General features: G+C 39.6%; 1 protein-coding gene across 1 annotated transcript; it reads right to left on the reverse strand.

The window, feature by feature from the left end:
* Positions 1-594: 594 nt before the first annotated feature.
* On the reverse strand, positions 595-33,425 carry LOC104157691 (the record flags this gene model as incomplete). Its single annotated transcript, XM_009695122.1, has 15 exons — positions 29,066-33,425; positions 28,608-28,870; positions 27,568-27,615; positions 27,094-27,209; positions 25,829-25,976; positions 19,156-19,295; positions 17,684-17,798; positions 16,490-16,525; positions 15,257-15,390; positions 13,323-13,449; positions 8,628-8,770; positions 6,369-6,495; positions 5,319-5,351; positions 1,237-1,346; positions 595-721 (listed from the first exon to the last, which is right to left on the reverse strand). Coding segments are annotated over exons 1-15 (6,027 nt in total), but the record flags the coding sequence as incomplete, so codon positions are not given.
* Positions 33,426-64,249: the final 30,824 nt, after the last annotated feature.

Below are 64,249 nucleotides of genomic sequence, written 5' to 3' on the forward strand. Positions count from 1 at the left end.
ACTCCCATTCCCCATCCCCCTGCGCTGCTTGCGGGGAGGAGGAGGAGAATTTGGGAGTGAAGTTGCGCCTGGGAAGAAGGGAAGGGTAGGGGTGAAGGTGTTTAAAGATTTGGTTTTATTTCTCATTACCTACTCTGATTTGATTGGTAATAAATTTCCCCAAGTCAAATCTGTTTTGCCCGTGACAGTAACTGGTGAGTGATCTCTCCTTGTCCTTATCTTCACCCAGGAGCCTTTCGTTATATTTTCTCTCCCCTCCCAGCTGAGGGAGGGAGTGATAATGTGGTGGGCACCCGGCCTCCAGCCAGGGTCAACCCACCACAGGACCAGTCAGAAAAAATGCTAGCCAATGCAACTTGTACAAAAGACAGCAACTTTGAGCCCAGAACACCCAAAAGCATGCACCTACAAGTGACCACGTGCATGAGTGCACGCAGCCTGGCTTGTTCATAACCCAAAAAATCCCGTAAGCCAAGAAAACAAACTTCATTCTTTCCCCCCGAGTGGGAGTTTGTTTAGCGCAAGCACTTGTTTCAGACATCTGACTAGGAAAAGAGTTCCAAAACATTTTTTTTTTTTCAATAAAGTCCTTACATATTGAATAGGCTTGAGGGATTTGATTGTAGCAGTCGGGCAGCCACAGGAACTGAGGTCAACGTAGAGGCCTTCTTCCAGCACACAGTGATTGTCAGTGATTTCCCCTTGGTAATACAGGAGCCAGCTGCAAGAATAATGTAACAAAAAAGATTAGCTGCTCTAGCTGCTTATTAAGTTTTTTTCAAGATTTAATATCTGCTAAGGATATAAGGAATAAAAAATTTGTTTGTTCTTGTTAAGCTTAAAAGTAAGGTGATTTGAGAGGCTTGCGACAAAGTAACCAAAGCAGCAAAATCAAATCACATGGTACAGAAATCTCGGTTCCAGAGTCAAACGACGCGAGTGGAATGCAGACATTTCTACTGTACCGAGTTCTCAAAATCTGGAATAAATTCTAACTGGAGTTAAAAAAAGAATCACAGTAACTGTGCAAACTTCCCACAGGGAAAGCAGAATGCATACTACCCAAACCAATAACAAGACAACAGTTACTGAGATGCATTGTAAGACAAAGTGTCTAAGACATGATGGAATACGATGGCCATGTGTTATGCACTTTCAGCTGTCTGAAATTTAGTAGTATTTAAAAAAAAAAAACCATATTACTTAAAATGGTGGCATGTAAAACAACAGACTTACCATCCCCGAAGAACCTTAAAAGAACATGGTATGAATGATGTAAAATCAGAAACTTCTGCTGTGAAATCTATACATGCTCCTTGGAAATGTGTGTTACTGAAAGCTTTGAGCTACAAGAACAAAACAAAACAAAACCAATGACTAGGAGGAAAATGAACACATCATCATTAATGTAAACAGAGATAGCTGTGCTCTTAGAGAAGTATCCATTCAGTTCACAAGGACACAATAAACAGAATGAATTCTCATTTAAGGAATCTTTTATGTTGCTATAGCTGCTTTATTTTTAGAAAGATCAAGTGTTTTAGCATCTCTGAGCCCGGTACAGGATACTTTCCAGTGATGCTAAGGCAGAGGTATCAAGCATAAGTTCAACCGCAGTAGGAGAGGGCCCAGAGAAAAAGAGAAGGCTAGGATTGAAGGATGTTATCATCCATCCAATGTAACCACTGAACTGCAGCAATCCGGTGTTCAGAACAGGATGGGGAAGCGTTGGTCAAAAGATACAGGGCTACTGTTGACAAAGTGCCTTGAAATCTTCTGTGAACACAGTGATCGCAGGTAGTTTCTCACTGAAGAACTAGCAGGAGAATTTCTGGGGGAACTGGGTACAGCCTGGTAGATGCACTCCGAACTTCCTAAGTTTGGCTAAGCTGTTTTTACACGTCATAGTGAAGAACTTCAAGCCACATTGAACCATACTCCACCAGTAAGATGTGATTAATTCACCTTGAAAAAGCAATAAGGTTGAAAGTGTTGCAGTAAAAGAAAATAAAAAAGGAAAAAAAGTAGTATAATATAGCCTAAGATCTATAGCAAAGTCACCTAGAATTCTGTACCCTTGGGCTGCCACTGTGTAACTGAGGTGAATTTCAAATCAAAGCCTGAAAGAGAGGCTGGAAAAGAATGAAAAATTTAACTGCATCAAGAGAACAGCTCATATTTTGTAATGGAAGAAAAACACAACGGCTGTTGCAAGAGCTACTTCCCCCTTCATGCCCCAAATTGGCCTAGCTTCCTGCCAAAGAAAAGAAATCAAATGCTTTTGCCAGTACCGAGTGAGAAGGCCAAACACAAGTATTAGCAAATATCTTACGGAAAAGTTCAGTCTATGTTTTTTAAAAGAAATGAATATGTTTCCCGTTAGAAAGAACAAGAAAGGCTTAACCTGGCCTTGCATGTTGTAATTGCAAATTGGAGAACACAAATCAGCTACAATATAATGAATGAAGTGTTAACTGTTTTTTTTTCTGTAAATATAACTGCACTGCTGTGTCACAAAGCATCTATTTAAGTTGTAATTAAATAGTATTTGCTACCCACTTATCTCAAAGCTCTTTATACAGGACTATATATACACACTTTCTTTCATAGGCCAGATGCTATGCAAGGCTTTTTAAAGAAGATCTGTAACTCATTTTTATACAGAATATATCTAATAATGAAGGATGGTCTTCATTTGACAAAAGCTAGGGTGAAGTACCGATTCCTCAGTGAAAACATTGCATATCTGCAATTAGTCTCAAACTGCAGCTATCTCCACTTTGTCAGAGTTTAACATTACTATAGAACGTGTCGCTTCCTAAAAAGTCAATGGACAGCATGTTAAAATACAAATACAAATTATCACAGCAATTATCTCTGCTTCCTAAATCATCTGTACAAGTCAGCTGCTATTGAAAGAGGCTTTGTTCTTGCTGGGCAAAACCAAGTTTTATTTTTAATAAATAAAATGAATGGCTTTTTAGAGTTGGTGATTTCAGGCATTCTTACATTGTATGTACTTTGTTTATTAGGGAGCCTAGCAGGAGGAAAAGGTCAGGGGAGTTACTGAGAGATTTAAGAAAATTTAGTTGCTTTTCCATTTCTGATGAGCAATTAAAAACAGAAGCGAGAGACAGACACACTCTTGCAGAGAGTGAAAACAGTTCCCTTAGCTCAGACATATGTTTATTAAAGGTGGGAGAACGCATAATCATTCAAAATAACCAGAATATGGCTTATACAAGGGTCAAACATTAGGATGCTTAAGGATTTGCCAGCTCATACACAGCACGCTTTGAAGTTCCAAACTAAAGAGACTGTTGCATACAGAGAAACTTTTATTTTACTGTGAATGGGAAATTCTTCATATTTATCCAAAAGACCATCCTTTACTTATCCTAAGTGATTAAATGTTTTCTCATTAAGACTTACTCAAAATATTTCCCCTACTAAAAGAACTGTAGCAATAGGAATGATGTTCTTCCTTCCCCAGCGTTAGGGCAGGATCCTATGAAAACCTGCACTGTGACAAAGCAGGATAGGTTTTTTTGGTTGGTTGGTTTTTCTTTGTTTGTTTTTAAACAAATGGTGTTAAGACTGCCATTAGAGAACACAAAAGGCAAAACACAATCTGGTACATGTCCACATTTAAAGGTGACTGTGCATATACACACAGAGAGGGTTTTTTTCCCCCACATATTACTGGAAATAAAAAGACCAAAGCAACATTTTTTGAAACTTCAAAAGTTTGAATTGATATCAAAGGTCTGCAAAACTGGAGTAAAGCACTCAATGAATAGTTTTCAGGAGATCCTGAAAAAACAGAAGAGTTGAAGATGGAGAGAAAATTATCTTCAACTGTTTGGATCCCACTGGTTTCCTCCAAGTCAGTTATTTTATCTTGTATCATTTACCAAGGCCTTACTGTGAAAGCTACTTGCAAGTCTTGGCCGCAAACTGCCACATGAATAGGTCTGGCAGGAAATCCGTGTTTAAGACTAAAATAATACACCAACTATATCTTCAGACAGGAAAGACTTCCTGTACTCCTGGGTTAATCATAAAATTGTAGAATTAGAATACTTGGAGAAAAAGAAGGGTGTGGTCAACCTGCTAATAACACAATGTATATACTTCCCATGCATTTACGACTACTATACCCACCCAAGAAAGAGCAAAATGGTGTTCAGATGACAAAATACTTCAGCTTTCTGTAACAGAACCGCTGAGCTCTAAAGTCTCTTTTGTCTGAAGCAGCATCATATTTCTCAAAATAAAGTTTTTCAAATTTGCTTAATTAAAAGCACGTCAGAGAGAGAGCAATCTTAGCTCACCACTCAAGCTAGCAGCACACTCCAGGGCAGAAAAAGAGATATCGAACAAGTAACGCAGGAAGGGAGGAGAGCCCTGTTCGGACAGAACGTTGCGGGAGACGTACACCATGCTTGGTGATGAACACTAACGCTTAGAGCAGGTTTTTGGTCTAGAAAGAAATCGCAAAGGTACATTAACAGAACATGACCTTTTAAGATAAGCACCAAAAGTGTAAAACCCTAAACTAACTTGTTCTTGAGCCTAGAAGTGAATTATAGGGACCGCTTTCTCTTTAGGAGTCGTCACCAAGTTAGACACAATTTTCAGAGGAATTGTCGGAACGTATTGTAGAAGAGATTTATCTAGATTTATTATAATCAGGATGTGTTGAGTTAAGGTCATACATTACTGCAAGGAAAAGGGAAGCATGGAGCAAGCGGTGCCCACTCCTTAAGGAGCGGCTATACATGCTTGGGATGACTACAAAAAGCAGAGCTACCAGCATACAAGACTAAAAAACCTCAACTTCCCCTGTTGATGCATCTGCAGGTTTGAAGAGTGCAGCTCAATTTTCTGCAGTTTAGACTTTCTTCTTCACCTCATACATGAACAAGATAGTGACAAACCAGATACAATGCAAAATGATGGAAAGAAAATGTGCCACAAAGAAGGATGAATGTATGTTGTAGCGACTTTCCAGAAACAGGAAGGAAAGAAGAAGAAAACAAATAGCTATAGAGTCCTAAAGTCACTCAAAACCTACTGAACTGCTTGCATTTTTGAGGACAGAATAGTAAAGGGTATGATGTGGAAGAAAGCAAAGAGCAGAACATTAGCAAACTTAACCTTTATACATCTACCAGTTTCCTCCATAATGGTCTGCTGTATGGAGATGATAATATCAAGATAGCGTCTGAAGTAATAAAGCAGGACGTTCAAGATTACCTGTATTTAATTATTAAATGTAGTTTAGTACTAGAGACTGTTATATAATGTCAACATACCAAATATGGAGGCTCATTCATTCCAAGCGGTTCCTGCAATAATAAATACATAAACACATTCATATGAATACATAAAATTAATTACAAATGAATACATAAAATTAATTACAATTAATTTCCTAGAAGACACGTCAAGTTCCTGAAATTTGTTAATTATGAACTCAAGAGCAGAGAAAAACACACTTCCCGGGCTCTTGACGCAATTCTCTACCCCAGCCTCTGCCACCAGCTGCCTGTAAGCTCACAACTGCCCGCCTGACCGTTCAGTGCCTTTCACCTAGAGAACTTGCATCAGCATTAATTAGTTCACATAATGTGGATTAGAGTCCATGTAAACATCTCTGCATTTATTTTTGAGACTATTTCTTGAAAAAAAGAATTAAAACCAACAGAAGACTGTGACGCCTTTTTCAACACATGCTCTTCAAAATAAGGTTAAACGTTCCTTTCCTATTTTCAGTGCAGTAGTATCATTTATTATACATTTATTACTGTGTATTGTCTTTGTTTTGCATTAGAGTTTTGATAGTCCTGGCACTATTTGGGCAAGTTGTACTACCTTGGATTTAATAATGGACTAAAAAATATTTCCTGTCTTTATTCACTACATTTATTATAAATATTTTAGCACAAACATAAGGAAAGAAAAAAAATCAGACCTCTATTACACAACAACAATATGGGCCAGATAAATTCTCAAGTATTTTTATATCCATTACCAATTAGGCATTATAAGTTACTATGTTTTAAAGCAAATTAATCCTTCCAGGCCAGGTTATTCTTTCCATGAATGCAGCCTGCCAAAGGGAAGTTCTTCTTATGAAGTTTCCCTGACAATTTTCTCAACAGGTGGAAAGATCTAGAGTGTCCATTTCAGTCGACGTTACAAACAGACTCATTATGTCTTTCACAAAGGTCTTTAAATTGTGTCCAAGTAAATAAACAAATTGATTAAGCAGCACAGCCCACATTATAACTTTATTGTATGCTCTGAACTCCAAAGGTCTCGTTTCTTTTAAGTTCTCCCCTTAACAAGTTCTGGTAACTCACCAACTTAATAGGTCGTATTGACATGATGATTTTACTAGATCCTCCCCAGTCAAAGAAACATTTATATTTTCCTTTCTCCAATACATATTGTTCTCCACAGAAATGTTTCTGCTGATACGCGACCCACCTGGAGAATGACACAAAAACTAAACTGAAAACATCACATTTTTCTGTGTAGTTTGATGAAAATACTACTGAGATAAATAGAACAATTTTATTTGGAGTTTTCTTGGTAAGTCCATCTGACAGACAGTGCAACATTAAACCCCAGGAGAGGTGCATAATTGTCACACACTTAATTTTATGCTTTTACTTTGCAAATACAACTTTGATAAACACACAGCTTTGGGTGTCTGCCTTTCTATCAAATATACATTCAGCAAAAAAAATGCCTTGCTTAGAAGCCCAGAGAAAAGACGCTTAATTGACAAATTTTTTGAATCTCTGCTGAATCTTTACCTGTTCAGCATCCTCCCAGACAGGGCTTTCTTCCAACTTTTCCAGTTGGATTGAGGAAAATTGGTGCAAGAAGAAAGAGAAGTAAACAAGGAAGCCTTGATAAGATGAGATAAAGCAAAAGCTTGCAATGGCCGGCAGTTCAAGCTTCTCCCACCCTGCTTTCCCTGTTATGATTTAAGAAGAAACCCCCAACTGCATGAGACCGAGGGTCTCTCGTGCCCTGCACACGCTCTTTGGTAGTGGCCAAAGTAGATGGAGGCTAGTTAGAGAGATGCCACGAACTTAGCCACTTTTGGTGGTGCGTTCCTCTCTTAGTCACCCAGCATCCGGGACCTTTATATTAGGGATATTAAAGGGCATCTCCCTTCCTAGTCCTTTTAGCACCCCTTTATGAATCTGTTTGTCATTAATTTGTCTAATGCTTTTTTAAACTTCCTGGTGTTGCCTGCTACCATAGCCTCCTTCAGCAGCAAATTCCAGAAAGTCACCACGTTCGGTGTAAGAAAGGCTTGTTGCTCCCCACCTCTAAATCTGTTTTAAAGCAATCTCCAGCTACTTCTGTAAAGCATCCCCCAATTGTTGTCAAGCAGGATTCTGTGAATGCTGCTACATTAAGCTTGTCTACCACCTTCAGGATTTTGCAGATCTCATTCGCACCTCTTCTCAGCCATCTCTTCTCCAAACTGAGTCCCAGACCTTCATCCTTCTACCTTCTCCTCATGAGATACTAACATTCAGTCTCTACGTGAGCAGTTCAAATCTCCCACTATTGCCACCTGTCCTAAGTTTGAAACTTTTTTAGTCTCATTTAACAGTTGCTGATCCCTATCACCATCAGGGTAGGTATGACAATGTTCATACTGCACTTTTAAAATTACTATTAAAGTCTGGAATTTCCAACCACTTGATTCCATAGTGCTCTTTTCCCATAACATATTTTATGTTTCAGCATTTGATATCATTCTTCATGTACAGTACCACTCCCTTGCCTATCATAGCCTACTTTATCATTCCAGTAGAGTTGGTAGCTCCTCTGCTTAACCTTCCTGTGAATCTCTGCAGTATCTGCTGTATCAGAGCTATTATTTCACGCCAAGCATTCTAGTTGCCTCATATTATTTTTAAGGCTTCTAGCACTTCTAAGTTTTGTCCTTGCTCCATCAGTTAATACTGCATATCTCCGTCAGACGTTACAGGTGGTCTAATTTACCTTCCTTATTTATTGCAATTGTGCTGTTTATTTTCCTCCTGGACTTCACATAGACACTAAAAGTTAGCCAAGTCCACCCTGTAGGCTGTATCAGCTTGAACCAGGTACTCTTCCACAGCTGTTGATTTAACCCTCTGCTTTTAGTTTAAATAGTTCTCTAAAAAGTATTTTAATTTTCAGTGCCAGCAGCCTGACTTTATTACGATTAAGGCATAGGTCATCCTTTCTGTACAGGCTCCACCTGTCCCAAAAGGTATTCCAGTCCTTAACATACCTAAAATCCCTCTTCTGTATTACTGTTAAAGCTCCTGTATCATGAAACTACAGTCTGTGTGACCTCTGGAGGGACACCACAAGCTTTCTCTAGTAACAAGAATGCCTAGGTCCAAATCAAGCTGTAGGCATGAGATTGAGAGAAAACTAAGACTTTTTTTCTCTTCCATTTACCAAGGAAACTGAAAGAAACATTGTTCTCCCCCAAATGTTTACCACCTGTACCACCTGAGATATATTCTGTCAAAAGATGTATGCAAACACAACATCGCACAAAAATACTTAATACTTCCATCCGCGTATTTCAGTAGACTTACACTCCACTTCTCACAAGAATCGACCTTGTCTCTGGGCCAAATCCAGCCTGCTCCAAATCAGGGACTTCTTCATTGACGATGTCTAATGCTTTCCCATCTTCATCATCAGACTGAAAAAGTGCCACTGATGACTCTATAAAATCCTAAGAGGCAGCACAGGAGTTAGAAGACAGGCTGTCATAGCTCAGTGACACTTCACAACATAAAACATTTTGGAAAAGAGTTGTAGCCTGAAAGACAGCGTTTTATAAAGCAGCGAAGGGACTTAGGTCCCTTGTGTGGATCTTTATGGGATGTTTTGGCATTGAAGTCCCTAGCTGGAAGCCTGGCAATCTGACACAGCCTTCAGTTTTTTCCACTGAAGAAAGGAAGAACCTGCTGCCCTCGAGCACCATCCTTTCCTCTATGAGACTGACTAAGAGTGCAAAGATGCCTGCGTGGGAAAGAGAAGGGTTGGGAATTTAGCACTGATCTTCCAACAGCTTCACAAATGACCAAGTATTACCATGACTATAGCCTTTCACTTCAAGTTTTCCTTCTTCACCCCTTTCCAGCAACAAGGCAACAATCACGGAAAGGAAAAGACTAAGCAAGATCACCTTTCCAGCACAATGGGTTTGTAGTTTTTGGATACATCCATTGTATGACTAACCACTATAGCTATAAAATAAATCCCGCATGACACTGTCGTGTTCTCTCTTATATAGCCTGTGACATTGCTTTATGTTTTCAGCTAGCATAGTTGCTTGACGAGATTACTTGCACAGCTTCAGATTATTTGAATTTGGGTTTCAAATCTCCAACTCTTTAACCACTTAGTAATTTTAAGCTAAGTTCCATCACTGCCTGGGAAAATGGAAAACAACAATCCATTCACTTTACTCCTTTAACTTTTAACAAAAAGCATGAACTCCATTCAATTTCAGGAATATTATAATAAGTTGAAAATAGGTCAGTCTTGCAAACAAGAGAAAAGGCTATCAAGCAACTACAGGAGTCGAATCACAAACGTCTGAGGACACTGTCACAGGAATTATTACACTAAACACTTCCTGCTGTAGCACTTACAAGCTGCCAATCCAAGAGCAGTGTGCTGAAGGCTACAGTGAGAAAACAAAGACTTACAACAATCAAAAAACACTTAGAAATTAAGGTCAGGCCAAGCATGCAGCCAGATTCATTTGGTCAGGTGAATCTGATCAAACAGGCTCTGTAGAGGACACCATGCCTTTGTACAAGATTCAAATCACAATGAATAATGAAAACCAATTTTAGAATGAACACATGATGTGGCTCGATCTCTCTGCATTGTTTACAGGACACTAAAAAGTGATGGAACGAATTCTGTAGTAAAACTGGTTTTCCTACTATGTTGACCATACCCTTCTTTCATTTATTTCAAAAGTTGCAACTGCCTCAGGTATACGCTAGAAATTAAAGTGCCAGGTCTGGCAAAATCATCATGAATAACTGCAGCTTCCGACTACTTTTTAGAAAAACAAACAAACAACAAAACAATGCCGTTTTAGCACAAATGAAAAACAGCTACTCTTAACAGTCCTAAAGCAAGGACTTTGTAAGAGTTCCTGAAAAGCTATTTAGATCAAATCTGCATATAATTTGACTGAATTTAAAATACTGAAACATATCCACAATTGTAATTACTTTAAAATATGTTTCAAATTCAGCCATCACTTTTTCCTTCCTACATTTTCACTACAGCTTTTCTTACAATAAGCAATAGGAGAAATACTTTAAAAAATCCTGGACTTTCAGATCAAGGCAAATCATTTTAGACTTGAAAACATTAGTGGGAAAGCACCAAAGGCAACATACTCTGCTCCACTGAAAGAGACTTAGAAACTCTGCTCTTTCCCAGATCATGACAGCAACAAGCAAACCTCAGCTTTGCAGATTCTCTCATCTGACACTGCAGAAAAGAAGCAAATACAACTGTCCCCCAAACCAGCACACAGTACAAACTGCTGTCTGCCCTCAGGAACAAGCTCTGTATTTGACTCCAGTGTGTCCAATATAGATGCTGGTAACAGAGCTGGCAGTATGCTGGAAAAAAACAATTCTACAACTCCTTTCTATCTCTGCTTTCAAAACACTCCCCAAATCCTCACATTAGAACTTGTGATGGTTCACAGCAGAAATATTGAAGCTGGACAATACCGGAAAGCTCTTGCAGTGTGCCTACATGCGTGTACATCTTCATTAGTGGGTGGGGAGGGGTGACTTGCAACAATCCCTCTTTTGTGTGCAATGTCTAACCTTTCTGATTTGTCAGGAAATTAAATTCATGCCTCAGCTTAACTGCAGTCACCGGTATGTGTACGGGTTGGATTTTCCTAGCGCTACTAAGCTCCAGTGGAACCCGTCATGTTGAGCGTCATGGTGCAGGAAGATCTGAATAGCTTTGCATAGCACTAAGCATTGCACGTTGACAGAGCTGGTACTGACACAGGCTAACGAGGCACGTCGTACCCAGCCCGGCTCTCTGCAGAGCCATTTACGTGCTTCTGTACCATGCTCCCTGCTTCGGAACGGCACATACACATTTGATCCGACTCTGCCTGGAGCTGACTTGGGTACACAGGGCTCGTTAGCTTCAGCTTCATGCGGTGTCAGCCAGGCTAAATTGTTTTCAGGTCTGGGCTGGCCTTAAAGCCAACATAGTCAAGGTCAACTGGTGTCAGCCCTGAGCAAAAAAAGAAGTCTAGCTGGATTGGCCCCTACATGAGACCACACCGGTGAGTACATATAAAGAGCAGGGTCAATGTCCACTCCCTACCTAAGCTGACCACGAGTAATACAACTTGGCTTACATTTCACAAAATCCATAATCTTCTGCAGAGACTCTTGAATTCATCTGACTAAAATAGAATTCCTAGGGAAAAGCAATAAAGATCTGATATCCAGGAACACTCCCGCGAAGTCCAAGACCATCATAGCCTTTCCCACACTTCTGACAGCATTTCTGAGATTACAGAGAAGAGCTAGTACGTTTGCTGTGCAGCGAGGGGCCTTAAGCACACAGAATCAGTTTTGGGTTTTTGCCCAGGTCCCCTTGAAAACAAGGATTCGGTACTAAAATGTTTTTAAAATCCTGACCTTAAGTATCATACACAAAGTCACTGAGGGAGCATATGGCAAGCCCAAACATTGACCTATGTATTGCACATCAGAGAGAGGCGGTCAATCTGTTGGTCAAGCCGAACAACAAAATGCCAGTGCCATTAGTCATTTTATTGGGAGCCAGTTCCTTGCCTTTAATTATGCCACAATTTGAGGAAAAGTATTACTTACACTTTTATTATCAATATGTACATATTGATATATATTTATATGGCAATTTGAATGATATCTGTTTATATAGGAGTGCACATGGTACATGTTTTTAAAATGTTAATGATCTGAGCATCCTGACTGTTCTAGGCATGAGTCAAATTAAATACATCCACATCCACGGAAGGTCATCCCTGCTAGGCACATGCCCAATTTTAAACTTGTAATTATGTCCTTTGCCAAGAAGATGATCTAAAAAGATCAACTGAGGTTACTTAAGTATCCTACGTATACCTTGAAAAGATAGAAAAACTAAGATTAGTCAAGAATTGAACAGGATTCTACACATTCAAAATGAGGCGTTAGAAGAAAACTCCTGCCTGTTTCTCAGAAACTTGAAAATAAATTATTTAGAGAGGACATTTTTCTTCAATTCAGTTTATTCTCCCATCTTTATTTTAAGTTACATGATAGATTCTGATTATTAACATAGCTTTTCCTAGGTGCCTTTTTTTTTTTTTTTTTTTTAAAAAGTAATGACTGCTGAGACAATGAGTTTGCTCCAAATGCCTCTGTTCAAACCTCACAAAATTCCTGGCTCAGGAGTATCACATCTCAGATGAGGACGTGAGTAATCTGAATATAGAAGACTTGAGTAATCTCAGACTGAACAACTCAATTCTCAAAAGGAGCCACTCTTTGCAGCTGTATTTAAAGCTCACAGAGTTCCTATTACACTAAAAAAAACAATCCTCAAACCCCAAAACAAACAAAAAAACCCCAAACCAAAGGAAATTATAAAGAAACTCTAATCCCATGTTTACCCATCACTGAAAAGTCTAACTTTGCTACCAGTACTGGACTCTGATATAGTTGTTATTATTTCATCTTTCCCTCCACTAAACACATTTTATTAGCAGGGATTTTTTTTCACCATGATTATTTCTGCTGCCAAAATTTTCTGGCACAAAAATTACAGGGACAGAGCGTAATACTGTTTTAAGGCTTGCAACAGCTGCTGTGGTGAAAAGCTCTTTTTATTTTAATAAAGAACTACGCTGTACACTTACGCATGTTAAACTTTTAAGAAAATTCTGTTCTAGAGATTCAAATAGCTTGAAGTGCAGAAGGGAGATACTTGGAAAATCTGGCAGGTAGACAGGGAATTCTGCATGATACATTCTTTGTATGAACTTTACAAAGGTTATTTGGGACTTGCTTCTGCTTTACAATGTATGCAGTGCAGTCTAAATTTCAGCAAGTAGGAAAAGAATGAGAACGAACTTGGGCAAAAGATGGAATGACTAGACCCAAGACAGCTGTACCATATACAAAGAATAACCTTCCTCTTTATGTATAGATAGAACTGTGCATAATTTGTGTGAAATTCATAAACGTACTTACAGCCTGAAGGAAACGGAAAGACAGGAGGACACTGTCGGTTCCCCCCCATGAGTGTCTGTCTTCATAATCTCCCTCCTCCAGCAAGTACTGACGGCCTTTGTAGCATTCCTTATCACAGGCAACCCATCTACAGCAGCCACACAACAAAAGAAAGAGAAATAACTAAAAGCAAAACAACTGCACACATGATTTTCCCTAACAAATAAAAGGGGAAGAGAACATCCTAAGAACACTAGAACAAGTATCAGAGAGTCAGCTAACAAACAAAGCAATGCTTGTCTGAAATCACAACAGGCACCCATGAAGTGTTCTTTGTGGATCAAAATCCCACCATGTGATTCTTTCTCCAACAACAGTTTCTGTGTGTACCGCTTCTCCATATACCTCCTCTCAGTCAGCCATGTTCCAATACCAACATTCAGTACTACACAGGCTAGTTTGCATCTAGTGGCCAAAACACCGTAAGCCATCAATTGTCGATGATAAAGAAAACAAGCAGGAGATCTCTTCAGTGTCTTAATGAACGATGAGATTCTACCCTTGTTGGAGCTGGTGACAAAATTAATGGATTTCAACAGAACAAAATTCCACCCACTTATACCGTTTCCTGCTCTACTCTAAAAACATATATATACGAATAGACAAGTGAATTGAATATATGTAATATATTGCATATGGAACATGTTTTAGCACTAAGGGAATAAAACTTTTTAAAGTATTTGGAACAAGCAGATAAGGCTGGATTAAAAGAAGGCATTTCCACGTCAATTTTGAAAGCCCTAATGGATCTTAATTTGAAAGAGTGCTTCATCCTCCTTCTTTCTTGTAAGCACTTCTTTCCTTAAAGCTCCCTTGTAAGTATTAGAACTGCTGGCATTGAAATTTGGCAGGCAGGCAAATTTCAGTACCATTTGGTTTATATTAATTCCGCTGTTTAAGTTACCACAGTACTAAAAATAAAAGCTGCCACAACAGACAGAAGGATGCTTTTTAATAATTTGAGGCTTCTCAGATAGCAAATGCATAATGTATTTCTGAACGGATTATTTGAGTATTCACAATTAAGTTTATTTTGAATTCAGTGCTTGTAAGATTCTGACAACAGTCTGAAAGGATCTATGTTATTGAATCTTTATATTGAAGTATTAACATTAAAATCCTGTAAGGAAAAATAAAATTTCTGAACACTACTTTATTGCTAAGTTCTTTGGCAGAAGCAACCATCCTGCATGCTTTCCAACAGTCCTATCCTGTTGGGTCTTGGGAGAGGCTGAAAGAACAACGTGTGGGGTTGGTAGCTCTCTAAAATGGCTGGCATTGAGCCTACTTGGTGAGCAGTCCACCTAAGGACCGGGTTACACAGCCTTTTTTATGCGTGTGTGTGTGTATGACAGAGAGGGGCAGGGCAACATGAAATCAAATCCAAAGCCTTAATGAAGGAAAACAAGGGTAGATCCTTAATTCCAGATAACATGCAACAAGTGGCAAAGGAAAACCATTAAGACAATAAAACAGTTTATAGGTTTCAGAGGCATTAAAATGTCAAATTGAAGACTGATCACACCTACCCGAGGTCATTTCAGTAAATTAAGTAGAAATTATCAGCAGTATAAAGCAATATAAATTAAAGCTCTGTTCCTTAATGACAGCATTCACACAAAGTGGCCTAATTTATGGGCATCCGAATGGTAAACACTGACTTCACACCTTTCACACACTTAAGTTTTATCTTCCTATATTCCCTTAGATAGATAGGCCATGTGGAGAGGTGGTTTTATCCAAGGCTGATAATTGGCAAAAGAAATACATATTCCTTTCTTTTCAAGATATTTTACCAGTGAGAAATTCTGATCACCCCTTAAGTTAGCACTTCTTAGCATTTAGTTAAGTTTTCCTATTTAAAGTAAATATATATAAAAGCGACATATACTCACACTCCACCAATTACACGTATTGATCCAATTTCCTGAAACTCCTCTTCACTATCAAACAGAGCTCGGACAGAAGTGATGTTTTCTGAAAACTCTTTGGACCATCCTCCAAAGTGGGTTTTCTCATATATTATTATCTAGAAAACATGATGTTGAACAATGCTTTGAGTATGACCTGAATAGTAATTTGAAGTTTGGGTGTGCGTACTGCTACAGTATGTGGAAGAGATCTTTTTTCCCCCCTTTCAACAAGCCATCACTATGAAGAAAATTCAGGGTTACATTCCTCAGCCCTTCCGATTCTTGAGTGCCCTAGAGGCTGAAGAGACCCTATTTGGATTTAGATAGGCTTGTCAGGCTATTTGCAGACACTTCCACACAATTCTATATACATAAATGCACTCTGCAGCTATATGACTCTGATTTATCCTGTAATCCTGTGCCTGAGCAGTGTGTGTTAGCCTGCAATGAATCCTACCTGGTCACAGCTAGACACACTGAGCTTAATCCTTCAAAAGTAGACAAGAGGTCTTTCTCTGTACTTTGCTGAAGTTATTTCAGTGACTGCAGTTAACACGCCTTTGAGGTTCCTCATCTGCTGAATCAGACAGATCAGCTATTAATAGATTAATATTTATTGCAATATTCATTAGGAAAAAAGCCTGAGTCTCACATGTATTTGTATAATTAAAAGTTACCTGAAGTGTTAGCATTTTTGTGAAGAATTAGAGAAGGAGGGAAAAAAGGAGCAATAATTCTGGATTAGCTTTCTGCTCCTCAAATCACAGAAGGGTCATGGTGTCACTCATGACTCTTGTACTGGGATCAGGTTTAAGAAGGAAGGGTCTTATTCCTGCCCTCTTCCTCTCCTTCCCCCCTTCCTTTTTTTTCTTTTAAACTTGGTATGTTAAATGGGAAAAATCTCTCCTGATCCCTTTCCATTACAGTGACTGATGTGTCAGTCAGGAAAAATGATTTTATTTTTTAAAGCCTTTACAATTCTTCTATAGCAAATTCATGTTTTCCTAATCTGTAAAAAACAAACTACTACTACATTTACATCTTATGAAACACTAGTAAGAAAGTGGACTTGACAGCATTAGTAAATTCTTCTTCGGCAGCAAACACTGAACATTTAATCAAACATCACATACTCAACAAAAAGCAAACAGCTTAAATAAAGGTTTTATATTTCTAGTGTGCTTATATTCTACTCTTAATGTCCTCAGTGCTTACCTTGACATTCATTGGCATTTGTACCTTTAGTCCACCCTAAAAAAAAATGGAGGAAAAAAAACACAGGTGTTTATATAAAACTTGAAGTTATGCTTTGACACGTACTTAAGAGTACCATCAGAGTATGAAGTCTTTGTAACTATATTCACCATTTTCAGCGTTGGCTAAATCAAACACTAGTTTAAATACTCTGATAATTCATAACGGCCAGGGACACTATAAGCCTGACCTACAAACAAATCAGTGTGTTGACAAGCCTGTAGGAATGTAACCAATTTACAAATATTCCTTCACTGTCTATTAGCAATCTAAAGCAAGTATTTACTATGTGTTTTTAAACTAATTTATATCGACCAATTTTGAAAATTAAGTTTTAAAGCTTTGTTGTCTATATTTCAAGTTTCTTAAGCACAAGTGGTAGAACATTAAGAAATTATAAACACCAGAAGAGAGAGAAAATATAGCCTGACATATTACTGCCTATGGTTAAAGAGCAAACACAACAAATGCATTTTCTCTGGAAATGTTAGTGAATGGTGTTCTGTGAGGGAATAAGACACCCACCTCCCATGAGCTACTAAAAAAAAAAAAAAAAGCTGTTAGGTCTTATTCCTTTGTAGAACCATGTGTTATACTCTTCCACATCTCTTTCATATTTAGATCTACATGCTGTCTATCAAAACAAAAATTAGCTGCACCTCCCAAGATATTTGTGCAACATGCAGTCACAGGAATACTACTGGGTAATAAACTCCTTATCTGGTCTTCCATCCCTTGTTGACTCTAGCTGTACCATTAAAAAAAACCAAATGAAAATCAACAACTTCTGAAGAGTTTTTTAGTTAACGAATTGGTGTTGGCTGCAACACAATTAAGAGCCTTTCAGTTCTGTCTTATTTGACCTCCACTCAACAACAGCAGTTTCCCAGGAAGATATCCCAGTGAATCCGGTGCTCCCTCTGACTACATGGTCTTACTTGGGCAGACGCAGAAGCCCAGCAAGCCACGGCAACTGCTGTGTCATTAGAACACTGCAAATGCACCGTGGTGTGAGATGAGTGTTACATGTACAAGGATTAACCCTGAAAGGATGATTAGAACCTAAGTTATATTTAGGTCAAAACCTCGGGGGCAGGGGGGCAACAATAGGAAAAGGAAGGCACAGAACTTATTACGGAATTGTGAAGTCCTCACCATTTTTAAGGGACGCAGAGATTTTACATCTGCTGAAGGAATTTCAGATGGTGAATCGCATTCTTCCAAAACCTTCATCTCTCCCTTGTAATTAAAGTCTGAATAAGCAAGCCATCTGTAACAATAAGGATAAAGGACTTATTGATCTCATTAGATAGGTTACAAATACAAAGATCTTATTAAAATTATTTTCCTTTTTGTACTCATAAGAGCTAGATAATGCGTTTTAGATACTGCCAGCACATCAAAACGAAGCCATATTTAATCACACTGGTAACATCAATGGTAAGATGATCTCAGATATGTTTAGCTTGGACTGAGAAAAAGTAAGTGAAAGAGAAGAAAATTACCAATTTGTTCACTCATTTTAAAGCAGCCAGTTTGTTTCAATATGAGCACACAAAACCAGTGTTAATACTCAGGATGAGACATTTGCATCAAATTTTACCTAGGATTGTCACCTTAGGAATTAAAAGGCTTCTAACATCAATCCCACTTCATTTTTTCAGTGGAAGTTATTAACACATGACGATTTATAACATTCCTTTGGAAAGCAGGCTATCGTAATTTTGACATGAAGATTTAAAATGCTGAGAATCCCTCAAGACTCTTTTAAATCAAAAAGAAAGCTGAATGTAGAAGTTGGACATAGGGTTAGCAGATCAAATAAGGAATGGAGGAAGAGGCATTGAGCCGTATGGAAAATGATTTTCTTAAAACTACACACACAGACCACAAGCAGTTGAAAGTCATACTAAGTTCTATCAAAACTAAGACAAGACTCATGCTTTTAATTCCTTCACCATCTCAAGCTTCACAGACATATTGCGAGATTGTGGGCAGGAAGGTTTGGCTCGCACAGAAAAGCAAACTCAAGACTCTTGTAACAGAATAGCTAATGTCATTCTGCAACCATTTATAACGAGAGGCACAGAACTCCCAAACTTCAGGAAGTGTGAAGTGTTGGTCATTTAACCAGGAAACAGACTATTCTGCTCAATAAAGAAAATGTTGGGCTACCAGGGGGCTTGTATCATATTGTATCACCTCTCTCCAGGAAGTCAGGATATGGCTGTAGCTTGAGAAATACTTGGATGATGTAATACTCATTTTCTGGTATTCAGCCATGGTGTTATAACAGGGTGGGTGAATAGGGAGACAGTATCTATTCTCCAATGAAGTAAAAGCTAATTATAGCTGAGCTGTTGCTTCTATTTATAAAGCTACTCAAAGATGGAATTATAGAAGACTTCTGCCAGCAACTAGAGGAAAAATGGCTTCAAAAATTTGGTTCCACTACTAGGACCATGTATAGCACAATGCCGAAGTGTAGAGCTGGGAATATCTAGCGTATGTTAGCAGATTCGTAGCAAAACCCTCCAAATATTGTTCCTGTCGCTGACCAACTTTCATCCCATAATGTTACCCCTCTACCTGCTGGCAAAATTCTATTAAAAAGGTTCGGTACTCACACTCCTGATTTGACTCTTATATAAGGATTTTTCTCAACATCCAGTTCTTCTAAATTGGCAACTGCACTCTGTATGCAGATAGGAAGTCCCTCTGTACTACCAGCTGCCGGGCAGAACTCTACCTCTGGAACGCCGCAGTCCTGTGAAAACAAATCAAAGGGTAAGGCTTATCCACACTTGCAGAGTCTACCCCATCACAGCAGGGGAAGGACCGTTTCACTTTTTTTTTTTTTCCCCCCCTGTCTTCTCACCCTTCTAACCCAACTCCAGGCTTCATATGATGGAAGGGGTTTAGGTTTGGTTTTTTTTAAATGAAGCCTGGAATTTTTAGAAAAGCTAAGGGAAGTAAATTTCCAGTTCCCACTAACTTTCAAAGAAGAACTATGCATTTATGCCTGTTGGGCTACTTTCAAAAAGCTCAGTTTAACTACTTTCCAAGTAAAGAATCTGACAGTATTTACTGACAGACAAACCACGTACAGAATACTGCTGACTTTTTTTTTTTAAAGACAGTGATTCCATAACACACATATAGATACATCTGTTGCACACATAACCAAAACTTTCTAGAAATGTCTACTACATTCCCACCTCCCTCCCTCAGTGATAATTAGGTTCTGTAATGCACCTGACTACAGTTCAATTTTCTGTCACGCTAAATAAGTCTACAGCATTCTAGGCACAGAAAGAAAAAGATCAGTACTAGAAAATGTTTGTTCTGTTAAGTAGACACTTCAGCAATTTTCCTGTTACTACAGAGCAACAACCTCTGTTACCTTACTGAAGGTTTTCTACTGATAGATACCGCTGGAGAACAACTTGTTGAACACGTGATCTTCTCTAGAATTTGCAGGGATTTTATTGAATCACACTCATAACAGTTATATAAAAAGCATTGCCAATACTTTCTTCCCCAGCATTCAAACACATAACGAATCAATGAGGATCTTCTATCAGGCCCTGCTTCAGCAACACGTTACAGAACAGTCGTCCCGTTACAGTGAGGGGCGGCTCACGTGCTTACAGAGTTTGCTCAGCTGTAGCTGGAAACCTTCAGTTCTCAGTGATAACTTCAGAGCATCCTTCTCCTTCTCCTCCTGACCCATGGGCCCATTAGCATTAGGCCAAAGGGCTTGGACAGCATAAAGAGACCCCAAAAGTAGTCCTAAACATGGCTGGAGGAAGATAGCCCTTGCATGTGTACAAGAGAAGAGGGATGAGAAGCTGTCACTGAGGGTGCCCTCAGAGAAGCACGTGGTTACTGGGTTTGTCGAGGACCCAGGCAGGATCACATCATGACAGAGATCCCACACGACCTGCGGCTTCTGCCAGACCCAAAAGGCGAAACACAAGAGCTTGCACAGAAACTCAGCAACCTGGCACAAAAGCTCCTAAGTTTATGGCACCCCATCTCATGACACCACTTGCGTGCTCTCCTTTTTCACACAGGTTTTGAAGTGCAGCTCCCAAACGCTGGAGTAACATCCCACCCAGAAACACACCTCTGCTTCGTTAGCAAAGCTCCTTCAGTAGTTAACTGTCAGCAATAAACGTGGCAATTATAATAGATGGACTTCAGGATATTATTTCACTTTCCTCATGAGACCTGTATACTGTTTTGGCAACTGTCCCTCATGCACAATCGTGTTTCCTCTGTATTGTACCTTGCAAACAATGCACACTATTTGTTTTTAGAACAAAACCTGCAATGCCAGAATTTTTATTTTCAGATGACTGAAACCAAAAAAACTAGGAAAAAAAGACTTTCTAGTATGATGCTACTTTATGGCAAAGCACTAAGGAACACCATTCCTCAATTCTAAGTATATTGCTGGACAAGTTTTAAAAAAACAATTAAAAAATCTCCTCATAGTTTTCACATGTATCTTATTAAATCACAGTTAAGAAATATTTGAAGTTCGTGTTTTTTTTCTAATAATACCTGATAAGGCTGAAATCTGTGAATCCAACAATAAAGCTTGATATGGAAAATCAGAAGTTGCAGCTATAGGGATTCCACAAATAATGTGGCTAGACTCCTAATGGTTTCAGATAAATTCTGAAACAAAGTACCTACAAGACTAGACAAGTGGCAAAATAAAGTATCTTTGCCTGCGGGCTCAGACAGAATATGAGACGGAGCATGTTTAATTTTAATTCAGTTTTTTGTTTTCCTTTTTTTTTTCCTTCCCCCCTTCATTTGAAGATTGGAAAAAGCCAGTCTGTATTCTCTTTTCAAGTCTGCTCTCCTGACTCTGAAGCTCACGAGGCAGGCTCCACCTCAAGAGATGAAAAACGTAGCAGTTCTCCAAAGAGCAAGTAAAGCACAAGCACTCATAATAAAATCTCTCATATTTATCACCATCTCTCTCCAGGTAGATTTTGACAGTCATAAAAAAACTCCACTCATTGTGATGGTGTTTTTGTGTATACTAGATTAAGTCCACAAAGTCATCATAAAGTGTCACATAGTAAACTGAGGTCTTCATCAAAAGCAATTCAAGTATCTATTTTTAAAGGTAATAACATGTTTGAGCAAGAAGTATATTATATTTTCTAAGCACTTTTTTTAAAGTCACAAATATACATTTTGTTTTAAATATTGAATTCAATTTACATATACTAATTCACAGACTGCAGAAAATGCTAAAATTTAAGTATTACTGTATAAGGTGAACACTATGTATTTGCAGATGTACACTCAAGTACTATGCCACTAATTTATACAATTTAAGCATGTAAACTTTAGCTTGGTAAATATTTGCCCTAGCACGTTCATATATGCCTGAGCATATTTAATAGACATCGTTACTTTCAGAGGCTTCTTTAACATTCCTAATAAAGGCACCATCTTTAGAAACAAAATGAAAACCACACAAATATGATAGCGTTCAGGTTGAGAACTAGATCCTTCAATCCAAAGCCCTGTCATTTGCAAGGCGTCAAGATTCTGAAATAAGATACCCACATGTAAAACTATTACCATGCAAAATAATTACCACAGCGTTTCAAGGTCAGATCCAAAACTGGAAAGTTTTCTCCCTATACCCTCCCGGCCCTGCCACCCCCATCACAGGCAGTCAAAACTCATGTCATGTTCATTATCCTACTGACATGTCAGGCAAAACCAGAATAAAAAGTACAGCAAACAGATTAGGTAGCTGCGTTCTTTTCCAACGATAATACACAACCAGCAAATGCTTAGGTAGGTCACAGCTTCCAGGCATCCTGCACTGTCTTCCTCTACTTTGCGGTACTCTCCTCCGACATCCACACAGTCATCCTGGAGTGCCCAGGCTTCCCTCACGGTCTTTTGGGAGCAGAGATGTTTACAAAAGCACGGGGAATACTCATGCTAGCTTGCAGAGAACAGATACTTCCAAAACAGTAACATGGCCCTCAGCAGAAAGGTTGAAGCTTCTTCTGAAGAGGGTTAAAGATGACCCTCAAGACCTTAGCATGAAATATTACTCTTTGGTGGCATCTCTGATGTTTTTCTAGCTGGATAAAGAGCTTCACCAGAAGTGAGAGACCAAGAGCCCTCAAGGTGGTCTTGGCTGTTTGCCTTTCTTCCAAATCTAAAGGTACAGCCCTAACAGCACTAGCAGGGCTAAATAATTTCAGTGTTAGGGGCTTCTCCTTGGACCTGTAAACTGTGGTGACTGAAGTGATCAAAATAGCCTGTTTAAATGAGGTAGCCTTCTATGTCAACAACGGGACAAAGAATGACTAAAGTCTGGCTTCTTAAGCTGAATGCCAAAACAACAAGAGAAGAGTCTATTGAAAACCAGGCCTAGTTAGTTCTGGTATTCACATGATTGCTTTTTAATACAGTCTAGACACGCATCTTACTTTTGATACAGTTTGTCCTTAGGACATGCCAGCTTCTGCAGCATTTTTTATTTTAAATCTCACTCTCTGTTGGTCCTCCAGCCTTTTTTACCCATTTATAATTCTTTCTCCCAGTTCTCCTGCTCTGTACCATTCTTGCTACCCCCCATCACCACCAAACCAAACTACAGAACTCAACAGGGCTAGTAATAAAATAAAATAATATGAAGGAAATTCATGATTACTATCTTGTAAATACCAACAACCAAATGAGACAATCTGGAGCTGCTGGGTGTTTTCCTATGGCATCTGACAAAGTAGTCCCTGCTTGAATTAATAACTTCTTTTCACTTAGCAAACCACACAAACAAAAGAAACATACCCCTCATGTAATACTGGGAACATTACCAGTACAAAGAGCTTTGCTTAAGAAGAGTCCACAAGGAATCCAGTTATCCCCTGCCTAACCATCTTGTAGACAGCGATTATAAAGTGCTAATTCAGATCTCTTATCACCTTGCAAAATAGCGGTTTACAAGATTACTCCAGAATGGAAACGTCAGCAACTCTTCCCAGCTGTTGTTTTTGGGGAAGTAACATTTAGCATCCTCTTCGGGCTTCCAGAAACAGAAAAAGTCCTCCAATTCCATAAGCTCAATATATGCATTTGCAGTAGACCAGAGAACTGACTTGGCTTAACAGATTGTGCTGCATTGAACCTGTGTGCGCAGGCAGATTTTGCTAGCCTAGGCTCATGTTGACTTGCCTTAGTGGAATTCACACTCCCTATTACCTCAAATAGGTCTTCATTTTATTGGTTGCATGATCTGGTCCTTTGGGATCTCCCCCCCGCCACCCAGGTTCCTTCAAGTTAAACACACATGGATACATCTAATGAGTATCCACAGTAAGTCAAGCCACAAGCTAACCACAAAGCTAACAGAATCTTTGCTTTTTGTGCAGGCTTGAAGCCAAATCAGAGCACAAAGCTACTGGCAGACTGTTTCTCAGCAAAATAACATCTGCCAGTAAAAAACAAAAATAGTATTAAATGTACCTCCCACAGTTTCTTTACTAAACATCTGGTTTTCTCTTCTTGGCAAGTTATTTTCTTCTCAAATATTTAGCCAATTTTCAAATCTGCTAACTCAAGGCATCTGAGCAGCCATTAAACAAGCACCATAAAAAGCCACTTGAAGAATCAGAAAACAAGCCAGACAGGCTGGCCACACAGCCAGTATGACCAAACTGGGCAGGGGAAAAGCCACTGAGCTACCTAGCCTATGAAAAAGAGAATGACAGTAAAACGTGATCCTGCAGATCACATACACACAAGCTGCCTGAAAAAGAAACAGATATTTGTCAATTAAAAACAATGGCTATATATTTTTCACAAAAAAAAAAAAAAAAAAAAAAAGGTAGCACTTCAGCAAACTGCCTTCTAAAAGTAGTTCCACAGCAGCTGAAGTACAACCTAAAAAAGAGGGATGCTTTCACAAATCACGGTTTAGAGGACAAAACTTGGCTTAGCGAGTTCCACACCCACACTAGCTCCATACAGCCCTGTGGACTAACAGCAGAAGTCCTCCCAACCAACCATACCAGTTACATGAGAAACAGTGTTGATTACTGAACTAGTGTCCTGTAACAAAGCTTTCCATCTGCGTTCCATACAAATGAACCACATACTGGAAGAACAACACTCGAACCTACTCGGCTGTATTACAAAGATTTTTATCAAGCATGACGAAGCTAACCACAGTGTCTTTCCTATTCAAGGGTTTTCTTCGATACCCAAGATGCACCCAGCTTCCCTTGGCTTCAGACCATAGTTCTACATGTTATTGTGCTATTTATTTATTTATTTAGCTGCCTTCCACATTATTGATTGATATTCATATTCCATATTGGTCAAATGCTTTTAATTTGCTTAGCTCAAATAAATGTTAATTTCATTATTCATGCCCTCAGCCAGCTTCTTTTCATATTATGTATTTATTGTGACATCTGTAAGAGAATGAAAAAGTATTTCTAATTGTTATGACATTATGCCCCTGTACTGACAACAAAAAGGGTATCAATTTTAAAATGACCTCTATACCAGCAGAGAACAGAGAAACACCACTTTTTCTGAAAAACTTTCACATTGCGATACAAATGATAATTCATTCACAGTAAAGGGCCATTGCCCTGTGAATAACTGGAATGTTATGCTAAACAAGAGCACTAAGTCTTCTTAAATGACAAGATCTGGTAAATATATTCCTCATTCACTGAATAACAATGGATGCGTTATATTTAGTTTTAGGCATTTGATTCCTATCTTTTCAACAAAACGTCTTTTAAACTTCTGGCTGTACGCAGAGCCAGATGCTGTAGGTGTATCACTTGTCCACGTGGAAACCCTACAGATGGCACAAAGCTGTAGAGGGAGGAACAGTAATTTTTGTACAAATGGGATTGGAAACGCAACTACTAACTTCTGAAACAGAAGTCATACAGATACAGTAGATAGTTTAAGCTTAAGATAAACACTTCCCTGAAAAGTATTAATTGATTTAATTTCAATTAACTGGACAGGCAAAAATCTAAAAGGAGGGGAGTCACTGTGTCAGGTAAAGGTGGTGGCAAAGAAAGATCTGCTCATTACATTCAGGAAAAATGGGAAATTTAACACAGCAAGAGGCCTGGAATTTATCTAGAAGGTGAAAAATGTGATTCGTAGCAAATTTGAATAAATTCAGAAACACAGCATACACGCATTGTCGATTACTAGTTATACACCGCTATTGCCAACAGAAATTAATTACGTACGTAAGTATATTATCAAGAAAGTCTATACCTTTGTTACATGTTTGATTGAACCAACTGTAAGGTTTCTTCGATGATGTTTCACACCTGGGAGATCCCAAAGGTGATCCAGCACAGCCTCTCCTTCTTCTAGTACATATTTCCGACCCTGGAACTTCGGTTTCTCATAAAAAATCCAACTGTAATAATGATATCATGAACTGAGTTGTTGCTGTTAAGTAAGACTGTCCTTAAGAGCTCTTCTTATCAAGCCAACTATCACACCTTTCTTATGCTGTCCCTCAGTAGCCACATTCACTTTAGACAAATATGGGGCTTGTAGTTCTGTGCTTTAAAAGTAAAATATACAATTCTCCTCCAGGACACAGCCTAACATAACTTAAAATATTAACTGTACGTAGTTCTGTGCTTTAAAAGTGAAATATACAATTCTCCTCCAGGACATAGCCTAACATAACTTAAAATATTAACTGTATAAAGATACAGCCAAAACACAATGTAAATAAAAAGCCTTATTTTACCAGAATAAATATCTTAATTGACACATCAAAACACATCCCGCTCAGGTAGATACTGTGTCAGGCATAAAAAACATATCCATACTAATAATGGCATTCAGTATTTCTTAGGACGTGAAAGAAATGTATGCAAAACCGAACAAGGCTGCCTCAAAACTGCATAAATATGACACGCATTGTTACTAACGCTGAGTCTGGAACATTCAATTCTAAGTGCCACCAATTAAATTCCAACGCAACAACGGATGTGGTGCCAGCCCCAGCATCCCAAAGCAAACCGAGAAACACTTGCAAAATCTACCTTAAAGGTACTTGTATATGATTCTGCGTCCCCATTCCTCTAAATGCTACATTACAAACAACAGCTGAGATGGTTCATTTTATGGTCCTTTTGCAACAGCTACTGTATAATGAAACTGAACTGTAAAAAAACCCCCAAAACACCCCAACATTTTCTTTAGCATACACGTGCTTCTTGTGATGATTATGGCTGTACTGTCTCAGCACTTCAGGCAAGAAGTCTTGTGGTTCTATTAGAGACTTTCTGTTTGAAGCTAGTTCCCAGGAGAAACAGTATTATTTTTTTTTTCTTTTTGTACTGCAGCATTTGAAGCCTTGTTTCATGCTTTTTTCATTGGTATCACTCTAATTATAAAGAACGAAAAAGACACTCTTGCAGATCAGATGTGTGTCATAAATAAAAGAAATGAAAATACAAGAGAAACACATATACAGTCTTTTGGAAAGACTCTATTTAAATATGACCTGGATTTCTTACCATCCTCTAATTATCCTAAGTAATGCTCCAGTGGGAAAGATCCAGGACGTGGTATCTAGCACATCAGAATGAACTTCTTGTTTAGTTTTGTCACCATGAATGTCACAAATAATAATCTGAAACAACATACAATACATACTTATGAAGGCCCATTTCAACATACAGTGCAGACAGTTATTCTTCCTTGGAATAAAACTTACTCCACTTTGTGCCCATTCAACTGACACGCTACGCATTTTCTTCTTTTATGAAATACACTACTGAACTATAACAGCAGTTGCTGACAGAAACACAGTAAAATTACTAGTGGCAGGATTTTTAATAATATAATTCATTATTAGCACGTGCAAGCATATGTACCATTAAAATAGAGAAAACTAGACTAACAACTTCAGATGCTTTCCATTCAAAAATTTTGGTGTAACAAATTGTTCCATGTATCATATTGATCTACACGACACAAATTCTGCTTACCTTTCCCGGTCTTGGATTGTATTTGAGACTCGCTCTGTCAATGAGGTTCTGAAATTAGAAGGACATGGAAAAAAACTATTAACATCTACAACAGTAGCACAAAGCAGAGACAGATTAATCTGGGTCCACTATTCCTATAAATGTATGCAACTGTCACTAGCAGAAACAACCAAGATTTGTTCCACTGTCATCCACAGTTGGTGTAAATAGTTTAACAAAATCAAGCAAGTGCTAGAAAGGAAGAACTATTATGGAAGTTATAACTCTGGAAATGTATAACCCTTTCCCAGCAAAAAATAAACTGCATGTCTTAACAGCGGCAAAACCAAAAGAGACCTCTAACACAGACTGAAATATTCCCAGCATCATGGAACGACTTTCTTTTTCAGTTATGCATTTGGTCTATGCGGCATTTTCAATTTCTAAATATTGGCAGAACTGTTTCCACACCCTCATCTGCCATTGCTTTAAATAAACTAAAAAAGAACTGCTAATCTATGGAAGCAGCTATATTACTTACTTGCTAACTGAGCTACGATTTGTAGACGACTCTGTGATGAAACAATCAAATAACCCAGTAAGTAGATATTTATGGTTTTGGGACAATACAGCTCTACTAATCTCAGAAGCGGAAGAAATGAAAGAACAATTTTCATACAAAAGCCTATTCCATCATCTTCAGGTTTAAATGTCCTTAACATGGCCAAGTCTGTGTTTTGCTATTATCCTGACTTGCTATTATGCATATTTTCCTATTATATTTTCTGTTCACATCTTGTTTTACAATTAACTCACCTTCATCTGTGTGATGAACCAAGAATATTATGGTTTTAAAATTATTTTATCAGAAGATAAATAATATAATAATTAATACCTGACATAATAATAATTATTTTTTAAAAATATGATCTTGAACAGTCTAGTTTTATTTATAATAAAAGAACTAACCTTAAAAAGGGAGGAAGGAGAGTAGTGAGACAGCAATTTTGAATCTGGGCTAATCGCTTTGATTATTAATATTATGTGACACAGCATCTTACCGCTGACAGTTCTTCCAGTTTTGGCGTGGTGTTGTCTTGATACCAATGAATCTTTGGCTGCAACATATCCTGGAGAATGCTTCCAAACCTGCTCCCCTTCTCAGAGGAGCAATTGGTGGCAGATTTCAAATACTGGTAGTACACACTTGTTGGAGGATGCTTTAAAGTGGCATCAGCTTTCTGTGAAATTGGCTTACAAGGTGTTTGACTGGGAGAAGCTGCATCTGGAAACAGTTCTGGTTGCTCCTTAGGGTCAAGTTGTTCTTTTGAAAGAAGAAGTGATTGTTCAGGAAACAAAGATCTACTTTGGTCATTCGATTGAAGGGTTGTTTTTAAATTCCCTCTCCACTGACTGGAAAGACAGTTGTCTTCTCTCTCAACATCAAGCATATTTTCTTCATATGATGATTCTTCCTCTTCCTCGTCCTCCACTCCTTCCTCCTCCTGCTCCTCTTTACCGAACCGGGTAGTAAACTGTAAGCGCTCAGAGACCGACTGGAGAAGGGAAAGCACAGAAGCATGGTCAGTGTTATCTTTAGATATTCCGCTAAGACGGCCTTCTGGTGACACGTCTGTGGAAAGTAAGTCTTCTTGGGAGCTGTCGTCTTCATATATTGGAGACAAAGAGAAAGGATATACTCTATAGCGCTTGGCCTCCACGCTCAGAAATGACTCTGAGCTACGGTTATCTGTTGCTTCGTTCAACTTGTTATCCTTCCCATAAAGGCAGGTTGGCTCGTGTTTATTCTTTGCTCTTTCACACATTGGATGATCCATATTATCTGAAGGCAAATCAGAGGAAGAAAGCAAACCAGTTGGCATATCATCAGTTGAGACAGATTTGTTCTCAGTTTGAAGGGCACCTTCATAAATGATAGTAAAAGAACTGTTTTCCCACTGTTCGATTAGTGGAGAAAAGGCCAAAAGATCTGTTGATTCCTTCATGTCATTGCTGCAGTCCAGACCATTTTCTTCAAGCTGATCATTTCTCTTCATGTCTTGATCCTTCATTTGTCCCTGCTTCAGATTCTCATTATTTTGGGCAAAGACTGTGTTGAAGCAGATTTTCCCTTCACTGTCCTCTGCAGTAACAGACAATTCAGGTACAACGAACTGTGTATTTAATCCACTATTAACCTCTGCTATCTCACTCGTCCCTTCTGCTAGTCCCTCTTTATTCTCCACTGCTTTTGAATCTTCTAAGGTTGCTTTTACTTGTGCAGGTACTTCTTCTGCAGCCTCTTTTCCGCAGTGTTCATACAGACTGTCCTCTGCACGGCTTTCCAGAGACCCTTGAGGACTGCTTTCATCTTTGAATTCATTCTGCATGCCGATACATTCTTCATCAGGCATAAAAGATGAGAAATTAACATTTATAGTTGACGGCAATGTGCACTGCGGTATATTTGTATTATTGCATGAATCTTTTAACTGCAATGACAAAAGCATCTCTTCGGTCACAGTAGCATCTCTATGTATTAAACGTAAAGATCCGTAACATTTTCTACTCGTCGCTGATACTCCACACATCTCTGCTGCAGCCAGATGTTCACACACCTTTCTATCATGTCTCTCTTTTACTGGTGTCATAAGATCTGATTCTGGCCTTGCTGAGCTACCAGTGGGTAGAAATCCATTTGTTTCACATGCAAATGCATTATTTGGTATCTTTTCACTTCTTCGGGGCCAATCTGTGCCACTTCCCCTACTATTTGGAAGCAAAGGAGGACCTGAGCAATCTGCCTTTTCACAGTTTACAGTTACACTCCGATTTTCCTCCTTCTCTGGGGGTTCCTGTGTTTTGGCAGGTAACTTCATATCCAGGTTTAAAATCTTTGGCATTCCAGCCTTAGGTTTAGGCTCAACCTTTTCAGAAAGCCTTTTACTTTCCCTGCCTTGGCACGGACTGGATGCCAGTTTTTGTTTGGCTGAGTTAATGACTTCATCAACTATTTCTTTTGCTTTTAGTGCAAGTGCACTATGTAGGTCAATTTTATCAGGGATGTAAGACAGTATTTTTTCATCTTGATTATTTGTACCCACTGTTTCATTTCCTGTAAATGAAGATGAGCCTCCTCCACTGCTTTCATTAAAATGTTTTAATGACTGCACAGCTGACTGGATTTCTTCTGCTTCCAGCTGTACAGTTTCAGCTTGCCAATCATTTAGAATATCCGTATTTATTAAACTGTCCTTGCTCCCACAAAGCTGGCAGACACCAATGGCTTGTTTTGCTATGATTTCTTCTGTAGCCAAGTGTAAAACCGAGTCCGCTATTTCCTCAGCTTTTTTAAACAAAAGAGCAGCATCTTGGAATCTAGCACATTCTTGTCCCTTCACACTGGTGTCTTCCCAGACTTCCTCAGAACAGAGCTCATTGGACTCTGTAGGTGCAGCAGCCGTTTGATCCTCCATCACAGAAGGGGTTTCTGCGATAGCTTCTGACTCAGGTGCCATTTCCAAAGGTTTCAAAGGACAGATGGGTGATGGTATTGCCCCTGCTAAGACACCGCTCTCAGCCTGTTGTGTGGAGGAGGCCTTCTCTGCCCCATCACTAGCTCCGTGCCTGGAAGAATTACTGTTCCCCTGAGCAACATCCAACATTTCCAAGACAGAAATGGAAAGGTTGGAGGCTTCCCTGGATCCCAGGGTAGGTAAAGTGGGCCTGGGGATGCAAACATCCCCCACATCTACTCCAGCAGCAGAGCTATCAAGCGTAGCTGGAGTAGGCTCAAGTTCCAGGGAACCAGCCAGGCACGAAGCTCTTGGGTCTCCTGAGCAAAGTGGCACCTCGGTCATTCTGTCCTCAGGGATTATTGTCCTAGGCTCAGCAGCTGGAAAAACAAAGCTGTCATGCTCAGAAGCAGCAGACCATCTAGCAATACAGCCATTTTCAGAGTTGGCAGCAGGAGAAGGCATTTTTCCTTGGTTGTCAGATGAAGACTCAAGTACTGTAGCTGATATCCTAGGCTTATTACTGTTTTCCTTCTGGGAAGAAAAATTAATACACCTATCTTCAGAAACGGGTGGAGATCCAGAAATGATGTCTACATCAACATCTTTTTCATAGATGAAAGCAGAATGGTTGCTCAAAGGTCTTCCTCCACATCTCAAGGCAGAATGAGAAACCTCCAGGTTTTTCTCTTGTGACTTAAAAATATGGGAGGAAACTTCAAAGATGCAATCTTTACACTCAGAAGGAACAAGAGCAACCTCAGTCATAGCAGTCTTGTCAATTTTAGAAGCAGCAGAAGTACAATCGTCTGTCCTGTCAATGGCGATTAAACTGCAAGGTGCAGGCTTTGCTGTGTTATCTTCTGCGAGTGTATCTAACGCCTTGGTAGGAATGTCCTGAACAGTTTCAGGGGAAACGGGACCATGGTTGGGGACCAGAATAGAGTTTTCTGAGAGGTTCTTCTCTACAGGCTCAAAGGATCTGCTCTTCTCATATTCAAGATCAGGATGAGAAAGCGCCTCTCTCGCATCTTTTAAACTGACTTCTCTTTTCCCTATAGTTTTACTTTTGAACTTGCAATTAGAGGCTGAGCAACAGCCTCCATTTTCAAAAGAAGACTCGTAAGTTACAGAGAGAGGTGCTGTCAGCTCATCGCAGTTAGCTTTCACACTTTCACACCCATGTACGCATGACGGTACGTTGGCAAGCTTTTCCACTGCAACCTCAGATAAAACGTTCATTGTTTCCACGCTCTCAGTTTCTAGACAAGGTAAACCAGTCTGCTGTGTGGCAGTATCCTTACAATTCTCCACATGGATTAACCGGTGATCATTTTGTACATGCATTGGTTTCCCTAACTCACTGAGTTCTTCATTACAAGTCCCCCTGTCCATGACTGTGTCTTCATCATTTTTAACAGATGATACTGTAGTAGTTAGATTATCTGTGGCTATGCATTTTTCTTCTTTGGATTCCATGCCAAGCAAAGTGGACGTTTGTTCATTAAAAGGTAAAAGAACACTAGCAAGAAAGTTCTGTGGATTTTGCTCTCTTTCTACAGTTACCACAATTTTTTGCATATCACTTTTTCTTGGATCACTATCTTTATTTGCACTATCTGTATGCTGATCTGCTTGCTGCTGAAATATAGTGGTACTGGAATGAAGCATCTGGACATCCGATGTTAGCTCCGAGTGAGTGTCCACTTGACAGTTACAGCAAAATTCTCCCTTACTCATCTGTAGTTCTTCATTAACTGTCTTACTTTTTGATTTGAGTGAATGTAAACAATCATCCCACATTTCTTTTGTGGACTCCTTATTAGCTGTTTTACTACAATCGTTTTCTTTATCAAAGTTAGAAGTGGCATTTTTGGCTGCCTGAAACAGAGTTTCTGCTTCTCCCAGCAGTCCATCTTCTTTCCTAACCAAATCGTTTGCAGAACTCATTTTAACGGAATTGGTAATCTGGGAATTGGAATTGGTTAGGAACTCTCCGTGTCTACTACTAGATGACAACAATGAATCTAGTGAATATGTCCTTCTAACTTTTGTTGCAGCTAAGGCAGGCGTCTGTTTTAAGTCTATCTCATGAGATGATTCAGTAGATGAAGTTGTGGCCTTTGCAGTTATTTCATGTTTACTGCTACTCAAGCAATGCTGAGCTTTACCAGACTTTCTCCTTCCCATTTTAACTGCAGAAGAATTTACTATGGCATCATCTTGGTGATCTTTACCCTCATCTTCTCCATTTTCTTGTATTAAGTGTCCTGATTTTGGAGAGACAGTCGTTTGGATTTCTCCGTTCTCTTTGACCATTGAAGCATTTCTGTTCCCAGTCCTTTCTTCTCCTTTTTCAGCCATTTCCGATTGATTCTTCAGTAGCTGCCTAATCCTTGCAGAACCTCGATATGTTGCATAAGTGACTGCAGGTGCTTCTGGCTTCCGTTGCATCTGCCTGTAACAAGGATCATCATTATCAGCACAAGACAGACTACCTGAATAGCTAGTGCGATAATAAAAGTTAACACAAACTGTAGAGGATGTACAGCACTGTTCTCCTCCACAGGTTAGCACAAACAGTGGATAGCATGCAACACTATTTTCTTCCTATTTTTGCTCTTCCTAAATATGGATCCGTGTGACAAATGGTACATACACTACCTTTTACGGAAAAAGCCAAATGAAATTATAAGCAAAAAGTAGATGTTCCTATAAACAACTTCCATAATTTGCTTTCTACTAGACAATAGAATTACGATTTACAAACGCCACTGCAAGTCAACATTTGCAGTGACAGAAAGAAGCATACTTTTGTGAAGATGTTACATCCTACTAAAGCAGGTGTATACTTTAAAACTCAGAAAAAAAATTACTGTACTAATGTTCATTAAAATACTGAATTGAGATTTAAATTTTTACCCAAGCTCTTAACATATTGTTAAGAAACATGACGAGGAAAAGCAAAACATGTAGAGAAAATATACAACAAGGGATGCTTTCTGAACCACAGGGTAGTAAGGAAAGAGAGTGATCAGGTAAGAATGAAGACTGCTTGAATGCTAGAAGAAATACCAAAATGAGAAGCCGAGAAATGTGACAAGGAATTGGCAGCTCTAGCCATTCATTAGTCTTAAATTTAGTAGCAAAAAAAGTGAATGCAAAAACTAACAAATGAAAGAATCACCATGGAAAAACTGATCCTGATCCTTCACTGCTCTTTCTGATACTACTACTGATAAATTCAGAGCCTGTCACCTTCAGTTTTCTGAAGGAGCAGTTTTTCTTCTTTCCTAAAACTAACAGACTTCACAAATACCTTTCTTTCTAATGCTTCTTTCCTTCCTCCCTATTTTTTTGTCAGTTAAAGAATTCTTTAATTCTTTAAAGAATTCTAATAATCAGGCAGTGGCAATATGAATGTGACTGTCAGCTTTTCCATTCTTCACCTTAGGATAAAGCAGACATTCAGACTGTGCTTAAACTCCATTCTGCCTCAGCCTCCACCTAAACTAAGACTGAACTCAACTCCTATCCAGCCTGACCCTATCTCTGCTAACCCAGTGCCTGGAAGTGGCCATTCATCTGTCTGGGAAATTCTCATATTCCTTTCTGAAAAGTCTCTTGAGGAAAAAAAAGAAATGTTAGCTAAGATTTTGATTTCTTATATGAAAGCATTGCAATAGCTAAAAAATATCTTAATAGTATTTTTTAAAGCTCTTTGCAGCTTACAATTAGTTCATATTTATTGAGAAGTTATTACAGCTCTAGAGTTGAGGATAAATAATTTAAGTGAGAAATAGAACATAAATTTACTAAGGGAAACAGAACAACAAAATAAATAATTTTGTTTATCTGAGTATCATTGAGTAACTGTAATTTCAAATATTGTCTGTATGATTCTGAGTATGTATTCTGTCAACAGGTATAGAAAAAAAATATAAGAGTGGAGGGGATTTACCAATCTAAAACAGAATCTCTTTTCTGTCAAGGTTTTAGAGGCCCAGATTATTACTTCAATATTAAATTTTATTTTGAAGCGGGAACTTAACACCATTTAAAATCACAAGTAAACTCCTTCCTTATGCAGTATTTGGACATGTAAAGAATACAAGTAAACTAAAAGTGAAATTATTCATATCCATAAACAATAAAACAGAGATATAAACAGTCATTTATATGTGTGTTTTACATTGCCAGGTATATTTAGGCTAATGACAAAATACATGAACACAGGCATTTAGACATTGTAAGAACCTGAAATTAAGTTTGGATTGGGATCAAATTAATTGTAATCTCTGATGAAGGCTACAGCAGAATCTCAATATAGGGTTTATTAGCCAGGTATATTAAGTTATCGAGGAAACAGGGAAGTCATGTAGAAATAGCACGTTTCCCAAGTGTTTGCAAAGTTAGATGCCTACGTTTAGTCTTCTATATCACTAGTTTGGTTTCCAGAGATACCAACAGTGGTAGTTGCTAAACATCACATGCACCATTTGTTAAAGTTGCTGCCTTCAGCATTCACACCTCTTCCAAGAAACATGCACATTTCTGAGTGAAAGAAAACAAAACACAGTCGGAGAAGGGGTAGGAGAGCGAAAAAAATTTTTTTGTTTGTTTTCCTTAAACCACCCAACCAACATTATTTTCCACTTTCACAGAAAACTTTCTTCTACATTAGAAAGTATCTTCCAAAGATCCAGAGATCCTAAAAAATCTCAGGGGAAGGATCTGTTGAGTTTTGTAGGACACTCTATTCCCTTGGCATCAAATGGTCATAGCCAGAATAAAAGTAAGTCTTAAGAATGTAAGACCTGATCATGCTCTCATTCAGAATTAACCTTACTGAGTAACCTCTCCTATTTCAGTTAATTCAGAATGAGGTCAAAATGTTTTAAATAATCACTATTTAGTTTTTACAAAATCCATCAGCACTCCTGTATTTTGGTCATCCTCAAAAATCAGTCTACAACCGTTCTCAATCCAGATAAAATTTCTTTCAAGAAAACAAACGGAACACTCCAACAAGTTTACAATTTTCCTTTTCAGGAATCCGTAAAAGATGCATTTTTAAAGTGAGCACCTTAATGGTATTGCAAGGTACCACACACTCATTTCCACCAAAACCAAGGCATTCTTCTGAATAAACAGCTCGACAACAATTAATTTTTACCGAGTGTGTTTCATTTCACGGTTGATACTTTGTCTGATATGCAGTGGGAAGAATTCAGAATTTTTCTTTAAACACGTGGTGAGAACCAGTGCTCTAACACAAACTTGGAAAACGTCCTTCTGTTTGTCTCCCATACTAAACTTTGCCTTCAAATTTCTCCCACGAACTCAGCAATTCTTAAACCCGAATCATCCAGAAATAGAATGAACAGGTTAATTTTACAGAATTACACAGGGATGACATGGAGAACCCAGCATGATAGGGTACTGTATCTACATTGATTTGAGCCACAGATCTCAACAAATAGTTATTCCCTTTATTACGTGTGGTCAACACAAAGGTACTCAGAAGTTTCTTCTTGCCTATGTGGCACCTTTTATTTCTCCCAATTCTTTTTGCTCTCTGATTGTCTTCTGAGGGAATTTTAGGCTCTGATTGATCAATCCGAAGCCTGAGCAAGACTCAAAACAACCTGCCCTACGGAGCTCTGTGCACGAACCCAATCCTGACTAGTGCTAGCTACAGCACCGCTTCAGCTGCAGAGCCTCATCTTGTAGTTGGCCTCTGCCAGTGTCTTCTAACACAGCTCCGCTTTCCTGCAGACTTGCCTCTACCAAGAGTTTCTGCAGTGGATACTATTCTAAAAGGGAACCAAGCTCTCCTCCACAGACATGGAAACTTCAGGATCTCTGACCTTTGATAAAGAATTTGCCCCTCGACATGTTATAAAAAATTTTGCCAACAGACCTTTTAGTCCTAATGCATTTACTTTTAGAGCACATAGAAGCGTGGTTCAGTCTGAATGCTGACATGCAACAAGACATTTAAAAAATGAAAACCCACGTTCCTATGCGGCAGCAGCAATTCAGCTGTAAGTTTTCTGAAACACATTTAGAAGCAGGCTGTGTCACAGAAAATCTTTTGAAAGTGTCACTAGAGACTTGTTTCGTAGACTTTTAAAGTAACAATTCATTTCTGATCACCAAAAGACTACATTAGTTCAGAACTTACCTTAAAAACTCTTTGCAAAAATTTTTTTTCAACTCATATGAGGATACAGATGAAAGCCTGATTATACACAGAATCCAGTGTGTATTCTGTCACATATTTCAAATACCGGGAGATTCCTTCTTTCCCTTCTTCACAGGAAGCTATTCAATTCCCTATAAAGCCTTAATTCAGTTTCACAAAAGACTGTTTGACAGCAACAAGAGAGGATGTCAACATGAGTTACGTTAAATCTGTCAAAAGTAGGTGCTTGTAGAGATTTCTTCTATTCTGAAAGAGAAATAAAAAGTTCAAGGGGGACTAATTCAAGGAGGCATGGGCAGCATCTTCTGACATGTCATATGACAGACATCTTGTGTAATTTGCCCAAAAAGTAGCATTAGTTATAAAACAATCTTACTGGTTTTGAAGCCCTGAGGCAGGAGGAAACCTACTACCTTGAATGCCTCATCTCAGTGCATCCATTTTTCAAGTATATGTCATCAAGATGGTAACCCCTCCAATCCTCTTATTTGTACTGCATAATAATGCAGAAAACAGACAACCCTAGATTATTTTCAGAAAGATGGAGGAAGATCATACAGCATGATACGGCACTACATGGATATAGTATCTTAGATCCCCGGGCAGCACAGCTTCATTCGCACAGCATGAGGAACCTTCCATGTGAGGAAGCCCTTACAAGCACCATCACTGCTGGCTGTGTAAGCATACGTACTGGTATGTGTAACCATACTGCTGGCTAGCCTGTTTCCACAATATGCAACACTTGGCTCTCCCAAGACACACAATGGCCATTTTTTTTTTCCTCATACTTCACTCTTCCAGCTATTTTCTCCCCAGCCCAGCAGTCTCCTGCTTTTTCAAGCATACATACGCATGTTTCCCCTCATCTCCTCTCACAGACCTCTCAGAAGTAGCTCCCAGAGCAGAGAGATCTGCAGGCTCCAGGCTGAAAACCAATGATCTAAATCAGTACGTCTCTTCTGGTTCCTGTCTATCCCTCCCTGACTATTTTAAAATTATGCTATTGTTTATTTTCATTTTTTCCACTTAGCTTTTTTTTCTACTGCATACTTTACTGACAATTTTTTTTTAAAATTATGTTAAGGTCTTTTGCCTGGAAACAACTGTCTTAAAGTCACTTTGAAAAAGCTTTTGGTGAAATCCAACTTAGCCAGCCAGCTGGTTTCTACACTTATGTCAGATCTTCATAAATGGAAAAAATAAAAGCCTTATTAAAAAAAAAGACACTGTGGGCTAACTGAAAAGTTGCTATATACAACTTAGATGAAAGAAAGTGATTTTTTTAGCCAGAGGGGATAGCTTCATGATTTAAATCTGAAGTTCGAAACACTTAAGTGTCCTGGGACTTCACAATGCATATTTGAAAAGGTCAAAAGTTTGGTTGAGCAAAGTGATTTGCACACAGTTGGTTCTGCAGGAAATTTCAAAGCTCATGTTCCATAAGGACAATTAAGAGTCAATGACAACTTTAATAAAAGCAAATGTAGTCTCTGTGACCTAGGAAGGAATGTTTTTCCTTCCCTTTGCCCTTCATGGTACCACTTCTTGATTATCTTCCACATCTGGGAAAGCAACCCTACTCTTTTGAGTCTGAAGGAAGACAGCATAGATCAAGGCTGACCCAAAACATCAGCAGCCACCAAGACTAAGACCAGCATGAAGGGCCTGGGATCGCTCCTGGCTCTCTCGCTGCCATCTTTCCCCAGTACCTAGCAGCAGCCAACCTTTCTGCCCCGTACTACCCGTATCCATGCACGCCTAACTCCACCACCCTCGACCCCCCTGCACCCCACGTAATTCAGCCAGCTACCCCTTCCCTTCCCCTCTGTCACACTCGGATATTCAGGTGCTCAAACGTCTCTTCCAGGGAGCAGGGACGAGTACGGACTGTGCTGCCTCTGCAGCAGTCTGCCACGTGCCGCCTCACGCTGATGTGCAAGGAGGGGTTATAAGATGCTGCAAATCCTGACAAAAGACGAATCACATTCAGAAGCCGGATGGCACAAAGTTACCTTGTGGGAGACAGCCTCGCCTTTGGGCACAGAGCTGTAACATAGGCTGGAAAGGACCATGGGAGATTGTTCAATCCAACCCCTCCGAGCTGGGCCAACTACACCAAGGTGCTCGGGGCCTCGTCCTACCACTTCCGAGCACCTCTGAGGATGGGCCTTTGGGACAGGAGCCCTGTGCACGTGCCCCAGGGTTTGATAACCCTCATGGTGAAAACACATTTCCCAACATCCCATGTTCCTGTTGCCTCTCGTCCCAACAGCACACGTCTCTGACAGGAGTCTGCCTCCATCTCCTCCAAGGCCTCCATGAGAGAGCCGAGGACAGCAGTACGGTCTCCCCTTAGCCTCCTCTTCTTAAGGCTGAAAACCCACTCCTCTGGGCCTCTCCCCACACATAATGAAGAATTAAAGCTAGGACATCCCTCTACTCTTGAGCAAGAGTGTAGCTTCAGATGCATTAAGGAAACCAAAGGGTTTGACTTTGGGATGTCAGAAACAGAGAGATTATTCTTCCCTTTCACATCCACCGATGCAAGAGGGAGTGAGGCAGATGTACCAGCAGGAGATTGTACTGGGACCTGCCTCTGAGCATTACACAGGTGCTGCATGTAAGAGGCAACCAAAGGTGTCTACATGTTCTAGCAGTCCACTTGCCTACTTAAAGCAGGAACCCAGTCACCCTCTCTCTGACACTACTTGCCACCTTAACGACAGTAGAGACGAAGGTGTGAGGATTAAGTCCTTATTGACAAGTAAAGGTCTAGGAGCCCTGAACAATTATACTGCAGGTAACTCCTTAACTTCAGAATCAGACTGTAAAATGCTGTTTCTAAGAAACAGTCTCTATTAATTGAATACATTGCACAGTTGAACAACCCTATTAAAAAAAGTTAAGCGGAAAAAACAACTCAGTGAATTAAATTTCAGCTTAATCAATTTAGCTCAATTTTGCATCGTGCATCTGTTATGAATTACTCTTAAACCAAGCAGCTTTCACCCTTCAGAAACACAGAAATCTTTGCTTTAGTGCCAACAAGAACCTTTCCTTTGGCCCACGTCCCAGCTCTGGGCAAGTACCCTTCTCTGGCGGGCAGGCCTGGGCCTGCATTTCTCCTACGGCAGAGCTCTGAAATTCACCCACCCCACTGCTGGAACAGGTCGCTAGATCTCAGCACAGCACCCATCTTGACAAGGTCTCAGCTGACCCACATAGGCTCGGGCTCTCATCAAAATTTGAAAGTCTGTGAGTAGCCTTAAAGGGCAGCTTGTTCAAATCAAGGCATGCATAGAGATGCGTCTGGAAGAAAAGATTTAAGAATAATGAAGCTCTCTTCTTTAGCAACCTAACAACTAAATCCTTCTGTGGGAGTTTGGATATACCTCTGCAATCACTGCTGGAGGCCTCCCTCCACAGTTCACCAAGAGAATTAGGGGCAGGATGATCCTGATCCTTCTCCAAGACAGCCTTCTACATCAATTTTGGGCCATATTTGGCTGTCCTAGAAGAGTGGAGCTACCCACATAGTTTATATCCCTCTCAAGCAGTAGCGGGTCACGCTCAGCAATGACTCTTTGTCCACGTGAGCACCAGCGCCCCTGAACAACACTGCATTTCCACAGTCGGTTTCTGAAGGCAGAAGCCAGAAAGCCATCGGAAGATGAATTACATCCCCCTCCTCCCTCCCCAAGATGCATACGTCTGCCCCCCCTGCTCCTCCTTGTGCTGTTTCAAGCGTCTGTGTAGCAAATTGCATCAGGGAGTTAAGACCAAAAGTCTAGGATCTAGGTCCAAACAGCAGTGCTTGCAGGCATGCAGGGCATGTGGTAGCAGGACCACCTGGGGTCCACAGCTATGCTGGTGTTCCCCAGAGCCACCACCAAGGCAACCTCTTACTACAGAGGGAAGCACCTGTCTCTCCCGTCTCTGACGGGCTGTATATTACTATACTACATACATATATATGTCTGTACAATGGGAATCTTTATGCAGGTGTTATTATAACTGATGTAATCAACACAGTGCTCCTGTTTTCCTCTTACTGTCATCTCCCAACAGATGCTTTCAAAGATGGATGGACACTGCCATGCTGTGTGTACGCTTTTGGTTTTAAATGTTCAGGTCCTGTATGTAAAATAGGTCCTGGGTAGGCAATTACAGAGAAGGACACTGCTCTGACCAGAAGATGGATTTGATTTCAACAAATGCAGCAGCAGCAGCTTCCCCACTCTTCTACATTATTCCTCAGGAATTCCCTGGCGAGCCCATCATTTGGAATTAAGGGATTTAATTTCCATTCATTTACTCTTGATTGTCTGCCAAAGGCATCTATAGGAAAAGATGAAGGCTGCCGTTACTGACTAAATCAAAACCACAATACACAATCCATCAGACAAATTAAGGGCTATGTTTCTGTATCACCACAAGCCTGCATCTGACCAGTAACACAAATGTGAATGACAAGCTCTGAAGCAGATATGTTAACCAGAATTATGTAGACTTGAAGGATTTTATCAGATGTATTTCTAACACAGCAAAATAAAAGGACAGTATTTTTGACATTGCTAAAATGGGAAACACTATGCAATTAGATATCTAGTGACGCGTTTACTAGACTTTAAAACAATTAAAAAAACCAAAACAATCCCTCACAAAACCCAAAAATGTGTAACAGAGTAGAACTGTAAACAGTCTGAAATTTGTCTGTCCTCAAGGGTACCTCCTCCCTTTCTGAATGAAATAGCTTGTAATGCTCTCACTAAACTATTATGAGGACTTGGCTCCTGGTAGGGTGCAAAGTGTAAAAGCATACTGTTTTGAACATTTGCTTTTGAAATCACACCCTCTCCTCTTCTACCTACAGTTAGAAAATCCTTGCAGTTGCGGGGTTGAGAGTTCTTTCCCACTTCCACGTTGACAAGGTTTGTAACAGAAGGGAGAAGTCAGGATCTTAAATATTTTGTCGAATTGGGTTATTAGCAACTTAACCAGTGCTCAGGATTTTATAATTCAAGCACTTAGAGTGGGTACAACTTTGATTTTCATCTCATCAACCACGTTCAGCAATGCAATACGGCTTCTTGCTGAACTCCACAACAAGCCGTGCAGCTTCATGGGTAGTATTGTTTTGCACATCATTACACACAACATCCACTTATTGTTACTCGATGTTACAAAAAAAAAATCCACTAGAAGATAGGCAGATGGCAAGCAGTCAATAGAAGAGATGTGGGTCATTACTTTTTTTTTTTCCTGAGGAGGAAAAAAAAAAGGAAAATAAGTTGTCAGAGTTGTGTTCTTAGTCACCTGTAGAGAGTACTGCTTATTACCACGACTGGTATTCTTGAGAAGATGGGAGGTATGTACTGCAGGAAGTCCATTCTCAGGAGTCTTGGAGAAACAGCCTCAATTTTGAAGCCAAATCGTTGCGTGTTAGTGAAAGTTGCGTGTTACATGTAAGTGAAGTAATTTCACATTGTAGGCAAAAAAGATAACGGGGGCAAACCCATGTTTTATATTTGCCACCTACTTTATGAAATCTTGATCTCTCTCATGTAGACTTTCGGCAGTGAGAAATTAGATGAAGTGCATCCCCACTGTTCCATGGTTTTATTTTTAGGGCTTATTTCATCAGTTAAAGGTCAGCTTTTAACATCATTAAGGAGTGCAAAAAGCTAAAACTAAACACATTTTCACTTTTATACTTACCCCTCTGCCACTGGGGACTATCCTACACAAAAGTTGCCATCTTACCTAAGTAAGAGATTTTTCTATGCTTAGTAGCAAATACCTTACTTTGCATTTTTCTTTTCCACTTATAGGCAAATAAGCATTACTTTAAAAACTGTGTTTTATATTTTACCAACCTCATCCCTTCCTCATTCACCTTTCACAGAACACTGCAAGCCCAAGTGCTTGCTTCCCTTCTCAATGGCACAGAAATCTTCAAGAGCCCCAGAGAAATGGAAGACTAAGGGATGCAATAACCGGAGTCTTAGGCAAGCCAACTCTCCTCATCCATCTTCAGTCCTGCAATTGTTACGTTACCGTCCACAGTAATTGTTGTCTATAGACTTTGCCAAATTTATCATGCTTTTGTCCTCTCTGTTCCTCCTTTACTACTTGCCACTGTCTGGATTAAAGGAGCAGGAGGCTTTAAGGTACAATTACCTCTGAGTCAACTAGCCAGGATGATGGAGGATTAACGTGACCTACACGTTTTGTCCCTCACAAACATGTACTCCACAGACTGAGCTCACAAATTCCACTTTCCTTGGCTCAAGGCCTGGAAACTTGAGTCTCTACCAAATGCCAGGCCTCCCACTGAGGGCAAAATTAACCGAAGTCTACAGGTCAGAGCAGTCTGATTTCCTTGTATTTTGCAAAATATTGCTTTAAGGATATGAGGTTAATGAAGTTGTCTGGGTAGAAGCATGTGAGACCATGTGGTAGGTATTTTAGTTCTGAAAGGTTGTTTGCGGTTGGAGTGGTTTTTTTTTTGTTTTAAACAACTCTAATGGGGATTATGCAATCTAACAACCATCCCTCTTTCACTTATCATTGCAACCTCCTCCCGAACCACAGAAATATTTATCAGTAGTTTAGAATTAACAAATTCATTTAAATGTTCCTCACGACAAAGGAAACAGTCGTAAGATTAATATTACAGTGGTCTTAAGGATCTGTAAAGCCCTCAGTTTCAATTGTCCTCTACATTAAATGCTACAATCGCAGTTTAACGTAACAATCAATGGACTCAATAGTACCTTTGAATTTATATGGATCATTAGCAAGACTCATCTGTCTTTTCTGACCAAATCTTCAAGAGATTAACCAAAGAACCATGGTTCGCACCATCCCTTCCCTTCCTGGCATCCATGGACCTCCCTGTTCCTTTGTGCTACATCATCTTTTTCCCCCCACATCATTATTCATGAATACCAGTTAGTTAATAAAGAACTTAGCTACTACTGAAGAGAAAAAACTATGGACCTCCCTGTTCCTTTATGCTACATCTTTTTCCCCCCACATCATTATTCATGAATACCAGTTAGTTAATATTTAGTAAAGAACTTAGCTACTACTGAAGAGAAAAAACTGCTCTACATCCTTTAAACTTTTACAAACTAAAAGAGAACAAACCCGGCCTAATCACTTCCATAACAGAAAGAAAGAGGTATCCTTGATTCAAACTTTTTAAAAGGTAAACTATGCAAACTTCTGCTTCCACATTGTCATTTAATTTCTCTTCACTAATTGCTTCAGAAACACAGCTCACATTGTGTAGTCAGGCAGTGAAAAACATACACAGAAGTTACACAGAGATTGTCTAACTTATTCATATCCTGAGCCAAAAAGAGCAGAACGTACACTGTACTTTTGAGAATGAGTTTAAAAGGAAAATGACTGGTTTAATGTTTGCCCAATTCTACAACAGCTACAATGAAAAAACCCACAAATTTTCTTCCATTTAAAAAAAGTCATTTTCCATGGAAAAACTTCATTCTGTATACAGACCAACTTACCCTTACCTCCAAACTAACAACACGCATTTTTATATGCTTGCCTGACCATGAGGCAGGTAAACTATACTGAGAAAAATCTACACTGATTTGCATAGATTATCTAACAATACAGGACAATGTCAAAATATGGTCATTTGAAAATGCCAACTGCAACTCTGATTTCAAGAAAACCAAAATAACTCAAAAATACTTGCAGAGCAAGGTCACTTCAGTGAGTTAATACCCACATCTTCTGAACACTGTAAGCTTTTATAAATGCCAAATTTAGTAATCCACCTTGTTCTGAAGAAGAATTCACAACAAGCAAATGAAGACTGAGACCATCTGACACTCTACACTGTGTAGACTGCCCAGAACCTTATCAGTTTACTGCTCAAGATGTAGTCAAATGCAGCAGTATAAAATGAGCAGAGCAGCAAAAAAATCCCAAGACATTCTGTCACTTCCACTCTTCCTGTTCACAGGCCTGTAGGCATCAATAAAACGGGCAAGTCAAACAAAGCTCATGCGTACACTTTGAAAAGCCAGCAGAAGTCAGAGGTTTCTACCTGGAAGGAAGGATGTGCACCAGCTCCTTACTGAATCAGCCAGGGGACTGGAGTCGGGGGGAAAGAAAAAATAAAAATAATAAAAAAAAAAGAGAACAACTGACTTTGTAAGGGCTGACCATAGCTTCCACTTACTGCAGGCTCCGATTGCCATGTTTAGTTCACTACATATTGGGCCTTCAGCTGAATCTCCAAGATTCATATTGGTCTGAATAGACAAGAGAGACTCAAGGTAAGTTAAAGGAGTACAGCATATAAGAGCACTGACTTTGTTGGGGAAGTAAGAAAAAAAATAAACCTGCATAGAGGACAGACTACCCACTGCAAACTGAATAATACAATCAGCAGCTGTGGGTGGAGAGAGCGAGAAAAAGAACAAACATTGAAGAAAGTACAGCAGAAAGTACGCCGAGATACAACATGGAAGAAACTACATGGAACAAAGTAAAAAGTGACAAAGATCTGTTAATGCCTACTGTCTTTTTTGACTCGCTCCTTGCCTCAGAGAGAGCTTACTTTTCTTATATCTCTGCATAGCCCCATACACAACAGCATGTGACTTACCTGCTGGTTTCCAGAAACAGCAGAAACTACAGAAACAGCAAATAGCAGCAAAAGATTGATGGGGCAAGCCAGCCTGTCCAACAGGTTTTAAGAAATACACAGTTTGTTCAGGAAGTAGACTGAATAACATAATGCTCCTAGGTCTCTCCAGATAACTATGGGAAGGTGAATTTTCTTCTGTATCGATCAATGAAGTGGTGGTGCTGGGTTTCAACACGCAGTTTGGAAAAAGCGTCAGTCAGATGTGTGCTACTACGATAAGAATCTGTTAATAAAAACCAGTCGACCACGTCACAGACCAAACCAGAGTACTCAAGAGAACACAACCATTATTGTTATTAATCACAAACAGTACTGTATTTCAGTGGTGGAAATACAGTCTTAGGTTCACCTAAATAGGTATCACATCCCCTATTCATATCCTGATCAGCCACTACATTTTATATTATAAAGGTGAATGACAGCATGGCCAGCAGGACTGGAGAAGTGATCATCCCTTTGTACTCTGCACTGGCGAGGCTGCACCTCAAGTACTGTGTTCAGTTTTGGGCCCCTCACTACAAGGAGGACATTGAGCTACCAGAGCATGTCCAACAAAGCTGGTGAAGGGCCTGAAGAACAAGTCTTATGAGGAGTGGCTGAGGGAGCTGGGGTTGTTTAGCCTGGAGAAGAGGAGGCTGAGGGGAGACCTTATCGTCCTCTACAACGACCTGAAAGGAGGTTGTAGTGAGGTGGGGGTTGGTCTCTTCTCCCCGGTAACTAGCGATAGGACAAGAGGAAATGGCCTCAAGTTGTACCAGGGGAGGTTCAGGTTGGATATTAAGAAGAACTTCTTCACTGTAAGAGTCATTAAGCATTGGAACAGGCTCCCCGGGGAGGTGGTGGAGTCCCCATCCCTGGAGGTGTTCAAAAAACGTTTAGATGTGGTGCTTCGAGACATGGTTTAGTGGGCATGGTGGCGTTGGGTAGAAGGTTGGACTTGATGATCTTTGAGGTCTCTTCCAACCATAACGATTCTATGATTCTGGCAGACGCCTCATATCAATAGTCTACTGAAAAATAAGGAGAGAGTGCTGGAGACATCCCCAATAAGGAAGTGAAATTCATTAAGCAGTTACTTTGGGAATCTCTGGCCTATATGGAGATGAAACACTTCATATGCCACAGATAAGTATACAGACCACAACTCAAATGAGTTTCAAAACCTTTTAAAAAAAAAAAGTGTTTCTTCTCAGTACATCCTCCCAATCTGCAATACAAGCAGAAGCATTGCAATAGACTCACTGGTTATCCCAAATCATTACTTTTGGCTTAAATTTGAAATAAATATCCTGGGCAGTATTGAAAATCTGAGTAAATGTTACTTACAGATTCACTGCCTGCGGACAAGTCCATATTCTACACATCTATCAAAAACTGGACTGGGACCACACACATTCATACACACCTAATTCCAAACCGATGCTGTACTGGCCCACATAGAGTCAAATATTCAACATAACAGCTATAAATGTTTTTGGAATACTATTACGTACGTTTATGCCATGGTCAGAAAGATTTTCTAACATACGGTATGGACCACAGCCAATGTTTTTGCTTTTCTACTCTCAAACACATATTGGTTCCCTTGGCACCGTTTTTTTGGAAATCTTTTGTGGAAGTATTACAGGACTGCTTAGGATGATCCATATTGAGGCTAATTGAGTATTTTATATAACCTTCTTTACACTACAGGAAAAACCCAAAGAACAAGGGGAAACAAAACACACAAGCAAAAATCACCAAATAAAAAAAAACAGGAAAGATAATTTAAAAAATGAGGAAACCTTACTTGCAGAAGTAAAACCACTGAACTAGTGAGATATAAAAAGGACGACATTCAAATCTTTGTTTAGCCCACAGGAGAGATGGAAATAAGCTCTTCACATTTTTTTTTTTAAAGTAGATCTACAATACTGAATGTATTTCTAAATGCCACATCTTTAACCTCGCTTAACACTTAAACGGATCCACACTGGATCTCCATACTCAGGAGACTTCTAGAAAACCTTCTTTAAAATTATACTTTGTTGCAGACGACTTCTCATTTAAGGTAGTTGCTACTAGAGTTTTGGACAAACTTATATCAGGGACACTCCAACCATCCTTAGAAATGACAGTCATTTGTCACACAGTCAGCAGAACTTAATCAAGGTGGTTCTGTGCACACAAACACACACACAAACATCAACATATTTAATAATAAATTATAAAACTTACTGTTGTGCATCTGCAGATCGTTTCCAGTCTCCTTGCAGATCCTGTGAGATACCTTTCCCATTATTATTTAAGATGGCATCATCTTTATTTACAGAATCCTCTTTTATTCTAGCTGTAGAACAGATAGGCTCTTCAACTTTCAGATGCTTTGGCTGCATGTCCTCCAGAAGGGTATTTGTGTTCTGTAAATCCTTTTCACATCTGTTGGGTTCATCTTGGAAGGTAGAAGGTTTAGATTCTACCAAAGAAGATTTTGTTGCAATATTAAATAAGCTTCCAAGAAAATGAAAAAAACCCTCTCGGGGTTGCTTGTCTTTATCTGCCCTTTTGATTCCAGGAGTCAAACTAGGAAGGCTATTAGCCTTTTTCAGCTCCTCCTGGATTTCAGACTTGCTAAGTTCTTCTGTGGAATGGTTCTTCTCTTCATTTTGACAAACCTAAGATAAATACAAGAGAAGATGTTTCCTGTCATTTTCCCACATTCCCAAATTCCTTATTTTTAATTTGCTCCCATGCATTGTATTCCTTTCAGGAGATCTCTTGTTTAAAGGTTCATTTTAAGATCAAAGCCCTGTCCTCTCTTCTCCTCTTTTTGTACCAAAAAGGACCCTATTCTACAAAGAGCCAAAAGGACCACAGAGACTAGACTATTCACAAAACAGCTGCTGTGGAAGTAAAGTACAGAAGGACAACAATTGCTTCAACTGGCAGAAAAAAATCTGAGGAAGAAGCAAGGAACAGATTTTCACACTTCAGACTCTAATCTGCTCAAAAAGCACAGCTTCACAAACAAATCTATACGCACTTGTGAGATGAACAGTTTTCAGCTTGCAAATATACGCAAGGACACCGTAGCAAAACACAAGCGTACCACAGCCTTAAACATAGGGTAACGTGCACTTGTAAAAAAAAGCCAGGAGAATCAAGAACAGAATTTGGATAAAACAAACTCAGCCCACACGTCAGAGATTAAGCCTACCTGCTATCCTTAGCAACCCCGTGTTCCACCCTTTGGTCAGCTTTCCCTCAACTCCACAGGCAATTAACTGCACAGCTCTACTCCCAAATCTATTTGTAGTCTCACACAGCTCCGTAGTCTACCATGCTCAAACTGCACCGGCTTCTACACAGCCAAAGTCCTACACACCACCACCCCTGCACCCACAACCTTCTGAACTGCCAATCAGCTCTATCAGCTAACTGAAAATAATTAGTACTAAGGCAAGGCTTTACCTCATTTAAACCACCTGGTTGTTTCTTCCCTCAACTCAGCTGAGCATCTACCCCCAGGGGCAACACAAGCTCTGTTCCTCACCAATTTATGTCCTTGAATTTCCTTGGTGTCAGCTTCTCTTACGGATCCAAGAACCACTGCTCGGGCCCGCACTACTTCTGCCAAGACCATCTGCCCCAAAAGATGACGCAACTTCACTGGTAGGCTTCACAAACACCACATATAACCATGTTTTCAGCTTCACAATCTGCAAATGCTTTTTCCCTGGACTAGAATTTTTTGGGGAGCACCTCACCTTTCATAGTGGGTGCCATATGCTATTGCACCTCACCTTTCATAGTGGGTGCCATACGCTATTGCTGCCTATTTTATCTTCACTGTACAATCCTTGAAATTTCAATGCCTGTTTCAACCCAATTTATTAAAACCAAATAAAGTTACTCTAGCTTTCCTTAGATGAAATCTATTCTGCTCAACAGAAGTGGGAAAGGAGAACATGAATAAAAAGTCCTATGCAAATTTTAGTTCTGTCAAGAGTATCTTTGGATAAGCGTAATTGTTTCAAATTGGGTAACATCTACCCATCCAATCTAAGCAGAAAGCTACTATTTTCATTAGGTCACTAATCCTATTTCAACTTGAAGATGTATTTGTTTCAAGTAACCTAAAATAAGCAAGTAGACTTAGTCCATCTAGGATCATGTTAATTACCAAAAAAAAGTGTTTTAATGAACACAGTTTAATCCTTGGGGAACAGTAATTTCTTAAAAACTTGCAAGTTATACGCAGTGATACTGGAGGAGTGGTCTTTAATCTTCAAGTGGTACTTTTTCTCCTTTTTCATACAAAGAATAGATGCGATTCCTTAATATTAAGTGATCAGATGTACGTGTTGAAAATGGAATTGTTTACGTGAGGACAGCAATTGAATAGCACTAATGGGCCCTTGAGAAATCCATACAACCTCTATCTTCTTCACACAGGCACAACACTTGGACAACCACATTAAACTTTCAAGTATACTTTCAAAAGCAGGCTAAGTCAAAACTCTAGCCTTTTTTCACCCCACTTGTGACAAATCTCACCTGCTTTACAAGTCAACTCTACCCAAACCCACCCCTGGAAATGAAGATGACAACAGTGCAGCTCACAGATGTACCACAGTGCTGGCTGGTATCTTCAGTACTAGGCAAGCTATGCAGGTAACATGTAAGCCTGGGATGAATCTCTTGAACAATTAACTTTATCTCATAAGAATTAAGTACTTTGCATAAGGAAATACAAAACAGGAACAAGAAAAAAAATTAATTTCCAAAATTTGCTAATACATGAATGATTCATCATAGTCAAAGTTCTACTATCATAGTTCCTTCCTTCACTTTGATTAATACCTCAGTATTCTTCAATACAAGTTTTTGATTCAACTTTTAAGTGAGGAAGGGCATTTCTCCCTTGTTCTGTGACTAGTATCATTCACACAAATTTGTCAGATTTAAGACAGTATCTCAGTACAGGAAGTGCACACAAATCTTATTTTCTCTGCAGATGTAACCATTATAGGCTATAAACATTTATATTAGTTACTAAAATATCTATGAAGTTAACAGCTAAATGCATTAACTACAATTACATTCCAAAGTTGTCAACAGTTTAGGGGTTTTTTTTCTGTTTTTTTTTGCTGTTGTTGTTTGTTTGGTATTTTTTGGTTTTTAAGATAATTTGTATTCCGGAACTAGCGGGTTTTCTCCTATTAGGAACTGAGACTTCAAATAGGGCTAAATCTCTACATGTGAAAATCTTCCCCTAGCAGCTCTGAGACATAACACTTGTAAAGACTGTGCTTCTTATTTGTAAGCATAATTCATGCCCTGCATGAAAAGCTGTTTTGTACTCTCTGTTTCCAGAAACAGAAATCCATTTAGACTTTCCTTCCTCTTTAATCTTCATTTCCTTACTTAATTTTTGGTAAATCAAAAGAACAGGAAGTTTTAATATGAAAGGGTCCTTCCATACGTTTAAACATAAATAGTGTCTTGCATTAAAAAAAGCCCTGGAGAGAATTTACACTGTGCTTACTTGAAGATATACACGGATATTAAGTCCCAACACAAAAACTATGCAAATCCTTCCTTCTTCCCTCCAATATAATCAGCTTCTCCCCATATATGCTCCTTCCTGCTGCACTTTGCCTTTGCTATAAAAGGCAGCACAAAATATTGGCATTTTATCATTTGCCCATAAAATCTCAATTCAAAGTTTGAGCCACCGTTTAGGCATTACACAAACAAAACTGTTCCTGCTACAGATTTTGAAGTTTGTATTTTAAGATAATGCCATATTCAAATTACTGAGACGAAAGTGCATAATCTGTAAAGCCAGTAAGCCTTGAACACAGCAGGAGCCTTCAGGCACAAGCACCTGATGAACGCAGCAGCATGATGGCAATTCCACAAGGCAATATTACGTTAACTTTCACGTATTATTTTTCATGCCTCTCTCCAAGCTCACCTCTGACAGAAGCCCCCGACAAATGCTCAGGAAAAAAAGGCAAGGGCATAGGGTATATGCAAAGGAATCCTCTCCCTGGTATATCCCACCAGTTTTCAACAGGCAGGGCCTTTAGTTGACCTCAACAGAGCAGCTGCACAATTTGGCTTCAGCAGCTTGATATTCACAACACTGGAAGAACACCAGCGACTCTTGTATTAGCTTCATTTTGTGTCATCAGTCTAAGAAAAAAAAAAAAAAAACCACAAAAAAAACCCACCAAAGAAAAGTCCTCTTCCAGCGTCACACCAGTCTGAACAGTTTCTCAGGTTTACCATGCAAACATTAGTTTTCGGATGAAAACCCACCTGCCAGATCCCCTTTGAGATCCTTGCTGATGCAAGGAAAAAAGTTTTCTTGCCTTAGTGTTGTCTTTCTGCTCCTTTTGTACACGGCCTGGCATCAGCCTTCCCCTTGCCTCCCCTTTCCCACTCTCTGTGAGCTTTCCTGCTTGTGACATGCTTCATAAAGCTTTAATTAGCTTTTATTCCTTTAGCGACTCTACTCAAAGTTTCACTGGGCAAGCCCTGGGTAACCTGGCCTGACCTTATAGCTGAGGCTGCTTTAAGCAGGAGGTTGGCTAGATGACATCCTGGGGTCTCTTCAACCCGAATTAGCCTATGGTCCTGTGACCTCACATGCAATGAGGCTGGTGGAGAGGGGAAGCTCGGCAGAGCGTGAAACAAGATTATGACTTAAATCAGGTGACTGAAGAGACTGCAGCGATAACTGAAGCTGTATCTACTGTGCAGTCAGGTAGTGCGGTCTCGCCTTGCTGGAGCGACTGCGGCAGAGAAGCTTGGCAGCTGGGACTCAGAAGACAAACCCCTCGATGTCATGTCCCAAGCCTGATTCTTATCGGAGTTAATTTATTCAACAGTAGACTAAGTATGTTTTCCAGGCTGTAATTCACTCCTGACTGTAGCACAGACATACGCCCAAAGCCTAACTGCACCTACGCAGTAAGGCGCAGGGCTTGTCACCAGCGTGAACAGCCCCCCCAAAGCGCAGAGAGCAGCTCCAGCAGCACAACAGCCCCCTGAAGAGATACGGCTTTGCCAAGTTTGCCTCGCCTCCCGTACCAGCTGGGAACTGCCACCCTGGTAGCCACCGTCTCTCAGCAGTTGGGTGGCAAAAGTTCAAATTGCCAGAGGTTCTCATTCGGCAGGGGTTACATCCGTCTGCCAAGAATACAATCTCTTTTATTGCCCTAACAAGTGAATGAAATGAAAACATTAAGAGCATTAAAACACAGATCTCCATGAACAAAGAATTAGCTTCCAGCCACAACTGCCAGACATTTCGGATTTCACTTCCCATGAACGAATGCTCATTACAAAGCAGAAACTCCAGACAGCCGTGTGGAGACCTCTCACAGACTGCCTGTCCTGCTGCGCTGGGACCTGCTGATGGAGGACATTTTGCACATCATGCGGATACGCTCGTGCGCTTTAGCCACCCCACCTCACCTGCAGTTGTGAGAGAAGATGGCCAGCCATCAGGATTTTAGGATCATCATTAATTCACTCCAGGGACCTCCAACAAGCCATTTAACCCCAATTTACTCATCCGAGAAACCATCAGGGCACTACTCCAGATTTTCTGTTCGCTAGCATGCAGAAATAGTTTAAGAGTTTCAGATTAAAGTGTTGGGTGCACAAAGTAGCACATTTAGGCACTGCTACCTCTAATAGTGGAAAATTAACCATGTTCCTAGCCTTAGCTTTGACCTTTCAACATAGCATTTCATTTAACACTTATGAGCATCTCATTCAATTTGAACAGTGATACAGTATGTAAACTTTGCACGCTAAATAAAATCCACAGTGAAATACCCTGAGTTGCTGGCATCCTAGTCCATCCCTACAATGAGTTGCTCCTGCATGTTTTTCAGCAGATTTCCCTTCTCTGAGAGGCTAAAGCATCTTTGGTGTAATCTCCTACTTGTTTGTAATGACTGGGGCACACTGAGGTACATTAAATCCACACATGAAATAAGCTTCTGGTTTTTCAGCTACTGTGAAGAAAAGAAGTTAGGCCTTCTCAACCAACGGGAGGCAATACAGACAGAAACCTAATGAAAAAGAACCTGACATAGTAAGACTTGGATTAGGAACAAGACTTGTTTAAGGGAATTGGCATAGTATTATGAAAAAGTCAGGAAAAAGTACCATCAGACAGTGAAATAGGGAAGCAGAGAACTGCTAGAAGTCCACTGTTGCTAATGTTCCTGAGAAAAATGGATTTAAAAAGCACGTGGTCAAAGTGGGTTTTTCCTATTTATGCCAGTAACTAGAGTGGTGATGGAGACGATGCAAGGGAGTTCCACGATTGTCAAAAACTGTTTAGTCTTAACTAAAAAAATACCATTTAAATAATCAGTAAAAGCAAAAACCCAAAGATTAACAAAGACAGCCTTGGGGTTTTGGGGGGATTTAAGTTACAGGTGAGTTCTGTATCTCTACAAATAACCGATGCTTTGAACCACTGAATATTTTGGGGTTTTTATACTGTGAAGTTTTCCTGCCACATCCTCCTTTCTCTGCTTGTTTTGACATGAAAAAAATCAGGTCATGACAAACCCAGAAAACAAAGAGTAACGAGAAAACTAATGAAATCATGGCATCTTCATAATCAGGAGTAAAAGTTAAACAACAGGAAGGGACTTTTAGTTAAGCTGTATCAGTTTTGCATTTTTAAAAATAAACCTATTCAAATTCAATGACTATTTAACATTTGGAAAGACAACTGCCTCTGTTGAAAGTTCAGCACCAGGACCTTAAAAAATTTGTTTATCCATTTGAATTCTTGAAACACCAAGGAGTTCTTAATGATGATTTAATTTGTCAGATGAGGAAAGAAAAGATGAAACAAACATTCTCGGAAACCCTAGTGTTCTCCTAAAACTTGAGGAAGTATCTAGACTCACCTTCCCTGACAAAAGAACAAAACCCAAGGTAGTAAGGATGAACACTTCACATGAAAATGTAGAGAAAAAGGAGGTACAACTTGAAAGAAAGTTTCTGTTAGGTCACCTTTACAGGGGATTGTAAACTCAGTGAAAGTCTCTAGAATGACAAAGTGAACTTTATCATTTAAAAAAATTCTGCTTAAACCATTTGTAGAGTTACTTCAAAGTTTCTCCCTTCTGAATTTTCTCCCAAAATTATTGTAAAGCTCTGATTAAAGATTAAGAATTGGTACTCACTTCTCAGTATGTAACCATAGCCTTATTACTACAAGGTCTAGTATAGAGTCAGAGAAAACAGAATTAAATTGCCTGTCTCATTTCTGTTCTTTCCTCTAAATTCTCCCAGTATTACAGTTCCATTGCCTTTTAATGAAAATGCTTTCACAAACATGAAATAATTTTTATTCTCTTTTACTTGATGATTCCCTGAAGTTTGAAAAAAAATTAAAAAACAAAGGTGAAATTCACCTTTTCAATGCAGAAGGTGTGCACAAGCAGGCAGTACATGGGGAATGGGGTGAGATAGTGCGATTTCCACCCATACTTATATTCTACTGGCAGGCTAGCATCTGGCACCACGCTTCTGCTCCTCATCTGTCTCCTCAGTGGTCTTCTGGGCCAAACTGCGCAAGGTTTAAACTAATTTTTTTTTTTTTTTTTTTTAACCTATCCTGAAACAAAGTTCCCTGCTCAAGATCCCTCCTTTGAAGAACTAAAGTAGTGGAGAGGGAAGCACATTTCAGGATCATCGTTTCTAAAATCTTCAGTATGACAAAGGAATTTAGCAGGACTTTAGATGGGGTGATCTTGAAATGTCTTCCTGAACACGTACAGCTGTTAACACCATTAATTTAACAAAGTGGCCTGGGAAATCAGAAAGTGCTATGTACTCACCTATAAAATTCCATTTCAACAAAATTCTACATCATCGCCAAACAGAAAAAGAGTTGCTATCAGGTTCCACAAGAGAAATCTTGATTATGCAAACTCCAGAAACATTTTGGTTTTGTCTTTCATTCGTTGTTCTGGGCAGCTACAGCAATAGTTTTTAAAAGTAACTCTCAGGTTTTTCAAAAATTCACGGTTGGCCGTAATAGTCGACCTCCCTTGACTCCCAAAAGACAAAGAATCCCTCTCTTTGATTTCTAATTACTAGGTCAAGGACATAGGCCCTCAGCAGGCATTCACACGCAGGCTGAGTAGACATTACTCAGATAACATACATATGAAATAAAGACAACATAAAATAAAACCATGGCAATATGAAAAAAAAAAGCTATATGGAGAAGTATGTGGTTAACTAAGACAATGGGCTCAATTTTGATTTCTAACTTTTCGTAGAACTCAAAACTAATTATAAACTCAGAATTAGGGACATTCAGTAAGAACAGCTACATATATTCAAGCACGTTCATAGGACTCCTTTTAAACCTTATATGAATTCACACACCGGATGAAAAATGATGTGACAGAGAATTACAAAACAAATTAGGCTGAAAGGAATGTGACTGGGGAGGTCACGTAGTCTAAGCTCCTGCTCAAAGCAGCTTCCGTTAGGGTACAGCTTCATCCAGCTGTGTTTTGAGTATTTCCAAGGACAAAGATTCTGCAACTTCCTTGGGCAACCTGTTTGAATATCTGACCACTCTTGTGGTAAATGGAGAAAAAGAAAACAAAAAAAAGAAGAAAAAAATTATTATAGGTGACTGGAATTTCCCATATTCCGACTTGCATCCGTTGCCTCTTGTCCTATTTGTTGCAGCTCCAAAAAGAATCTGGCTCCTTCTTATCATGTAACTGCAGTCCTTGCCATCAAATTTTAATACCGTGTCTACCATTTAAATAGAGCCATCTTCATCTTCCCTTGAAATGAAATTCATGTGAGAAAGCAGGGCTACAGAATAATCTCTTCTCCATGTTCACAGTATACAGGACTACTTATCAGAGGACAATTAGCAACAGGTTTAATTTGTAGCAAGGAAGCTTTAGATGAGATGTTAAGAAAAAGTCTTTCTAATTATAAGGTTTACGAAATTGGTAGAACAGTTGTCTGGTGAAGTTGCAGAGATCTTAGAGATCTCCATCCCTGGAGGTCTTTGAGAACAAGTTAGACAAACTTCTATCAGGTATGACATAGATACAGAGATCTGACCTTGGGGCAGAGGAGTTGACCAGATAATCTTTGCAGTACTTTCTGCCCCTGTATTTTCTATGAAGGTTGAGATTGCCTCTGGTTAATCCAGGCGACTAGTACCCAGGCTTGAGCCTGTGGGCCAAATTATAAAATATTTAATGCTATTGAAATACTGAAGTCTAAATTATACATTTGGTATATCCTATTTGTTTTTCAAACTTTTGCATTTTGGTCGACAGCCGGCTGAACATGAGCCGGCAGTGTGCCCAGGTGGCCAAGAAGGCCAACAGCATCCTGGCCTGTATCAGAAACAGTGTGGCCAGCAGGACTAGGGAAGTGATCATCCCTTTGTACTCTGCGCTGGTGAGGCCGCACCTTGAATACTGTGTCCAGTTTTGGGCCCCTCACTACAAGGAGGACATTGAGCTGCTGGAGCGTGTCCAGAGAAGGGCAACAAGGCTGGTGAAGGGCCTGGAGAAAAAGTCTTACAAGGAGCAGCTGACGGGACTGGGGCTGTTTAGTCTGGAGACGAGAAGGCTGAGGGGAGACCTGATCGCCCTCTACAACTACCTGAAAGGAGGTTGTAGCGAGGCAGGGGTTGGTCTCTTCTCCCTGGTCAGTAGCGATAAGACAAGAGGGAACGGTCTCAAGTTGCACCAGGGGAGGTTCAGGCTCGACATTAGAAAGAACTTCTTCACTGTCAGAGTCGTTAAGCATTGGAACGGGCTCCCCAGGGAGGAGGTGGAGTCACCATCCCTGGAGGTGTTCAAAACACGTTTAGATGTGGTGCTTCAAGACATGGTTTAGTGGGCATGGTGTACGGTTGGACTTGATGATCTTTGAGGTCTCTTCCAACCATAATGATTCTATTTGCCTGACAGAGCTCACACAGTAGTTCCTGTGACAAGATGCTTAAGAATTCCTTCCTAATCAGTTATGGGAGAATGGGCTATCTCCTCCATGCACCGCTACAGGAAGGATACCTGGGGACGATCGACAGGCAAGTGTATTTGGCTACGCTGCCACAGCAAAGCCTTCAGTTGGATGAAAACCTCAGACACAACAAGCCTAGGACCTAAGCCATTCACTACTACTGAAAGTAACCCAAGCACCTGTCACCGCTGCTCCTACTACAGTACGGTTAATACGGTAGGGGCCAGGTTAGACTCGTGGCACAAGCACGCCCAACAAGACCGTTGTGTGATTTCTTCAAAACTGTACTAACATGACATTCTCCAGCACGTGGCTCGCTAAAGTAGCAGTGTTAGCTTATTCGGTAGCTGTTCCACACAATCCAACTAATACCTATGTCCCAGTTGCTAACCTCTGTTTTAAGGGAACTACCAAAAGCAAAAGTAGGTGAAACATACTTTTTGCAGGAAGCACTGTCGCAATATTCCTTTTAAAAACAAAGTCCCTGTAGTGCTAAAAGTGAGGTTAATGATATACTAACATGTACTGGCCGCTTTGTAATGCGGATACTTAGAACACTAAACATGAAGTTCAAGAACTGTTTACATCCACACAACCATCTGTTCAACAATCACAACGCTCAAATGGAGCGTTTACTCAGAAAGAGCACTGTTTACAGCTCTAATTCAAAGAAACAGCAGCAAAACAAAATCTGTAAACATATAGTGGTGGGTGGTGGTGTACTTTCTGGCAATGAATTAGTAGACATGGCAAATATAATTCAGTAATATTTTCTCAAAAGTGATCAAGTGTTGATCGATAAAGTCACCTTGGCACAGGAAGATTAGGCTTTGTATTTTCATAAGGTGAGTATTAAAATATCTTTTCCTCCCTCTAAGAGATAAATATTTCATCGCAGGGAAAATATAGCGGGGGTAAAGTACAGAACTGGTAACTAAAGTGCTCAGAAGAGCCAAAGAGCTACCGTAGCTCAGCACGTTTCCCAGCTCCACTCACCGTCAGCTATAATTTAGATGTTCGACCTTTGCTGCCAAATCAGAGACTTACAGTTCCCCCGCTATTTTGCCCCTGGCCTCCTGCCGAGATGGTCAATGAATATACAAAAATCACAGCGTGTAAATCTACCAGAAACATGACAGCTCATTAACTTGGTGACAGACAGACACAATATGGTTTCAAATTTTAGTCACCATCCACCTGAAATGACTAGGGAGAAGCACAGTTCAGAGACATGGACGTGTATGGAAAACTGCCCAAACCTGATCCATGTAAGTATATATAGATTTAGATGTTCCTCACAAAGTACACTTTCCACAACAATAAAACATTATTTTTTTTCAGCCCATAGTAATCCTGATGACTCGATGAATAAAACTGGAATGTCTTTCAATACCATACGTTATCCCTTTCAAATGAGACAGTCTCCATTCCCTCCAAGTGTTCAGCTGCATTCTAGTCATCTTTGCACAAGACAGCTTATTTTGGCCAATGTCAGGCACCGGATGGTGTGGTGTTATCAAAATGCAACTGTGCATTGGAAGGAGCAGTGGTAGGAAAAAAAATATTTTCCTCACAAAAAAAAAAGGGGGGGGGGGGGGGGGGGAGCAAAAAAAAAAAAGGGGCAGCAGCAGAAAAGAAACACAAAGAAACACTTTCTCCACCTCCTCTGAATCCCTTTTTATTATCTACTTTTAATTTCAGTGCACACAAGATATAAAATTATAGTGCTAAAATTATTCATTACTATGCGTACGAATCTGTTCAAGTGTAGCAGAAGATTTTTCATCAGTTTAAGAAAGAGGGAAGTAAGTTAGACATGAAGCTCTCAGTACAGTTGAGCAGCCAGCACATTATAGTAATACGAAAACCGCATCTTTCTTATAACAAACACCGGGTATTATTTCAAAGATAATGTAATGTACACTGTAACACTTTAGACTTCTAATCATAGGTCAAAGACAATATAATTAAATAAAGAGCTATGGCAAGACAAAGAAATCAGATCATATACTTGGAACAAAATTTTACAGCATTAATATTGGCACCAACTTTCAGTACAGTATTACAAAAACACCAGTTCTGAGTAGAAGACTTTACTGCAATGAATTTAGATTCAGTAGGAAAGACTCTGAATTTGAGCTTTTTTAAATTAAAAAAATAAATGAGAGAGAGTTTTTGGCAAGAAAGAAACACTCTTAAGTAACTTTGAAACCTGTTATGCTCCCTTTGCTCCACCTATGCATCCTGCTTGTTCCTTGAGACCTAGCCCTCTTCATACTTCCTTTTAAGCAATTCCTGGTGTTGAAGTCATGTGCACATACGCTAAATGATTCCCCTTCCTCAGTCAAAACCTTCTTCAAAAGGAAAATCTGTTTTAGAATTTTTCACTGATTTAACATAGAAAAATAAGATTTTTTTTTTTAAAAAAATGCAGGAAATTTGCTTATATTATAGCAGAATCTCCTCTGGTTTGTCAGAATCCTTTCCGCCTGCATTTCAAGGCATAAAATCAATAGTCCGTGATTTATGGTAACAGGAAGGCATTCGGTGGCATTTTCCAGAAGCTCAGAACTGACAGAGTTGGCTTGAATCCACAGGGCTTCTGAACAAACGTCACCGCATTGTTTCCCACCTTGATGTAGATAAGCTATATTCAACATGGAATTGTTCTTGAGCCAATAACTCTGTTGGACTGAACCAGGTCTCTGTAGAGGCAACTGCAACGTCTCTCCACCTCTGGCAATGCCCAAACAAATGGTCCCTAGATACTGAAGATGCAACCACACAGAGACTGTAGGCCAGATAGGAAGAAGACCGCTTCCTTCTCCATATACCGTTAGCGCTCAACAAATGCAACAGAGGATAGAAATCTCAGATTCAGTGTGTCAAGAAGCCTACTGCACCCCCAAATAAATCTGGCAGGCTAGTCAAGGCCCTTTTGGGGAAGTAGCCACAATATTATCTGCATTAAACTACAACAACTAGGAAAAGGAACAAAAAACCAAGCAAAAGCGCTCAGCAAGTCTATCACCAAAATGGCTCTGTGCAGGGCATGATGTGACAGAAGCAAAGGCTGTTACCACCAGGCCCTGTCCCATACACAATTATTTATGATATTTGATTAAATCTAAACACAACTTTATAGGCAACTACCACTTTGTGTCAAGTGACAACGGAGAAAGCCTTGATCACAGAGAAGCATGTCTTTTTTTTTGCAGTAAAATGCTTACGGGACAAGACGAGCATGATTAACATGGATAACATCGGTGAAGAACAGCCAGCATGCATATGAATTTCAGCAGATAGCTCTCACAGTGCTTTAGTTGGCAACCAGTGGACCTTCAGGCAGGCAACAACTTGCTAGTTAGATATTCATAAATTATATAGAAATAGTGCTTTAGAGGAATGCCCGAAACCATTGTTTGATAAAAACAGTAGCTTCCTTCTTGACTGGATAACTGCATGTAGAATTAGTACTAGATTCCCACTTCTTTAATGTAAAAGAAGACATAAATTTTGTTTTAAGAATGTGAAGCACCGTTTTTCTGTCCTCTGCATCTGTATTAGCACCTTGGCATAACAGACCCTAACCCAGAACGTGGCAACTAGGTGCTACATCGCAGTGCAGGAATACATCCAAAATCAGAACACTATCAAGTAGTCATGAGCAGAGGTGGCAGGCTTTAGCTCAATTAAATATTAGCAAATAAAAAATCATACCTTCAAAAGTGCAGGCAGAGTTGTGCTTTCTTTTTGGTTGTTCTTTAAATTTATGGCTTCACTCCCTTTGTTTTCAGAACTGAAAAACAAAGATATTTTGTAACACTGAGGACTTGCATTACCTGAGAAGCAACACAGTATCGTTCAATTTAAACACAAGAAAGCATTAACTTAAAAGGACAGAAGAACATACTTTCCAAACCATAGCCCATATTCTGCACATCTTGCAACTGAAAAAGCCATGCCCTCAAAAGCTGAAGCAAAATGCCTGTTTCACCTCGTACAGAGGTTTTCAAACTCAAGCATTCAGAAATGGCACACAGCATTTCAGCTCTTCCAGCTGAAAAAAAACCTAAAGTTTTCTGTGCATATGTATTATTTTCTGCTGGGAAAATAATACAATAGTTGATCAATCATCTACTGCCATAGCAGTACCTGGCACACCTAGGAGCAAGAAGATACTCCCAGTCCTTATCCTGAGGACTGTGATTGAGTGCAATGTGCTCAGGGCAGACGGAATCATCACAAGTCCCAGCTACCACATTTAACTGATCTTTCCTGAACATATCTAATGGGGGTTTGCAGGTAAATTCAGAAGAAATTTTAGAAAGGGGACAACAGAAGTCCAAAGTCACGTATGTTCTTATTGCCAACTTACCTTGGTCAAAATTTTCCTCAGACCGCATCTTTGGAATGAGGGGAATCATTCCCCACCTGCCTCCAGATTCTTAAAACTATTCTTAAGCATAATCCAGCAGAGAACATTTTAATGAAAACCTTTTGCTACATGCAACTTGAAAGCAAGAATGTATCAAGGAAAACATTAGAGCATGTTAATGACAGACATCGCTTCCTGCATTGGTCTACTATAAGCTGAAGAAAAATAACTTTGTACCAATACATCATGTGAGAAACGCTCAGCATTGCAATGAAGTCCATCATTTCAAAAAACCTTCTTCATCGATTTTAGAAATTTAGCTTTGCTATTTACAAATGCACAAGCCTTTATTTCTGAACTTGTATGAAGAGATTAATTGAAAGCTCTTTAAATAAAAATTGAAAAATAATTATTTGTCTTTTGGTGAAATTGTGCTAGGATTTGGAGAAAAGATTTAGATGTACCAGTAGTCCTATGGCTCCTGACTGATAATCACAGGTAAGCAAGTCTCAGTAAGGCTTCTGAAAAGAAAATTTTCCCTTCCTATTGTGGATTAGGCATCCAAGTCAAATATACACTGATATACACACAAAGTACAAAAGCCAGACCGACTAAAGGTTAGTTTCCTTCTCAGCTGCTCAGAGACAACATCCCCTGAACAAAAATGAGAACAGAACTCTCCTGCAATTACATTTTTCAAGATCTTTCAGATACACCAGAAGAAAAGCTCCTTCCTCTCCTTTATAGATCCTCTTCAAGTTGAAAACCATGTACTTTCAGATCACCTCAGGTAATCTTTCATAATGCATTCATAAACACAAAGATGCTTTTTAAGGGGGAGCATCAGACAGAAAGTCTTGGCTGTTCTTTGCCTCCCTAAGACAGAGGCTGATGAATTAATATTATACCCTCTTAAATTCTTCTGCTCTTAGTGTCTCACAAAGGAAATGTCACAATCACTTCTGGGCAATCTCTCACAGTAACAAAAGTGATTCTCAGTACATAACCTATTTTCTCCCTCCTAGTTTTTTTTTCTTTTTTTTTTTTTAAAAAAACACCCTTCTCAGATCTGCATAGCTTTTCCTGATGCTGATACATTTGACGTGAACAGGAATTCCCTGTACTTAAGAGTGGAATAATGAGGTTGATCTCCACCAGACGTTCTTCCTGGCTTCAGGGTATCACTCTTTATGGAACTGGTCTGCAGACCACAAAGGAGATCCTTGCTTTCATTAAGTACTGCCAGCACAGATCACCAGCATCCTATTCTTTTATCACTTTGTTTTGCTCATACTCTTCCCTTCACATCATGTTTTTTCCCCAAAACTTTTTTCACTTCTTGTTTGTACTTGAAATATACGCCTGTATCACTTTCTTCTAGCTAGCCAGGCTTGGACAGATCGCTATGAAATTCCATAGTGTACATACCAAAAAACCAAAAGAATGCAGTTCAGCAGATAAGCATCTTAAAATCAACAAGTTTAGAAAAAAAAAAAGTATCAAAACTTTACTTTTCAGCATAAAATAAACCTAAACCTGGAAGCAATTCCCCACACCCTTTCATGGTTTATGTTCTAGTGTTTCTACATTCCTTAACCTTTTGCTTTAGGGTGTAGTTCCTCGACACGCTGACTTTGTCAGCAGAACCAGCTTTAGAAATTTCCATGCTTTCCTCCTCAACCTCAGCTATTTCTTCCCAACCTCAACTCAACAGGGCCACGGTCTTGGATAAAATCAAGCGGGGAACAGAAGTTTCCATCATGCAAAATTCAGCTCGTGATCCAGTTCACAGTTCATTTGTACCGGCACAAATGAAGGGGCAATGAATGCAACTGAACAGGGAGGAACAAGCAAGCATGCACCACCGCGGCTCA

Source organism: Cariama cristata, unplaced genomic scaffold, assembly GCF_000690535.1.
Source record: "Cariama cristata isolate BGI_N322 unplaced genomic scaffold, ASM69053v1 scaffold12322, whole genome shotgun sequence".
NCBI lineage: Eukaryota > Metazoa > Chordata > Aves > Cariamiformes > Cariamidae > Cariama > Cariama cristata.